Source organism: Dreissena polymorpha, chromosome 5 (genome assembly GCF_020536995.1).
Source record: "Dreissena polymorpha isolate Duluth1 chromosome 5, UMN_Dpol_1.0, whole genome shotgun sequence".
NCBI classification, from domain to species: Eukaryota; Metazoa; Mollusca; class Bivalvia; order Myida; family Dreissenidae; genus Dreissena; species Dreissena polymorpha.
The window spans coordinates 122,809,954-122,882,042 of NC_068359.1; the positions used below are offsets into that span (position 1 = coordinate 122,809,954).

Genomic DNA, 72,089 nt, shown 5'->3' on the forward strand with positions numbered 1-72,089 from the left:
ATTTATGGGCAACTATAATGCACTGAGCTTTTCTGAATCCATTCAAACATGCACAGCGTCAGTTGCGGCTTTGAAAAACCGCCAAGTCTTTTAGGACAACACTTTCCGAGTTAAGTTGCTAATTAAGAGATAGTATTCGTTTTAATTTTTGCAATATAATTTTACATTTTGATGATTTATTTTCCACAGTTCTATTGACTCAATTTCATTCATTTCCATGCAATGTTTTTTCCAATATTTACGGGAAGTACTTGCAATATACAGTTTTCTCTCTCTTTCTTCCGCATAGGCACTGGCCGCAAGTCGGGGTAGAGGCGGCCCAGGCGGCATGAACCTTGGAGCTCTCATGTTAATGGGCGAATTAGGTAGGATTTGGTTTTGTTCTCATGAAATTAACCCATTTATGCCTAGTGGACTCTCCCATCCTTCTAAATTGGAGCAATTTGTTTTTAAAATTAGGGATGTCTAGTATATTTACTTCTATAATTAGAATATTTCTTACAGAAATTCATTAAATGGCATGAATGGGTTTAAGCTTGGTTTACGTGATACTCGTTAAACTCACTATAATAAAAACAAGACATAGAATATTGTAAATTTTATCAGGAAGAAGTATCGAACCTGAGCAGAAATATCAACTAAAATTATTATTGCATTTTTCAATCGCACAATAAAGAATCGTGTTATACTCGAAACAACGTTTGCATTAAAGCTTGTATGTAAGTGCGCAATTTTTAATAGTATTGTTGTGTGGTCACTTAACAATTATTGCCTCTGTCCTCGTGTTTGAATTTCGAAAAACTAGAACGAAATTGTATTTATCTGTCTGATAAACAACGCTGTATAGATAGTTATTGTTCAATAAAAAAACACCATATTCTGCGAATACAAAACAATAACAAGAGTTTTAATGAATGAGAAAAACAGTAATCGTACCCAAATTTGGAATGAACGGCCTGTATATAAAAGAACAAATGTATATTATGTTCGTTATATAACAGTAGTGTATATAAAAGTAATAACACAAATTATTGACGTGCATTATGTGTATTAATATTATTTTTACATAAATTAACCGTGTTTATGTAATTAGCTATCATGTTGTTTCATATATCTTTAGGGAGCGACAGAATGCGAATGTTTTACCTCTGTCAACAAAGCATTTGGATGTGTATGATGATGCAAGAGGATTTGGTGTAACCATAGAAACCGTTGTTTAGTAGAGGAGGAGTGACAATCGACTTGACAAGATACGCTCATCAGCCGTCAACGTTGGAAAGGTCCTAAAGGATAATTAATTCAAATCGCTAAACACATGATGTAAATATTTGCTTTAAGGAGACGCAAATAAACCGCGTTGGTGACATTTATAATTTATTTATTATCCCCATTTCGTATTTTTGTATTGGTGACATTTTGTATATTGTATGTATTGTTTTATATAGTCTGTACGTATCGTTCTTTGCCAGCAAATTTGAATACTTTTGTTATCCAACAATTATCCTGCGGTTTCTTTTGTTAAAACGGTTAAATGTGTTTCATGAATATGATTGATTATTCTCACGAGAATTTGGTTTGCATGTTTTTATCAATTACACAACAGAATGCAAAAAGATTGATTGAATCTGAAAATAAATACTACAACCTTGAACATAAAGGTTAAATGTAAAACTGTAAATTCAAGGAAAACTAATCATTACGGAGAGTTTTTATAGCGACATATACGTACATATACAGCTCATGGTCAAAAATACAGCTTCAGCCGTCTCATAGTTATAAATAAAGGCTCATACAGAAATGAGTGTTTTTAATGACTTTACATGTAACTAATAGCAGAGTAGATTGAAGTAATTCGAATCCATCTCTGGGAAAATGTGTCGTCGTGCATGTTCGTAAAGTGTCGTCGTGCATGTTCGTAAAGTGTCGTCGTGAATGTTCGTGAAGTGTCGTCGTGCATGTTCGTACAATGTCGTCCCAAATAACCCTGCGCATTCCATTGGCAGATCAATACCATTGTTCCGGTACGTAGGTATTTCATAGCGTAATCTATGGTTATTGTCTGATTTAAATTGTCAACAAAACTTGCAATAAATGAACCATTAATTTCACAGATATTTAGGATATTAAAGGGGACAGATACGCATACATGCACACATACCACTGTGAAAGAAAGGAAATGAAGGAGTCGTGTTCTGACAAAACTGGGCTTAATGCATGTGCGTAAAGTGTCGTCCCAGATTAGCCTGGGCAGTCCGCACCGGCTATTCAGGGAAAACACTTTCCGCTCTTCTGACATTTTTTTTATGAAGTTTCTTCTTAGCAAAAACCCAATTTAGGTGGAAAATGTCGTCCCTGATTAGCCTGTGCGATGTCGTCCCTGATTAGCCTGTGCGATGTCGTCCCTGATTAGCCTGTGCGGACGACACTTTAAGTACATGCATTATGCCCAGTTTTCTTAGAACACGACTCAAATCAAAGTAAAAAGAGGAATACGGGCAGTCAGGGGTAACACGCTGTTCAAGCGGGTACTTCGATAACAGAAGGCACTTCGATAATAGAGAAACAAATCCATGCGCGAAAAAAAAATTTCTAAATTTTTAAAAATAGTATAAATTATCTGGTTCGTATAAAGGGGCACCTCTATGATCTAGTGGCGAGATAAGTGTAGAACTGGTGTAGCCGCTCATTATTCTACATAAGAATGAAATTGTCAAACGTATGAGGTATACATATAAATTTCAATTTGACTAATTTAGAAAAATAATGTTATTCATTTGGGTCTTCTGGCGACAATTTTTTAAACATTTGTTAATAAAGGTCGATAAAGGTAAAAACCTGGGGCTAGAAAGGTATTCCAAAAAAAGGCTGTATGTATCACTACGCGGATTAATTTCAAGCACTAACTTACAAACTGCGCGATTCGCATTCTCCGCATAGAAACTTTGAACTTCTGCAGTCCATTGTTATATTTAAATAAATAATATTCGAGTTAAAAAAATATTGCTATTTTAATCCTATAAATGAATATTTACGAAACATGTTATATCAATCGAATATAGTGCATTTCGACTACAAAAGTCAGAAGCTGTTAGTAGATTAATACGGAGATTGTACTGAGCGTGTTAGATCTCATTTATTTGTAAGTGAATCACAAAATGGCAATATGTTGTAATCATAAATATTTTTTGTGCATGTGTTAAGTAAAATGATAAATATAGCAATACATTATTTTTATGAAACTATTTAATCTATACTACTTAATTATTGACGAACAGTATTTGTTTAATGTCCCTTTTTGAAACTTGATGTGTTTAAAGAACATAATAAGACATGAATGTCAAAAAGGTTAACGCAGGTCATACGTATATGTAAAAAGGCGTTACTCAAAATGGACCTCATATATGCATCCCCATCCCAGAACTTGTTAGGTTGTGTTTACGCTTGTCTCGCAAGCAGTAGCCGACGGTACATAATATGAGATTTTACGTAAACAATTAATTATTTTGTTTATTTTTAATAAACTTGGACGTTTTTTATTTCAATTTTCACCATGTTCAAGCTATTCCTATACATAACTATACGTGATTGTGACGATAAGGACCTTACCATTTGAAAAACAAAACAGCATCTCAATTAAGTCTATGTGTTGCAACTCAAAATGACTTCCTTAGAAAAAATACACACCGGCATCTAGACGTAGCTATGCATGCAATGGCAAAGAAGCTGCAATATTGGGAGAAAGAAACTGCCCACAAGCTAAGATGCAAGAACCCACTATAACATTGAAGTGAAAATGTAGTTTATGTGTCCTTATCGGTCACATTTATATTGTCACATTGATACAAAAAACTATTTAAATTATAGTTTAAACAGGATATGTATTTACACTCAACCATGTGTACTAATCATTAAAAGGCAAACACAACGATAACCGATCTAACAAGTAATTCAACTTGTTTATATATGGTGAATTATTTGCTTCTTCTTATGTAAAATATGGTCTTAACAATACGATGTTTGTGATCTATTTTCGCCAATATTGATTGCTTTCCCTTTATCGTCCATACTCTCTCTACGCAGTCAGCTGATAGTAATCGATCATTTTACAGTAATTGCATTATTTTATTGTCCGTTTATGTCTTTTGTTGTGTTTTATTTGGTCTATATTTATGCATGATCAAACCACAACGAAAATGTGACGCATTTTGCACTCGGTACAAGGTTAGTCGACAGCTGTGCGGTTGTACACGTGTTATGTTTACGTAACAAAAAAACATACATCTTTTGCAATCGGCGTAATGTTTTCAGTCTAATAATAAAACTTATTTTATAAATTGTATAATTTTATTCAAATGTGAGAATTGTTGTTTTCCCTATGGTTATTATTAAGTCTACGAATACTTGGGTGAAGGTCCTTTATAGAATTAGCATCGATATTTTGAGTTCGTTATCAGATAAATATTAAATATTCATCAAAAACAATGGAAGGTGGGTTTAAATGTATTGAATGTCTTATAATTTCTTTTAAATGCAAGTACTTTAAACAATTAAGGTTACATAGCATAACTTGTTCCAAGAAAACGTGAGTTGAAATAGAAGCGTATGTGTTGACCTGTTCGCACCCCCAACCGAAAAAAAATTCGCTTCGACTTGTTGCACATGGTTCCATCCATCAACATTACCCCCCCCCCCCATCAACATTACCCCCCACACCAAAAATATAATAATACATTTAATTAAAAAAATTATTATACTTTTTATATAACATAAATGAGGGTACAACATGTTAATCAGGTTACAAGGTTTTCAGATTTTTACAGGTAACCTGCTCAGCAAAGCAAAATCAAATATTGTTACGAAAACATTTTATGTTCATCTAGACACAGCACATATACGTATAATGTTTGCCTTTCTTCCCCGCGCTAGAAGAATGTCGGACACTTGCTCTCAGAGAAAAACCACCCAATTAAATTAAAGTAAGGCAGACCAATGCCTTCTATGACGAAATCCCATGCAGACAATGGCCCTCCGTAATTCCAATCAATAACAGCCCTTTTTTGGTAATGATAATACGCGGCAATTGTTCAAACATTTACGCAAACTACTAAATACCGTAATAGTCTGTTAAATTAGTTGAAGACTCCCTATCGACATATGACTGACAGGGGCGTAGCTGGGCTGATTTTCAGTGCACGCAAACGGCATGCTAGGGGGTGTCTGGGGACATGCTCCCCTGTATTTTTTTTTATCTCTACGAAGCCGTACGTGCATTCTAGAGAGGTTTCAGACAACATTGTAGTGCAAAATAGCCAAAGCTTCGTCGGTAGTAGACTTGCACTCGGCAAACCAAACGAACTCCTACCGGAGACATGCTTTCTCTGCATCGTAAAATCGAAGGCAAGAGCCATTTGCTCCTTAGTGGCAGCACCAGTGGCTTCGTCCGCCATAAATTCGAAGCAAAACGACTGTACTGGATGATGGCTGGTCTGTTTTTCCGTCGAAAACATCTCTGTACGGGGCGACATCTAATTAGCAGCCATTCTTAAAATCGCCCGCTTCGTTAACAATCCATTCGGATACATAGTAGAAAACAACGATAAAGCGCAGTCGATAATAATGTTATGGATAGTCACCACCAAAACAAACGTGACCTCGAAAATGGTAGCTAAATCGTGCCTATTTCTGTCTGCGTAAAAACACTTTAAGACAGTTTAAGTGTTTTCGATATGAAAATAAATCTCTCGCATAGAAAAAAATGCCTAACCCGGGTTAGGCATCACATTTCATTGTATTTTTCGATCACTTAATTTTTTATTTTTTTTAAACAGCGTACGCACGTGCGTATTTGCGTATGGCCAGCTACAACCCTGACTGACTTGAGATATTATAACTAGTAAAATGTGTAAGTTAATAAAGGATTAAATCGTATTGCGAGGGATGGTACAATATTGAGAGGGAGGTTGCTAAATGGTGCATGACGTATGGGGGAAGATATAAGGCTCTTATGTTCACTTGCAGTTTGTCAGTGTTTTTTTTCAGTGGAGTGTTGTCACTCGACGTTTTAAAGGTAAGGATAACATACACATCTGTACATATTGTCAATAAACTATTGAACGGCCTGTAACATATAGAAATTTATTAAACATCGGAATACATAAAACAACACATTCATCAGATCGTAAATTTCCCCTTACAAATTTCAGTTACACAATTGTTCTTAAAACAAGGTGACGAATAAATATTGTTGGGAGGTCGTGATAGTTTGAAATAAAACTTCACGACTAACATGGGATTTTGGCATGACAATAAAATATATAAATACTTCAATTTGAAAGTTAACAACGGTAACACTATTGTTTTTTACGCTGATATTATAATATATTCCGGTCGCTTTTATTTGATTAATTCCATCGTCACAAAAAATATGCTCAACTTTGAATGTATAGCCCATCACGATTAATTTTCAATATCACTTCTCTTAAAAGCATGCGTCTCGGTCGTGACAAGAACTGTAGCTGTGAGAGAGGTAAAGGACATACTTGCAAACACACGCATCCAAATATAAATACAAAAAAAAGAAACTTGACACAACTCATTAACAAGCAAAAGAGATAACATACATTGAAACGGAAACAATTAAACAGTTTACTTATATATATATATATATATATATATATATATATATATATACCAATACATAGTGCCAGTTACGCGGTCTCTGTAGTTTTCAGACTGTACTTACGAGGTCAATATAAAAAACGGGGTCTATATACAACCCCGCAATCTAGGCTCCTTTAATTACTATGAGGGGGGTGTAGGGGAGGTAATGCAATCAAATCTCACAATAAGGTCTTAAATCGAAAACCACAATCAGGTCTGAAATTGAAATTGTATATACCTCGCAAATAAGTTCGCTATATATTTCCTTGTATAAGACGTTAAATAAATGACGTATTTATATACAATAATAATAGTAGGTACCCCTATATACCTTAATTCGTGTTTATATCGGATAAAAAAGGGTATGGAGATACATGTATTTAAAGTGGGAACCCCATAACCTATTTCTAAATCAGAGACCCCGTAACTGGCCATATGTGTGAATATATATATATATATATATATATATATATATACCAATACATAGTGCCAGTTACGCGGTCTCTGTAGTTTTCAGACTGTACTTACGAGGTCAATATAAAAAACGGGGTCTATATACAACCCCGCAATCTAGGCTCCTTTAATTACTATGAGGGGGGTGTAGGGGAGGTAATGCAATCAAATCTCACAATAAGGTCTTAAATCGAAAACCACAATCAGGTCTGAAATTGAAATTGTATATACCTCGCAAATAAGTTCGCTATATATTTCCTTGTATAAGACGTTAAATAAATGACGTATTTATATACAATAATAATAGTAGGTACCCCTATATACCTTAATTCGTGTTTATATCGGATAAAAAAGGGTATGGAGATACATGTATTTAAAGTGGGAACCCCATAACCTATTTCTAAATCAGAGACCCCGTAACTGGCCATATGTGTGAATATATATATATATATATATATATATATATATATATATATATATATATATATATATATATATATATCGTTTTCTGAAATAGCGATGCAATTTTGAACACAAACAGTTGCCGTTATTTAAGACCGATTTTCACCAGAAATGTTTGACTATCTATAATGTAGACATATGTTCATCGTCGTTATTGCAAACGATTATAAATAAGCAGGTAAACACTAAACTAAAACTAGACTATAAACTTAAGACTATTTCTTTATCTGCTATTCATAATGCATCCAAGTGTTGTGGGATCATTACTTCTAGCGACGTGTAACATGCTAACATGCGTTTACGCCAATGAAATGCCAACACGCACGCAAGCTCATTAAACTTCGCATTTGCAAGCCATTTGATAATTAACAGTGCACTTGTCATTCGCAATAATAAGCCATAATTATGGATACAATAACAAGTTATGACACCTCTAAATCACTGCAATGACGCGTAACGGTGTTTCTCTAAATGTCATATGTTACATGTGTTATGTAACAACGAACAGTCCAATTAGACACACTAATAATACACTGATTGTGTCAACTAATGATGTAACGCTGAATGGCTTAAACGGTTATCGCTTACATTGATACACTCATTTTTAAACTGAGGCTTTGTGTAAGAATATATGTTCCATTATTATGCAAACATCACTTAAAAAGTAAAAAAACATTTTAACAAATAAAAAGCTATTTTAGAAAACAAAAGTTTAACGTTATGAACTGTTATGTGCGGCTAAATTTGTTGTTTATCATGCTATTAAATCGGTTTAAACCCCATTGCTTTGTATTGTTTATCATGCTATTAAATCGGTTTAAACCCCATTGCTTTGTATTGGTCCTTTCCATGAAGTGATGTAGTGCTACCAGGTTTCATCTTTGATTATGTTGAAGGTCGTGTTGTATGTGATGTCGTGTTTTGTATAAGCAATATGCTAAATGTCTTCAATAAAAGACTAGTTTGTGTAAACAACAATTTCTTTCATGATAACGATTCATTATTCCTTTAGAAATAATTCGTTTCTATACATCGTGCACACTTTTACAGTATATTGTGTTTAATCATTCTGGTTCATATTCTTATTATAGTGCCTTGAAACATATACGCAAGAAAATGTATTTGCTCCATATTAATATACATGTATAGAACATACAATTAAAGTGTTGACTTTGTTCACTAATTAACACCATAAGATGTATTACTCACTGAAGTTAAGTTTTGATATAGGATGGAATAACGCGCGAAATAAAACACAACGGGTTCTGTCATCTAAGTGCGCTTTTATTTATAAAGAGTTCGGTAACCGAATAAAATTATTATAAGTGTTATCCATGTATTACTTTTCATATGGATGAGGTAATTCTCACTCATTTGCCTACGGGTTAAATGGGGCAACTTTCCTTATTCAATAAGACCAAGTATGCATTCATTTTTGAAAGTCTTAAATGCATGTAGTAATAATAGAGGTACCATTCGGAAGTTAGCAATTTACTGTATTACTTGCTTTAAGAAATAATAAATAATTGTATTTTCATTTAACTCAACGTTTGTTATTGTAATTTATTTACCTTAAATATGAAATGAGAGTACTGTGTTTTTGTCTGTTAACGCCGATTTCTGTTAACATGTACAGTTTACTGGGAAATGATTCTGAAATGAATGTGATTTTTTGCCTGTTTCCATTTTTTGTCAATATATAGTTTAAATACTCAATTCAGTGTGTAATTTAACGCACAACACTCTCATGCATAATTTGTTATTATCTGTGTTACTAATTTTTTTTTCACGCATGAAGGAATGTTTTATATTGATCACGGTGAGCTGTTAAATGCTAAAGTGAATACAATATTGATTTTGTTCTGTTCTTATTGCGTGTATGTAATTTTGGAAGAAATGTTTATGCCTCTGTCTTATTGCGTGTATGTAATTGGCGATGAAATGTTTATGCCTCTGTCTTATTGCGTGTATGTAATTGGCGATGAAATGTTTATGCCTCTGTCTTACCATAACCCACTACTCTGTTTGTACTGGATACATTATATATGGATGCTTCTCAAAGCCGACGGTTTTGATCGATTTCTTGAATGAATTTGAGCCGTTACAGCTACAATCACGATTTATGAAGTATATATTGGGTTTCATAAAGTTAAAAAATTATTATCATATACCTAATTAGTGATTTTTTTGAAAGCAAGTCGATATAATAATGACTTTTTTCCAGGATGACGTATTGCTTTTAATTATAAAATTACAAGATGACAAGAGTCATTTAAGTAAATCATCGCACAACGGTACATCATAAACTAATATACAGCGCTGTTATGATAAAACGTTCTTGAACGATAGTTTGCTAAATTTCCTGGTCGTGGCATGATGTCAATTTATTAGGCAGTTGTATTAATGTCTTGGGCGGACAACATTGAAATTAATCTTGCCTTTTTACACTCGATGTATAATATGTACTTTCATATTTGATATTACCATATTTATTCTTTTTACATTCTCTATACCAGCCAAGCTAAATTTGAACTCAATTATATCCAATTGTGTCACTTTGTAAAATGCGTGACATTAAGACAAGTATTTACAAATGGGCCGTGCTCTGTGAAAAGGGGGTTAAATTCATGTGCGTGAAGTGTCGTCCCTGATAAGCCTATGCAATCTGATAGGCTTATAAGGGACACCACTTTCCCCTTTTATGGTATTTTTCGTTTACAGAAAGTCTCTTCTTTGCAAAAATCCAGTTTAGGCGGCAGGTGTCGTCCCTGTGCAGTCCGCAAAGGCTAATCTGGGACGACACTTTACGCACATGCATTAAGCCCTTTTTTCACAGAGCACGGTCCAAATGTAAATGGATGTTTTCAGAAATATAATACATTAGAATAACCGAATAACTGCGAAACCGATCAATAACTCTTAAAAACCATCGCAGTTAAATCTACCTACATTTAAAATATGAAGTTGACTATAATGTTTCATTGAAATCGTTATTAGTTTGCTCATTCATATTTTAATAGGATCGTGTTAAAAATGTGCAATAGTCAATGCTATAATCGTAATTTATAAACTGATTCGCCCTTATCTATCAAAAGGATATAACATTGCGACACTGTTTTCCTCATCGTTTTGTTTTTGTTTGTCAATACTGAACAAATCTAGGTGATCTGAGAAATTAAATCAATCAATATCTAAAACACACTGCGTTGATATTTTAAGAAACCAAAAGGTTAAGTAAATAGTTATTATTGATCCGTATACAAATAGCCAATTAAAATTTACGTTTTTCACAACGAAACCATACAAAAAATTAACTTATGCTCAAGGAATTCAGATACAAACAAGTATATCCACATTTAGAAACTAGTTAACCCTTTGCATGCTGGGAAAATTGTCGTCTGCTAAAATGACGTCTGCTGAATTTCTTAAATTAGCATTTTCTTCGATTTTCAAAGAATACTATCAGAATAGCAAACAGTTTGGATCCTGATGAGACGCCACGTTTTGTGGCGTCTCATCTGGATCCAAACTGTTTGCAAAGGCCTTAAAAATTCGGTTCCCAGCACGTTCAATCATCATCCTATTATTAGTATTACTAAACAACAATTTTACACGCATTATACTGTTTTCCTAAAACTTGTTTTTGCTAAGGGACTGATTCAGTTTACGTGTATTGACAAAAAATTGTATGACTCGAACACACTCAAATATAAGAGTCTATCACTTTTTTCATTTTGTGACTATATCAATAGTACATTCTTATATTTTCACGCTAGGAAAGTTATTGTCAGTAACAAATTCAATACCAATATAAAGTAGTTTTAATTTTACAGGTACTGTATTCAATTGTTGATAGATAATTGAAATCGTAATACAAAATCATACAAACTAATGATTTACTCGTGTTCTATGATAAGTAAAACAGTTTCCTTGGGTTTTCGGACAGATGGGCGATTACAAACAAAGTTTATCTAAATGTCAGACGTTTGAAGCTTATTACTGTTTTGTCATTATCGTCATGAAATTTCTACCCTTGACGAAGTGGAATTCCAGCTGAAAAGATATTGATTGCGGTGATGAAAGACCAACATTTTTTACTCTGAAGATATAATGCATTTTCTTCGATTATTGTAGGATGGAATGCAGTGGTAAAGAACCCCGCGTGACGTATTATCATGATCCTGGCACGCAACACAAATTGATATCAGCGTTTTTATCTTTTTTAAATGCCAATGACAATAAGTCACATTGTTGATGTTATTTGCATGACTTCTTATCACGTATGCCCGAGGTTTTACTAGAATAAATATAGTACAAGATCGTGACCGCCATTTGCTTTGCGATTAAGTGTTTCAAACACCCAGTACTTTAATGTCAACTGATATGATAAAAACTGTGTATTGAAGTTTGGAAATAAATCAAACCTGTATTACAAAGCACACTCCTTCAAAAGTATCCGCCATTAATTTGCCCGTTGTGATATATGTATATTAAGTATTTTTAAATAACTAATGTGATGCTTGATAGAAAAAGTATGTGTACGATTATATTTTGTTGCAATAAATGTCACCGTCAGAATGTAAACAATGATTTTTTTCCATTTTATTATTGCAATACTTGATCTAATAGAGTTTAAACTGTGAATGCTTTTTATGGGAGCAATCTGACTGCTCAAATATTCCATGGAAACGTGCATCGCGGATTTATTTCAGAAGACTTTCAAATTGCAACAAACACTTTTGCTTCCACGTCTAAAGAACATTAAATATAGTGGTTGGATGTTTACTTTTTGAATGTAAACTGATAAATTTTATCATCTTCGTGTGATTTCTTAATCTTGTCATCATATACTGTCGTCTGTTTAAGCCATTTATACTTATACACCAGTCATTTGCAATACTAAGCTATAATATTGGATAAAGTACAAATGATAAGTGCTATTATTTACACAAATTTCGTGTTACTAGAAACAGTCTTTCTCTTCCAGGTATAAATATTATATGCATTGTGTAAAAAGAAACAGTGAAAACAAAAAATAAACTTAAAAGAAATTTCTAATGACATTACGATGAATGGCTTGAACGGATACATTCATTTTAAATTGTGATCTTATTAACCCATTTATGCCTAGTGGACTCTCCCGTCCTTCTAAATTGGATTATTTTATTTTAAAAATTAGGATGTCTAGTATATTTATTTCTACATTTAGAATATTTCTTACAGAAATTCCTTACAGCAAACAGCGCAGACCCTGATGAGACGCCGCATCATGCGGCTTCTCATCTGGGTCTACGCTGTTTGCCAAAGCCTTTTTCTAGACGCTAGGCATAAATGGGTTAACAACAGTAAGTGTTTTTTTACATCAGATTCTAAGTGGAAAGACTAAATAAATAAAGTCATAACGCGCAAAATAAAACACAAAGGATTCGGTCATCAAAGTGCGTTAATGTTTTTGTGGAGTTCGGAAACCGCATAAGTTAGGTTTTATTGTTATTAATTGATATATTTATTTGAACAGGTGTGACATTTCTCACTCAGTCACCTGGGGTCAATTTCCTGATTGCGTGTATGTAACTGATGATGATGTCTATATTCTTAACTTAAAGATGACCTTTATGTACTGTTTTGCTCTGAATAATTTATAACTGTAAATGGATGCCTTCAAAGCAGAGAACTTCGGTCGATTACCTGAATGAACTTGAGCCAGTATAGCTGCAATCACGATGTTTGTACTTCTTATATGTGAATGATATCAAATTTATTTGCTACATAAAGTTTAAAATGTATTGCAATACACATGAAGAGTGCTATTTTGATCAGCAAAACGGATTATTGATTAACAGTTTGGGGATCCAAGCACGTTCTAGTATGTCACTGTGTAAGGTCCGACCATTTCCGATGCCCTTGCGAACCTCGATTTCAAAGGACCGGTTTTCGCTGAAGGTGGACCCAAGGAAGTTGAAGTCATCGACACCCACCAGGGCATAGTCAACGATCTTGATGCATGATACGTTGCTGGCATCCTGGTCTATGATTTTGTCTTTTTCAAACAAGGAGAGAGCCCAAAGTCTGTACATGCCTTAGCAAAGATGTTCATGAATCTCTTTAGGGCAACACTGCTCTGTTTGCGTGGCAAGGGCAGCATCGTCCGCAAACACCTTCTCTCTGACGAGGACTAAGGTCGCGTTTTTATCTGATCCGTTAGCGAGCCAGGTTGAGCAATATTCTATCAGATCTGGTGTGAATATGGATGCCATCAGTGGACGAGTCAAAGGCATACTTCAGCAGCACCGAGAAGATGATGCCAAACAAGCTAGGTGCAAGCACGCAACCCTGCTTGACGCCGCTACTGATGGGGTATGACTCGGAGGATGACCCGACTAAAATGCGGAGCTTGGAAGGGGGAGGGGTAACTGATGTTCTGCAAAAGGCGGAAAAGTCCTGATCGAAAGCCTGTGTAAGGTCAATGATGGCCAAGTTAAGACGCATACCTTTATATTCTCTGCACTTTCGTGGAGTTGACGCACAGTAAGGATCATGTGGGTGGATCTGCCGGCGCGGAAGCCACACTCGGACTCATGGTAGATTGTTGCTGCAAAGGTCTGGAGTCAGTTCAGGACTATGCGAGCAAATACCTTACCAACGAACCTCAGCAGAGAGATGCCTCTATAGTTGTTACAATCACTCCGGTATTGTTCGATCTTGTATAGGGAGACAATGGGGGAATCTCGGATGTCCTGTGGTACTGCGCCCTCCACCCAGCACAAAGCAGACGATTATGAAGTGGCTGAAGTAGGGTTGTCTTTCAGCATTTGATGTCCTCAGGTGGGATGTCTTTACCTCCTGTGGCTTTGTCTCAACTCAGAGTGTCGATTGCTTCGGCAAGTTGTTCAACGTTGGGAATAACGTCAATTTCTTCCATTACGGACAGGTCACTTATGGCGTTGATGGTGGGTTCGGTGTCGACAGTTACGCAAGAGTATAGGCTCGTAGAGTCTATAGTACTCTAGAGTAGTGTTCCGCTCATCTCCTCATCTGTTGGTCGCGGTTAGTGTCTTTCGTATGTTAGTGAATATGTCAATGACGTTTCTCTTAAGATGCGTCTTGAAATTGATATTTGTTTTATTTGTAAATCAAACTGCCATTCTTGAAAAGATTCTGATGTTGGTTTAAGTATTTCCAATTCGCGTGTACACACGCAATTCTTATAACAGGAATTGTCTGTAAGATATGCTTGTTGGAAATTCTGAAAACTAGGAATCATCTTGGAAAAAGACATAAATCGCAAAACAATCTTTGTTTTGCCAATGTTACCGACTTTAAACCAATGTATAGACAAGTAAGCTTCTACATACACAAGTGCATCCCTCTTTGTTGTTACATGCCTTGGTAGTTTAAAATTACTGCGTAGAAAATAACTTGCTCTGTACAAAGATCAAGTCGTCTCACTTCAATTTATGTCGTGCGTTACTTAAAAAATATGCGGCTAGAGTGTGTGATGGAAATTTATAAAACATTTTTTGAATTTGTTTTGCGCGTTACTTAAACTTTCTTGCAACTAGTGATGAAACTTAACAAAATTTTAACAAGCATGTAATGCTACACACCTGGTCAAATGTTCACCGTGTTTTAGATAACTTGAGTTATGGTCCTTTTTAGCAAAGCAACTATATATTGGAACTCGTATCTCGCCAAACTCGATGGAATTTATTTTATGAGTTTTAAAACTTGATAAACATCTTAAACAATTTTGGTTCTGATTTAACCGGAGTTATTTCCCGATATTAGCAGAAACATGAACTTTTTGAACATGTAAGCGCAATACTCCCAACAAATGATTGCTTACGATATGATGAGACTTTACAAACATTTAACAAGCATGTGAACTTGCTTTACCGGTTTTGGCACGATGAAGTTGTAGTGGCTTCGTGACAGTCGTATTAACCCAAGGCATTACTAATTTAGCAAGCTATTACTAAAATGTAAACATGACAATGCAGGAATCTACTACGGGCACTCAAAACTTGAAGGATTTAAATCGAGTGTAAATATCACGCAATCATGTATTTGCTAGACTTTTGGAAATTCTCGCTAGACTTTTGGGGGAACAAACGAGGCTGAGCCATTTATAATGTTTTCTACCGTGATACATCAACTACAATTTAACCCATTTATGCCTAGTGGACTCTCCAATGTTCCTAAATTGGATCAATTTATTTCCAAAATAAGGGATGTCTAGTATATTTATGTTTATATTTAGAATATTTCTTACAGAAATTCCTTTAAGTAAACAGCGCAGACCCTGATGAGACGCCGCATCACGCGGCGTCTCATCTGGGTCTACGCTGTTTGCCAATGCCTTTTTTTGTAGACACAATGCATGAATTGGTTAAAAGTTCACCGTGGCGTAATGGATAAGGTGTTCGCCTAGCGACTGGGAGGTCACAGGTTCGATCCCCATTCGGGGAGCGTTCTCTAGATCTTCCCCAAAGGCACCAAGTACTGGTTATAGGCCCATGAAACGGACTCGAGAGCATTTCTATAAGAATGAGGTTTTCAATGCAATCGAGCTGAAATAATTAGGTTTAAACTAACTACAATTAGCCAAATGAAACTAGCATTCGTACATAAATGGGGTGAGCGTTGGTTGTACCAACGGGCTCTCCTCGTCGTAAAGATAATGATTTCAAATGTGGAACACCTGCTATGAGGTTTGCAAAAATCAACAGAGACGATGTATGATCATTTTTTAATTATAAATAAATAACTTAAAGTAACAAATAATGTCAACATAAATGTGAAAATGAGCATAGTGAAGAGGTGAAATGTATATAAAAATAAATGTCCAACGTATTCCGAATGTTTAAGAAAATATGTGGCTCGTCAAATTATTTAATCTCTATTAATTCCGTCGGTAATTAAACGGTATATATTATTTATGACATTAAGATATTTGGTATAGTTACTAAAGGTCAAACTTCAAATACCATTAAAACCGTTATCACGACGTGTATCAAAATTTACAGTTTCTCAGTGCAAAGAATAAATTAATAAATACACAAAAAAAGAGTTGGCGAAAGTGTCCTTCCATCAAAATGTGCGACGTCAATTTTGAAGACATGAACGGACATAACACACAAATGACTTCTAGAAGAACACGATATGCGTATATTGTGCGGGTGAAACGGTGACGTCTCATCACCAACGTCACTTGGCGTCACGAGGTTAGTCGGCAAGTCATAATTCGGGTTCAGCATCGTCACTAATTGATTTTTTACATCATGCCCATGGCTCTAAACATACAAATTTGCTGCATACCCCGAGGTAACATGGAGCAGTAGGTCAAATCTTGCATTTGATCTGAAAATAAACGCATTCAAAAACGTCAATCATGTGCAAACTTACCGAGTAGTGTTTACGAACTTAAGGTTAATTTCTACTAATTTAAAATGCCTAGAATGCATTAATATTCCGTAAACTTTATTGGAACGAATGTTAACTAGCGATTGCTTGTGAGTGTTCAGCACATTTAAGATACAATTCATTAATTATCAATGCATTCTGAGAAGGTTGAACGTGCTGCTTATGAATCGTGGAAATGCAAGTTCGAATTTTTTTCAAGATCTGACATTTTCTTATGAAAATGATAACTTTTCATTTGTGATTGAGAGGTTTGTTATTGTATTTCTTGTTGTTTAAATACCACTTAGAAGGAAATGTCGAAATGAGATCTTCTCGTTGAAGACAATGCAAAGGTAATTGTGATCCTCAAAATTACATTGATAACTAATACAGTGTAAACTGCACTTTTATCAAATTGATTTGAAAAATGAAACTTGAACTGCATAACCACTTAACACTAAGCAGTCGCTATGATAACTTTAGCTTTTTAAATGACAAAATTATGCTATTTAGCGACAAATGTTTATCTAACGATCACTAGCTCCATGATATCGACGAAAATCTACAAAACAATACAAGTTGGTACAAAGTAAATGTTTTCGGAATTTAACAGGTGTCCGAGAAACGTTTAAAATTTAAAAGACGTTCTCCAAACAAGTTGTGTTTAAAGCTTTAGAGTATACAATTGTAAACACAGGCTTACATTGGAATATGAAAAAGTCTCCTTTTAGGTACAAGAAAACTTACGGATCAATATTTACAAATATCCCGGATAAAATCTTTAATATCAGCTAGTTCATTCAGTCTGTGACCCACCGTTTCAAAAAAAATCAACATAATTCGTACACCTGATCACAATTTGTAAACAATGCTTCGTGATTTCATATTTGATCCCTTTAATCACAGGTGGTTAGCGTGTGGCTATGATATTAATTAGTGAAAACATCATTTTGAATGATAAATAATCATATTATAACGAAAAATTAACTTTTCTGAAAAAAAAAAATTTCACTATCAAATATATATATAACAAGGTATGCAACTCAAAATCAGCCCAAAACGGGGTGCATCGCTTTGAACAGCCATATCTTCATAAATTTTGCAGCGATTTTCACGATCTCGGTCTTATTCAACGCAGAAATGAATTTCCTTTCTGGAAATGTATATGTCTTGCAATATTTTTACAAATGCTGGGTCAACTTTTAAGAAATAACACGATACACAACACTCATGACCCAGTTGACAGTGATCATGCTGTCTTTAAGACTGAAATCTTCACGGAGTAAAGGGCAACTTCCCTACAAAGTTCATGTAGTTCGATACCATAATTCAATAAAACGTATGAAAAAACATTATTAACGTTACCGTTCTTGTCGTTACATTCTGCATCAAGACTAACTGTCCAGCGCCGTTAGAAACCTTTGTTTACATACATTTCAACTAACTGACATTTTAAACATACGAGTGATTTCATTGGTCCAATGCGGAGGTGTGTCTTTACAACTGGAGATTTCATTCATAAAGAATACATGATCACTGTCAACTGGGTCATGCGTGTTGTGTATCGTGTTATTTCTTAAAAGTTGACCCAGCATTTGTAAAAATATTACAAGACATATACATTTCCAGAAAGGAAATTCATTTCTGCGTTGAATAAGACCGAGATCGTGAAAATCGCTGCACAATTGATGAAGATATGGCTGTTCAAAGCGATGCACCCCGTTTTGGGGTGATTTTGAGTTGCATACCTTGTTATATATATATTTGATAGTGAAATTTTTTTTTTCAGAAAAGTTAATTTTTCGTTATAATATGATTATTTATCATTCAAAATGATGTTTTCACTAATTAATATCATAGCCACACGCTAACCACCTGTGCCTTTAATGACCAATATATATATATATATATATATATATATATATATATATATATATATATATATATATATATATATATATATATATATATATATATATATATATATATATATATATTTCGTAAGGAAATAGTGTTTGTGTTTGGAATTCTCATTCGCTTGAATTAAATTTTTTATTCAGTTTTGTTTTTAATAAAAGCGCATACCTCCAAATCCTCCGGTCATAGCATTCATTCGGAACAACGGGTTGCTTTGCTGGCCTCCTCCGACTAGAGCAGATAGATCGAATCCACTTCCAGTTGGCGATGGGGGTTCCGGTTGTTCCAGCGCCGGCAGCGGTATTGGCTCCAGCAGATTGGCTTGTAGAATCACCAAGAAGGTTCTGCATCATTAAATAGTTCATCATCCAGTTCTGACCCTTAACCTGTGGCACAGATGCCGCCACCGCCAACATAAACAGAGCTACAGCGATTTTCATTTCAGAGATGTTACGAAATAGATCCTCTCCTCGCGTTAACGCAAGTTGTGACGGTTGTCTAGATGCTCAACGTCTGTCCTAACACGGTCGGCGTGAAGGCTTAAATCAAGCCAGTAAGTCACGTGGGCATTACGGTGTAACGTTATGCGGTTTTGCATGTCATCACGCTTTGTTGGGTAATTATGTTATTTTTTTACGGAAGCCGAATTCTATGACAATACCTTGTTCAGTGTAATTATGATAATTTATTGATGAAAGGGTGTCAACATTGTACTTAGTTGAACGATTGTTGAGGCCCGGGCAGTCGCCTGCGCGTTTAATTAAGCAAATTAGGTGTTACTGTATTTGTATTTCTATATTTGTTTTTTTCAGAGCAATTTAAACATTGTGTTAAATTCTTCTTTTGTAATCGATTTCGTATTCATAAGTAAAAAAATAAAGTTTGTATCAAAATATAATTAAAAAAATAGTAATTAATGTACCAAAAATAGTACCAAGAATAAACGAGTATATGAAACAAATGCTTGATGGCATATTCAAATACAAAAACATTGAAACAGAATCGCACGTCTATTTGATTTTGGAGTTTAACAACCTAAATTTAGTAAACGAACTGAACAAGAGGTTTTGGGTTCAATCCCATCTTCATAGCAATACAGAAATGCATTTGATGCATAGAACAATGAGTATAGTTATGTATAAAGGTTGAATGTACTGTGTATTTAAATGCTCTGAACGATATTTGTATGTTTATTTCGGATGATGCTGTCAGCTAACTGAGGATAAGAAGTTGTTCAAAATTGTCACAAAAGCACGTGATATTGTAATTTGAGCCACTTCATGCGAGAACAGGTCTTATGTTATATGCGTTATATCACGACTAACATTATTTTCTAGATTGGTTGATGGGAATAATTTGAAAACATATTAAATCGTCTACATGTGTGTACGTATTGACAGGGCGACATATGTCCATACTTGAATTTGCGTTCCCTCTTATGTATTTAAAAATTATAATGATTATTGCAAACAGTAAATAAAGAATGGTGGTGTTAATGATATAAAATAGAAGATTATAAAAGGTAATGTGCATCGTTCATTTCATATTGTTCATTATATATTTATTAATTCCATATTTTGTTTACAAACACATCATGTTAATAACTGAAATACAAGATTTTTGTGAATGATTCTGTCATTGCATAGCTCATTGGCAGTTATAAATTTTTGACAATAAGTGACGGCTGTTCAAATATTAAATAAGTACTAGATGACACTTATGATTTAAGGCACTGAACTGTATGTCAAAAATTTATATTTATTTCTGGCATGACAAAAGTATTTTACGAACGGAGAATGGGAGAATTTTGTAGTTAATTTGAAAGATATATGTATGGTGATATAATTTCCTGGTCGTTATATGGAGTTTGTTACATATTGAATATGTCTTTGCTTGTGTAAAGGCGGAAAACCTTAAATGAAGTCTGATGTGTTTGACGAACATTCAAAGTTGATTTTTCTCTTTATTAAAGAATTCTATATAACCCCATGTATAGTACGTTTTCGGACACTAGTTTTACACACTCACACCTGACAAGACTGCGTGATGAGCAGGCTTGTCTAAAGCTATGCTGGTCGCGTCACGCATAAGACCCATTTTCGCTTAACGCGGCTCGTATATATTTTAATTTTCACAAAGGAAACGTTTCCAGACTTCAAAATGTTTTAAAGTGTTTAGGTTTCGTTGAGTATAGTCCCGTTACTTGAGATGTATTATATGACCTCATTATTTTTTTGAATTTGTTTCGCGCGTTCCTAAACTTTCTTGCAGCTAGTGATGAAACTTTAGAAACATTTTAACCAGCAGGTAATGATACGCACCTTGGTAAACGTTCACTGTGTTTTAGATAACTTGAGTTATGGTCATTTTTAGAAAAGCATCTATATAATATTGGAACTCGTGTTTCGCTAAACTCGATGGTATTTATTTTATGAGTTGTGAAACTTGATAAACATCTTAAACAATTTTGGTTCTGATAAAACCGGAGTTATTTCCCGATATTAGCAGAAACATGAACTTTTTGAACTAGTAAGGGCGATACCCCCGACAAATGATTGCTTACGATATTATAAAACTTTACAAACATTTTACAAGCATGTGAACTTGCTTATCTGGTTTGGCACGATGAAGTCGCAGTGGCTTGATTACTGTCGTTTTGGCCCAAGGCATAAGTAATTTAGCAAGCTATTACTAAAATGTAAACATGACAATGCAGTAATTTACTACGGGCACTCAACACTTGGAGGATTTAAATCGAGTGTAAATAACACGTAATCATGTATTTGCTAGACCTTTAGAAATCCCGCCATTTGGGGGAACAAACGAGGCTGAACCATTTTAAATCTTTTCTAACATGACACATCAGCTACATTTTAACTCATTTATGCCTAGTGGACTCTTCCCGCCATGACGTCACGTCCGGATAAACAAGTTTTTAAAAAGACGGTCAGTTAAAAATGGGAAATAATTAATATTTCGGTAATTAGTAAATAAATTTAAACAAAAATAGTGTAGAAAAAAGTTTGAAAAATTCTCTACATGTACATGTTAAAAATATTTTCGTCAGTTATTGTTGACGGCCAAAAATGGACAACGAAGATTCAGCGTTCACGCAAGATCAACCGGAAGTTCTTTCAAAAATCAAAATATTTGACATTAACGAAGCTCGCCTGTTGATAAAAAACTAAAAATGGAAGAGAAAGAAAGGAAAATAAATAATTATGAACATGCGTCAGTGAAAATCGATTCCGGCGAGGGCGAAGTGCGAGCTTACAGTTTGAACGAAAATGTAAATATGATGAAGAAATTGAGATTTACTGATAAGGAACCGCTAGAGATTGTAGAAACAAACGGAGGAACAAAACTTGTACTAAACACAGGTACTTATGAACTGTTAAAATTTGCTAGCAAAAAGTATTTTTCAGACAATTCACTTAATTAGAAGTACTTATGTAAATCAGCAAATGACAGAGAATCAAATGTAGTGGAGCTTAGTTATAAAGTCGCGGTTGAGAATAACCACTTGTACACGTTGAACATGTACCACACGACTTCATCATGCTTGGTAAATGGCAGAAACGTGGCTCACTTCTTTGACACAGACCTTCCAAACATTTCCAAATAATGAAAACTGAAATTCAGTCAAATAATAAATCGATATGTGAATTAAATGAATACATGAAACAGCAAATACTGTCACACTTGGGGCGTACACATCCCGAGCGCTCATCACCGAAAATGTCTGTAACGTATGGAGTTGATAAACCTGACACGCCTCTAAACAGCAGTATTGAACAGGACTCCTTAACAGAAGAGAATTCCTCCCGAGTAGTAAACAATGACTTCCGAATAGTAGAGAATGAAGCGGTCACGGATATCGAGATAGAGACACAAGCTAAAGATGAATAAACTAAAGTTACAGAGACAGAATTAGAAGCAAAATGTGACACACGTTTTGATATTGATTGCGCCACCCAAACAGACGCGGTAGAAAATGCCATTCTAAAGGAAATGAAGATCATGAATGAAATACTGATAGATACAAAATTCCGATTAAACAATTTTCAATAGGATACTACACTGCAACTTTCACAATTAAGAGATGAAATCGCAAGTGTTAAAAATGCAATCTCTTTAGCTAACCTGCAATCAACAGATTAAGTAGAAACAATAAGTCAGAGTACGGATATACTCAGTAAAAGCATGAAACAAGCCAACGACGCACTTCACAGGAAATAACAATCAGTGCATGATAATATAAAGAAGATAATCCCGTCTACAGCGAATATGGCGGAACGGTTGTTACAAAATGAACGCAGTGAAAGAGCTACAACGGAAACACCTCAATCGGAAAAAAACTAATGATAACGGAAGCAGTGAAACAGCTACAACGGAAACACCTCAATCGGAAAAAAGTAATAATAACGGAAGCGGACATGAATGAAAAGAAAGCGAACAGTCTCCAACGGAACAAATACTCGAAGTAAATACTGATATTGTGGACACGGTAGATAGAGCAGATACCACTCTAATAATAGGTGACTCAATTCTAAAGGGTATTAACAGGCGTGGATTGAATAAAAATACACACATTAAAACTCTACCAGGACGGAAAATTAAAGACATTCGTTTGACACTGGATTCATGGGACATTACAAAATACAAAAATGTGATTATATATATTGGTGGGAAGGAGGCGACGCAAAAAAGCATACCGTGAGATAAAGCAACTGCTACATGAATTTAATGGACATAACTGCACTGTATACTTGTGCACAGTTGCCCCAAGACGAGATGCAGATGTAGTTCCGCTGAATAACATAAGTAAACAAATATGCGAAGAAACAGATGCTCAAACTATTGAAGTGTATACATCATTTATTTATGGAAATGGAAACATGGCTCAACATTTGTATGGCAGAGATGGGATACATCTGCACGCTAGAGGCTGCAGTACGCTAGTGGCTAACATAAACAAAGCCGTGAACATCATTAAACAGAAGACGTGCGTGCAACAAGATCGACAAGCTAATCGTAGCGTAACCCCTCATTCCACTCAACCCGGAAGTAATGGATACGTAAGTTATGCTCCTGACCGAGGCAGTCCGAGAAACGGCGATTAACGTAACTATCAGTTGCAAACCGGAAGTTATGGCAACAAAAATACGCATCTGGACGAGGCTCAAGGAATGGCTATTCACTTGATGGAAGAAGCAGTTTTCAGACGCAAACCGGATACAAAGATCTTGCACCAGGTCAAGTTGCCGGAAACAGCATGGCAACTGATCAACGACGATTTGACTCTCTTCAGGGACGACGAATGCCACCAAAAGCATATTGCAATGTGTGTGGCTTGAATAATCACGACACAAACGACTGCTACCGGAAATAGCGTCGATCGGACAGTTACCATAGCAACTCGTGGTCCGAGTCTAGGAGATACGGACGATATCGCCGTCAGAGCAAGGCCCCAGCTGAACAACAGGCTGCATAGGACATTCGCATCAGGCCATCACACATTTAAAATCCTGAGAGCGGTACTGTTAATTATAATAAATTTGATGTTTAAAATAACTTATGTATAGAATGTAATAATTGTGTATGCAAATGTGATTCTGAAACTAGAACTTTAAATACGATTTTATCAAATGAAGCTGTCTGCTTAGTATCAAATATTAATGATAAAAATTCTCTATTAGAAAGAAGCACTACCATTGAAAAAGATAATTGTTTTTCTAATGAACATTGTAGTATTATTACAGAATCAATTTTGGATTTTAATTTCACTAATAGAGGATTACATGTTGTTTGTTTAAACATTCATCACATATTACTAAAGATTGACGAAATCAAATATGTACTTTATAATTCGGATATTCACATATTAGGACTTATTGAAACATTTTTAAATGCTGAAATATTAGATAATGATATATACAAATTCCAAATTATATTATTATTCGCCGTGACAGAAACAATCGAAAGGGTGGAGGCATATTAATTTATATTAAAGATAACATACCTTTCCAACATAGATTGGACTTAAACGTAATTTTTTTAGAATCAGTTTGGATTGAAATAATGTTTCCTCAAACAAAATCATTCTTACTAAACTTTGTATACAGACCACCGGATTCTAAAATTGAATGGATATCGACATATGAATCTAATTTTAAAAACGCTAATAACTTAATGGATACAGAATTTTATACATTAGGAGATTTTAACATAAATTTTCTTTCTGACAAAGATGTGTTCAGTAATAATAAATGGTCTTCTTTTGTGATGGCAAATGGACTCCAACAAATGGTCAGGCAACCAACACGAATAACAAAAACATCTAACACTATAATTGATCATTTGTATACTAATAGTCCGGATCGAATCATGGAAATGTTTGTATCGTCCTATAGTATAAGTGACCACTTTCCAGTGTGTTTCACTCGAAAGACACGTTATAAACTATCTAAAAACACGCATTTAACAAAGGAATATAGGTAATTCAAAAATTTCAATGAATCAAACTTTCAAAATTATTTGTTAATGTCAAATGTAGAACATGTTGATATAATAGCAGATCCAAATACTTCACTTAGTTATTTACTAAAGAAAATTAATGAAGCGCTAAACGTTCATGCACCAATAAAAACAAAACGAATAAAATCTGATCGTCTATCCTGTTGGTTTACAGCAAAAATAAGACAAGAAATCAAAATTCGCGATTGGTTAAAAAAGCAACATAAAATAGATGAATACAAGAAACAGCGAAATCGTGTAACATTCCTAATAAGAAAAAGTAAAAGGCAGTTTTATAACCTATCGGTGAAGAAAATGCATCAGTTCAGCATCTATGGAACACTCTTAATGCTTTAACAAAACCACAAACTTCACCAACTCTCCCAACAAAAATAAGGATAAATATTAAAGATATTGAAAATGTTGAAGATATTTTAGAAGAGTTTAACAATCATTTCATCAACATTTCCCATATTGTTTCGAAAAGACAATATGACCCAAACATTTATCAAACTTTCAAAACATTTTTAGACACAAAAAAAGGAGTTCATGTATTTGACATTTCTCTGATTACGATATTTGACGTTCGGAAAATAATAGACTCTCTCAAAATATCTAAAGCTGCCGGAATAGACAATATTGGCACTAAAATTCTCAAATATTGTGGGGATACCATTGTAGGTCCGATTACTTCTATTATTAATACCTGTATAAACGCTGGAATTTTTCCTGACCAGCTTAAAGATGCATATGTTTTGCCAATACATAAAGGTGCAGATAAAAGTGATCTTAACAATTATAGACCAATTTCTATTCTCCCAACGATTTCGAAGATATTTGAGAGACACATCACAAATCACCTAAAATGATATCTTGACAAGCATGATCTACTCCACAGTTACCAATCTAGTTTCCGCCAAAATCATTTCTGTCAAACATCCTTGATTCGCCTTGTAGATTCTTGGTTACAGTATATTGATTCTGGTCGCATGGTTTGATCAATTTTCCTGGATCTCAGGAATGCATTCGATTTAGTAGATCATGACATTTTACTTGAAAAACTCAGCATGTACCATTTTTCTGACAATGCTCTTGCTTTGATGAAATCTTATCTTTCTAAAAGAAGACAGTGTATTAAAATAGGTTCCAGGTTATCGTCGTTTCAATATATCAAAACCGGTGTACCACAAGGCTCTATACTTGGGCCAATTTTATTTCTTATTTACATTAATGACATCCCATCCTTCGTTAAAAACTCAACAATTGATCGTTACGCAGACGATTCAACATTACACGTATCGGATAATACCATTCATAATATACAATTACGTTTGCAAAACGATTTGGACAGTATAGCAACATGGTGTTCCTTTAATAACATGTCAATTCATCCAAACAAAACTATATGTATGCTTTAATCAAAAGCTCGTAGTTCTAATGACAATCTTAGACTTAATATTAATGGCATTATCCTTGAACAAACCAAAGAATTTAATTTACTAGGAGTTACGATTGATGAGCATCTTACATGGCAATCTCACATTAACAGTGTAAGTCGTAAACTTAACTTTAAACTGGCCTTATTAAAACGAATGAACTGTTTTATTAACTATGAAACAAAAACACTATTTTACAACTCATATATATTAACGACTATGGATTATTGTTGCGCATTGTGGTGTTCAGCAACACAGTCACATTTACGTAAAATACATTCGATACAAAAACGAGCTGCTAAAATAATACTGAACGAACCATATTCAACTCCTTCAGCTCCCTTATTTAAAGAACTAGGTTGGTTGGCATTCAATAACAGATGTACTTACCTAATTGGATCTATTGTTCATAAGTTTGTTATAGGCGCAATGCCCTCTTATTTCAATAATGTTATTCATATCTCAAATAACAATGTGTACGCTCTTAGATCCATTACACACACTGACATATCACCTATTCCATTTAAAACAAATTATGGAAAACGAGCGTTTTCCTTTCGGTCACGAACCATATGGAATTCAATTCCAATAAGCATCCGACAAGTGTCTTCGAATACTGCATTCAAAATAAAATTTAAAAAATACCTACAAACAAATCATTGATATATATATATATATATATATATATATATATATATATATATATATATATATATATATATATATATATATATATATATATATATATGCTCATTTTGTTTTTAAATTTTTCTATGTAAATACTTTGTTGTGATGTGTCTGATGTGATTTATTTTGAAAGATTGATTTTTGTAAGATTGATTTTTGTATCAGATTTTGCATATTTTGTATTATCATACTCATCATCGTCATCATTATCATCGTCGTCGTCATCTTCGTCGTCGGAATTGATAAGGAAGTCATTATATAGAGAATAATGGGTTTGTTTTGATTATAGATCAGGTTTATCATGCGAGGCTTAGAAAACAAAAAGCACGAGCCTTGGCTAGTGCTTTTTCGTTTTCGTGCCGAGCATGATGAACCTGATCTATAATCAACACTAATCTATTATTATATGTATCCCACTTTTAATTTAGTAAACCTTTTTATTTAAACAGAATTAGTTTGACTGGATAATTTCGATGGATTAATGACGTCATTTCGTCGAAATATTGACGTCATTTCCTGCCGTTGATTATAGATGATATTTAATCAACGGGACTTTAATCAACCGAATTCGCTGTTAAAGTGGGATATAACATTTAACTGTATAATTAATTTTCTTTTTTCTTTTGTATGTTCGTATGCATGTTTCAATATGTATACTTGTGTTTTGTTACTGAAGACCACATTGTAAAAAAGAAATTATTTCTGAATGTGAATTCTTCATGAAATAAAGTTATAATTATTTTTATAATTATTATTATCCTTCTAAATTGGATCAATTTATGTCCACAATTAGGAATGTCTAGTATATTTATTTCTTTATTTAGAATATTTCTTACAGAAATTCCTTTACGCAAACAGCGCAGACCCTGATGCGACGCTACGCTGTTTGCCAATGCCTTTTTTCTAGACGCTATGCATAAATGGGTTAAAAGTTCTCCGTGGCGTAATGGATAAGGAGCATGCCTAGCGACTGGGGGGGGGGGGTCACGGGTTCGATCCCAATTCGGGGAGCGTTCTCTAGATCTTCCCCAAAGACACCAAGTACTGGTAATAGGCCCATGAAACGAACTCGAGAGCATTTCTATAAGGCTGAGGCTTTCAATGCAATCGAGATGAAATAATTAGGTTTAAACTAACTACAATTAGCCAAAATGAAACTAGCATTCGTACATTAAAGGGGTGAGCGTTGGTTGTACCAACGGAATCTCCTCGTCGTAAAGATAATGATTTCAAATGTGGAACACCTGCTATGAGGTTTGCAAAAATCAACAGAGACGGTGTATGATCATTTTTTATTTATAAATAAATAACTTAAAGTAACAAATAATGTCAACATAAATGTGAAAATGAGCATAGTGAAGAGGTGAAATGTACATAAAAAATATATGTCCAACGTATTCCGAATGTTTAAGAAAATATGTGGTTCGTCAAATTATTTAATCTCTATTTATTCCGTTTGTAATTTAACGGTATTTATTATTTATGACATTAGGGATGTGTTATAGTTACTATAGGTCAAACTTCAAATACCATTAAAACCGTTATTACATCGTGTATCAAAATTTACAGTTTCTCAGTGCAAGGAATAAATTAATAAATACACAAATATAAGAGTTGGCGAAAGTGTCCTTCCATCAAAATGTGCGACGTCAATTTTGAAGACAAGAACGGACGTAACACACAAATGACTTCTAGAAGAACACGATATGCTTTTATTGTGCGGTTGAATCGGTGACGTCTCATCACCAATATCACTTGGCGTCACGAGGTTAGTCGGCAATTCATAGGTCGGGTTCAGTATCGTCACTTATTGTTTTTTTACATCATGCCCATGGCTCTAAACATACAAATTTGCTGCATACCCCGAGGTAACATGGAGCAGTAGGTCAAATCTTGCATTTGATCTGAAAATAAACGCATTCAAAAACGTCAATCATGTGCAAACTAACCGAGTAGTGTTTACGAACTTAAGGTTAATTTCTACTAATTTAAAATTGCCTAGAATGCATGAATATACCGTATCCTTAATCGGAACGAATGTTAACTAGCGATTGCTTGTGAGTGTTCAGCACATTTAAGATACAATTCATTAATTATCAATGAATTCTGAGAAGGTTGAACGTGCTGCTTATGAATCGTGGAAATGCAAGTTCGATTTTTTTTCAAATCTAACATTTACTTATGAAAGTAAAAATCTTTTATTTGTGACTGAGAGGTTTGTTATTGTATTTCTTGTTGTTCAAATAACTCATAGAAGGAAATGTCGAAATGAGATCTTCTCGTTGAAGACAATGCAAAGGTAATTGTGATCCTCAAAATTACATTGATAACTAATACAGTGTAAACTGCACTTTTATCAAATTAATTTGAAAAATGAAACTTGAACTGCATAACCACTTAACACTAAGCAGTCGCTATGATTACTTTAGCTTTTTAGATGACAAAATTATGCTATTTATCGACAATTTTTTATCTAACGATCACAGAAGTAGCTCCATGATATCGACACAAATCTACAAAACAATACAAGTTGGTACAAAGTAAATGTTTTCGGAATTTAACAGGTGTCCGAGAAACGTTTAAAAGACGTTCTCCAAACAAGTTGTGTTTAAAGCTTTAGAGTATACATTTGTAAATACAGGCTTACACTGGAATATGAAAAAGTCTCCTTTTAGGTACAAGAAAACTTAAGGATCAATATTTACAAATATCCCGGATAAAATCTTAAATATCAGCTATTTCATTCAGTCTGTAACCCACCGTTTCAGAAAATCAACATAATTCGTACACCTGATCACAATTTGTAAATGCTTCGTGATTTCATATTTGATCCCGTTAATGACCAATATATATATATATATATATATATATATATATATATATATATATATATATATATATATATATATATATATATATATATATATATATATATATTATTTTTTTTTCTTAAGGAAATATTGTTTGTGTTTGAAATTCTCATTCGCCTGAATTAAATTTTTTATTCAGTTTTGTTTTAAATAAAAGCGCATACCTCCAAATCCTCCGGTCATAGCATTCATTCGGAACAACGGGTTGCTTTGCTGGCCTCCTCCGACTAGAGCAGATAGATCGAATCCACTTCCAGTTGGCGACGGGGTTCCGGTTGTTCCAGCGCCGGCAGCGGTATTGGCTCCAGCAGATTGGCTTGTAGAATCACCAAGAAGGTTCTGCATCATTAAATAGTTCATCATCCAGTTCTGACCCTTAACCTGTGGCACAGATGCCGCCACCGCCAACATAAACAGAGCTACAGCGATTTTCATTTCAGAGATGTTACGAAATAGATCCTCTCCTCGCGTTAACGCAAGTTGTGACGGTTGTCTAGATGCTCAACGTCTGCCCTAACACGGTCGGCGTGAAGGCTTAAATCAAGCCAGTAAGTCACGTGGGCATTACAGTGTAACGTTATGCGGTTTTGCATGTCATTACGCATTGCTGGGTAATTATGTTAATTTTTTACGGATGCCGAATTCTATGACAATACCTTGTTCAGTGTAATTATGATAATTTATTGATGGAAGGGTGTCAAAATTGTACTAAATTGAACGATTGTTGAGGCCCGAGCAGACGCCTGCGCGTTTAATTTAGCAAATTAGGTGTTACTGTTTTTGTTTTGTTATTTGCTTTTTTTTCAGAGCAATTAAAACGTTGTGTTAAATTATTCTTTTGTAATCGATTTCGTATTCATAAGTAAAAAAATAAAGTTTGTATCAAAATATAATTAAAAAAAAAAATTAATGTACCAAAAATAGTAACAAGAATAAACGAGTATATGAAACAAATGCTTGATGCCATATTAAAATACAAAAACATTGAAACAGAATCGCACGTTTATTTGATTTTGGTGTTAAACAACCTAAATTTAGTAAAAGAACTGAACAAGAGGTTCTGGGTTCAATCCCGTCTTCATAGCAATACAGATATGCATTTGATGCATAGAACAATGAGTATACTTATGTATAAAGGATGTAATGTGTATTTAATTGCTTTGAACGATATGTGTATGTTTATTTCGGATGATACTGTCAGCTAACTGAGGATAAGAAGTTGTTCAAAATTGTCACAAAAGCACGTGATTTTGTAATTTGAGCCACTTCATGCGAGAACAGGTCTTATGTAATATGCGTTATATCACGACTTACATTATATTCTAGATTGGTTGATGGGAATAATTTGAAAACATATTAAATCGTCTACATGTGTGTACGTATTGACAGGGCGACATATGTCCATACTTGAATTTGCGTTCCCTCTTATGTATTTAAAAAAATTATAATGATTATTGCAAACAGTAAATAAAGAATGGTGGTGTTAATTATATAAAATAGAAGATTATAAAAGGTTATGTGCATCGCTCATTTCATATTGTTCATTATATATTTATTAAATCCATATTTTGTTTACAAACACATCATATTAATAACTGAAATTAAAGTGAAACCAATGTCTTTCAAAGATGTGAATACTATTATTGTTGTGATAATAATTGTTCTCACCACTCGTCCACAGACGGGCCTTGTTTACAATAGTCAACATTTACGCACGTAACAGTCGTAAGTTCTATAATGTATAGCAGACACCTCAGGTACACTTTAGCATGCCAAGATGTATGCGTCAAGATGTTTGAAACTAATGACTTTTGGCCACGAAATGTGTTAATCTTCGACACCTAATGATAATAATATGCTAATTAAGACAATGCATGACAAAAATTGCACCCCGAAGATGTCATGTACTCTGTTTCCCTCCGTTGTTGTTATTTTTGCAAATATGTTTACAAGCCCCGCATGACGTTGTATCGTGATTTTGGCCAGCCACAAAAATGTATGAGCTTTTAATGCGGTTTCGTGTTTTGAAGAACTTTTGAGAAATTGTACAAGTCAACAAAATAGGTCAATTGTCTATGTTTTTTCTTGACTCAGTATCACGTATTCTTAATTGTTTATGAGCGCATGATCGCTAACCGCAAATGATTTGGTTGAATTGTTTCATTGTGTGTTATATATCGTTGTAAAACGTCGTTTGTACTCATCACTGACGTGAAAGTACTATCCTTTAAGGCAAACTTTATCGCTGACTTTTGTGTCAATCGTAGAGTGAGTTTAACTTTTAACTTATTTCCCGCTTGAATTAATTCATGAACCATTTATACCATGGCATTCAAAGAATGTCGTTGCAAGAGAGGAATCAAAATTGTAAATAAATATTATGGTACTGTTTAAATGCTGATGATATATTTTAGACTTTTCCAGCTGTTTACTTTTCAAATATGTATATAAGAAGTACCATATTGATTTAAAACTTGTTTTATTTTCGATTCAAATACACGCATCGAAAAATCGTAGTTAATGCTTTTAATTAAATGGCATGCATTAAACAATGTAAATATTTTGTATATAAAAACCATAAATAGCAAGTTTAATGACTGCCATTTGTTCTTACAACAGACTTTTTTCAAGGCCTTTTGATTCCTATGAGACTATATCAAGTTATCCAAATTCATAAACACTGGGACAAATCAAAAGTAAGATAAACATTGCAAGCATGCGTAAGACTAATAAAATGGTAACGTTGCGCAATATTTCATTAACTTTCGCCTTTTCAGATCATTTCATAATAAATAGTGTACCTGTCAAATGAATATAGAAACAATGATGTCGATGGATTGTTGATTCGGATACACTATCAAATAATGAGACCTTGTTATCACTCATATGTCGCTTCACTTGCATCACCGCTTCTGTCAATATGTCATGGTATACGTAAAATGCAGTGTGAGCGACAAACATAATGCAACGTGATAGACTTGGTATTAATTGATTTATCAGACAGACAGGCAAACATTTTATTTGACTTGCACAATGTTCATCGTCAATATCACACGTTGGTGGTATTGATATATGTCAACATGTATATTCGCTGAAAAACAAGTGTAAAAAACATGAATATATACCAAAACAAATGCATATTGAAGTACAGAAGACGAACAATTTGGTAAATTACGTTATACGATGTAACACATTCGATCTGATACTCAACGATTACTTAACAAATAAACAAAGTTTTATCAGTCCAGACCTATTGGTTAATTGTAGCAATTGTACATACTTAAATACTGATGAACTATTATTGTAAAATACATACAACATGAAATTCGTCCTCAATATCTGTGGCATTACAACAAAGACAATATATTTCTTGTCTAGCAGAAATGTTTCCATTATATCTACCAGTTTGTATACAAAGAGGGTGAACCGATAATCTTAATTGGCATAACTGAAATCTTAAATTTTTCGGAACTAAGTCTAGGTAATTCTCATATTCAAGATTCAGTTGTTTAATTGCAATTGACTTTTACGACTGTCGCAAGTATTGATACTCTCTTGTTAGACCTCGCTTCACACGTTTTTACATGTACATTTGTTTATGTTACGAATGAATGCAAGAATAGCGTACAAATGCAGATATTTTCAATGAAAATAACGCTTTTCATACTATTTTTATCATATTGGAAACAACGCCAGTATATGGATAGTGAATTTTATATTAATTTATATATTTTAAAGTGCTTGTATACATCCATATTTTATTGCCAGAACTAAGTCATATAAACGCAGGGTATGGTTTACACAGTCTTAAAAATTTAAGATTTCTTTTGACGTTAATGCACTTGATAACACCGATGGATGTGTTAACCCTTTATGATAAGTGTTCACAATGACTACTACTGGCTAATAATTTGCCGAAATTATTAACTGCTTTCTGTCATCCATTCATAGGTGCGTTGTTTCTTTGTAGCATTCAGACACCGACTAAGTTATGGTCTATTGTCAACCATTGATGCTTTTATTTGAACAGTTGTTACATTTAACACTCTGTTAACAGGGGTTAATTTCCTTATTGCATACATTACGATCACCGTTAATGGGCGGCTGTCAATGCTGACGGTTCGGTCGGTTTCCTTAATGAATGAGGAACGTTCAATTGCAATCAACAATGTATGCATATATGTATTGTTTTATATGAATAAGAAATTTATCAGTTTTATCGGTTAAATGAAGTTTGAAATTTATTGCGATAGATTTTGTGAAAGTTTCTGTCATTGCATAGCTTATTGGCAGTTATTAATTTTTGAAAATAAGTGACGGCTGTTCAAATATTAAAATAGTACTAGATGACACTTATGATTTAATGCACTCAACTGTATGTCAAAAATTAATATTTATTTCTGGCATGACAAAAGTATTTTACGAACGGAGAATGGGAGAATTTTGTAGTTAATTTTAAAGATATATGTATTGTGATATAATTTCCTGGTCTTTATATGGCGTTTGATACATTTTGAATATGTCTTTGATTGTGTAAAGGCGGAAAACCTTAAATGAAGCCTGATGTGTTTGACGAACATTCAAAGTTGATTTTTCTCTTAATTAAATAATTTTATATAACCCCATGTATAGTACGTTTTCGGTCACTAGTTTTTCACACTCACACCTGACAACACTGCGTGATGCGCAGGCTTGTCTAAAGCTATGCTGGTCGCGTCACGCATAAGACCCATTTTCGCTTAACGCGGCTCGTATAGAATTTAATTTTCACAAAGGAAACGTTTCCAGACTTCAAAATGTTTTAACGTGTTTTGGTTTGGTTGAGTATAGTCCCGTTACTTTAGATGTATTATATGACCTCATTATCATCGAGAAAGATGCTATTTGGAATTTTGATCTGACCCCTGGGTCAAAAGTTATTATCACGTGCGTCGCATGTTGTTAGTAAAATGATTTTTTTACCAATTTTACCCATTAATTTACCCATAACTTTTGACTCAGGGATCAGATCAAAATTCCATATATTGCACCATCGCACATTATGCTCATTGCTACCATGTGTGTAAGTTTCAAGGTTCAAGTGCTAACAGTGTAGGAGGAGATAGTGGCCAGGACAGACTGACAGAAAGCGGAGATCAAAACAATATCCCCAACTTTTTAAAAGCGTGGTGATAATGAATAACGAAGACAAATGAAGTTTATTAATTTTTCTCAAAACATCTTCCTTTCAACACATGCATGGTGTAAGCGTTACTTCTATAACGCGCCTTCTATTTGGCGTTAAAAACATATTATCTTTATGAACATAAGTTAAAATTCATTTTACAAGCTTAATTACTGCTGATCTTTCATGTTTCAACTCTTGTGTTATTTGTTATTCATCAACATTGTGTTGGTGTTTTATTTTAGTAAGTTCAATTGATGCGATCGTATTCAAGCTCGTTACTCTACTGGATGACATGCCCATTGGTTCATGTCTATTGCCCTACTGGATGACATGCCCATTGGTTCATGTCTATTGGCCTACTGGATGACATGTCTATTGGTTCATGTCTACTGTCCTACTGGATGACATGCCCATTGGTTCATGTCTATTGCCCTACTGGATGACATGTCTATTGGTTCATGTCTACTGTCCTACTGAATGACATGCCCATTGGTTCATGTCTATTGCCCTACTGGATGGTATGCCAGTGGGTTCATGTCTAATGCCCTACGGGAGAACATGCCCGTTGATTCATGTCTATTGCCCTACTGGATGACATGCCCATTGGTTCATGTCTACTGTTCTACTGGATGACATGCCCGTTGGTTCATGTCTACTGTTCTACTGGATGACATGCCCATTGGTTCATGTCTACTGTCCTACTGGATGACATGCCCATTGGTTCATGTCTAAAGTCCTACTGGATGACATGTCCATTGGTTTGTGTCTACTGTCCTACTGGATGATATGAAAATTGGTTCATGTCTATTGCTCTACGGGAGAACATGCCCGTTGATTCATGTCTATTGCCCTACTGGATGACATGCCCATTGGTTCATGTCTATTGCCCTACTGAATGACATGTCCATGGATTCATGTCTATTGCCATACTGGAGAACATGCCCGTTGGTTCATGTCTATTGCCCTACTGGATGACATGTCTATTGGTTCATGTCTATTGCCCTACTGGATGACTTGCCCATGGGTTCATGTCTTTTGCCCTACTGGAGAACATGCCCGTTGGTTCATGTCTAATGCCCTAATGGATGAAATGTCCATTGGTTCATGACTATTGCACTACTGAATGACATTGCCATTGGTTCATTTTACTTAAGGGCCGGTGTATCTGGATATTCGTTCGTACGAGAATGTGTTGCTACGCTATACATGACATAGGCGGACATTGGTTCTCGTTTAAATTTGGAACCCATGAATTCCCACGTTAAATATCCGCACGTTCAAACAAAAGTCTTTAACAAAATTGACCATTGTAATTTGCGTCTTTTTCTAACAACGCACTTGAGACCCTTAATCTTATTTATATGTGTGTCCCCCTTCAGTATTCGTATTCATATCACATCCTTTATGTTCAGTTTGATTTGACCTCATCAAGCCGCATCTATAGTCTGAAACATAACCAGATAGACAGTGTTGTATAATGTATATGTATTTCTCTATACGTTATTTTATGACATCGTTCATTTGCCTTTAAACGTAGTTACTTCAGTTTCTCTACATTTAATACAACCACACTCACTCAATCTTATATGATGGCATTGGTTAGTTTATGACTCTGAATCATAACGTTGGATGCTGAAAAACTTCGGCTTGTAGTTAACCCATTTATGCTTAGTGGACTCTCCCATCCTTCTAAATTGGATCAATTTATTTTCAAAATTAGTGATGTCTAGTATATTTATTTCTATATAATATTTCTTACCGAAATTCCTTTAAGCAAACAGTACAAACCCCGATGAGACGCCGCATCATGCGTCGTCTCATCTGGGTCTACGTTGTTTGCCAAGGCCTTTTTTCTAGACGCTATGCATAAATGGATTAATTGAATTCAATTCACTTCAAGATATAAAATTCATGTATTTATTGGTGATTAGTTAAAATTGTTAAAAAAACATACGCATTTATATAGCTTGAACCGTCCGCTTATGAGATTGTGCTGCTTTTCCTTACCATGTCAAAACTCGATTATATTCAATCATCATTTTTAATTGTTTGTACATAGGCGATAGTTAGCGTTTGTGTGTTAATTATATTAAGAAGCCGTCGGTGTGAGTAAGACCATTAAAAATGACTTTGAGTGTAATGTGTCATACATGTTCGCCGTATCGTCTGCCTAGGATGCAGTTAAATAAAGCAGTTTGCACATAAAACAATACTCATTTTAGATTCAGCATGTTTTTGCCCAACTTATGATAATTCACATCTTCAATATTGTATTCCGCTAAATCGATTAAACATAGCAAAACAACGAAATTGATTTGTGGTAAAATGGTGGCGGTGTGCAAATAGACCTTTATTTGAGCAGACTGACCTATGTTGTGTGCGGCAGACAATTTCTTATTTTGGGATTCATTCCCGTTCTAGACAGTAGTCTATCTACGATGTCAACTTTTTGTAATTGATATGATCAATTGCCATCAATTGCATCATTTTATAGTCAATCACATCTTGCTCTACAACTTGGATTTAAGTATGTTTCATTTTTGCATGTGTTTGGCATTTGTGAGCATGCAGGTTTTACAACTCATTACGTCACTTTGATTATGCCCTCAATGTAAATGCATGAAGCCAACTTCAATTTGGATGGTTTTTGATGTATTTACTTCACGGATACGCATGTGCGATTTTTTTGCGTAAACAGCACCGATCATAGATTAAATGAGTTCTAATATTATGCAGAAAAATTATATAAATTTGGGTATTATCGACGAAATTTACTGCTTAGTTTTAGTAATTGAGATAGTGATAAACAGTTCGTCGTTCCGATGCTTGTTAGTCAATCATTCGGGCATTCGTTGCATTAGAACTCCAAACCGTTGATAATAACGAAATAATCAACATTCAGCCGGAAGTTATTTCTGAAAGAAACCATGGACAAGGCCTAATATTGTGAAAATGGTTCAATAAAATACGCGCGCTTCAACGCGCGATCTAGCAAACGTTTTACAAACAAATATGTTCGACATAATTTAAGGCATCAAACCACATAACTTGTCCACTGTTTGTATTCATGTCTAAACAATGTCTACGTTTGGTTAATATGGAGTTTATAACTATTGGCATTATTCGCCGACTCGTCTCAGTAATAGTTTATTCTGTAAAAACTGTAAATAAAAATGAACGCAAAAAGGTGGCAAAGGAATCCATACGGTCGCGTTTTGATCTTCAATATAAACACTCATTTTAAAAGAAATATACTATTAACAAAAGCAACAACGCGCTTTTCGAATGTGTTCGTGCCAAAATGATTGCTTTGTACAAAAAAAAAACCCACACACATTAAGACTGTCCAACTCTGTGTTTTACATTATACTGTCTATTTCGGAATTCATTCTTGATCACGAAAATAGTATGTCTACGTTGTCAACATTTGGTTATTGATCTGTTCATTTGACATCAATTGCATCATTATATGGTCATTCAATGTCAAGGATTATGCTCCATTCGACTTGCATAAGACATACGTACGAAAGGAAAAAAGATTGAACAAATCCATATGTCAGCGTTCGGATTGTACAAGCGAAGTTAGCCCTTTGCATGCTGGGAAATTTGTCGTCTGCAAAAATGTCGTCTGCTGAATTTCTAAAATTAGCATTTTCTTCGATTTTTTTCAAAGAATACTATCAGAATAGCAAACAGTTTGGATCCTGATGAGACGCCACGTTCTGTGGCGTCTCATCTGGATCCATACTGTTTGCAAAGGCCTTTCAGATTCGGTTCCCGCACTGAAAGGGTTAAAAGCATATCGACATTATGAAAATATAATTTGTTGTCATACTTAGCTATTGTGTTAAATTAGACAAATAAGAAGTTGAAAATTCTGCCATTTTGAAATCTGTTTACCGTCGGCGAGAATACACCATGCTTCTCTGATAGCTTCTCTGAAGTCCAATAACAAAGTATGATTTAATTTTGTTACGTTCAAAGGATTTTTTTTTAATCTGAACTGCCGTTTAATGCCTTAATTACGCAGGTCTTCATTTGGTACAGTCCGGAAAGGACATAAACAGTACTTGTTAGCATGTATATATATATATAAGCTTACGTATTTTAATTGTCTTTGGTATTTAGTCTAAGAATTAGTTGGGTAACTTACGCCAAGAGATCATATGTATTGAGGACCGGGCTATATGTTCATTTGTATTGTTGTGAGATATAAAATTTCATTTATATAATTTAGCAGTGTGGATTGTATTGAAATGCATAGACATCAGTGTACACCCCCATACATGTCCCTGCTTTTGTAGTGTTGTGTCGGATAACGCAGACACATTAATACATATATAAAATGACTACTGAATAAACGAGGTAATGAAAAACGCATATAATATGACAATATCACGCCCTCAACAACATGCTCGTCTCTCATTGGCTGTTTGACGTCACATGCTGACCCCATATATTCTATATGGTGTCAGTAGACTATATAGGACAGTTTATTGTTACATATTGGTATTGTTATGTAATGTTCTTCAATTAAATATTTTCGATAATACATGTTACAAATAAACATTGTTTGTCTTTGTTAATTTGATTAGATGGAAAGTAATTGGCGTGATAAAATCGTTACAGGCCTAATTACTGACCTGATACGGGATATACTTCGGTCGAGCCCCGATATGGTTCTCCACAGAACCGTATATCCCGTATCTGGTCAGTAACTAACCCTGTTTCTATTAATATAGAATATCGAGATGCTTTAACTATTTTCAATGTCTCTAAATGTTAATAAAATGAAGCATGAGTCCGCACACTTCATAGAGTTATTATTTCTAACATTTGTTTTAGAGGTGGTACACTTACGGTTGTCAATGCGTTGGTTGGTGTAAAGATTAGCTGGTCATATATGGCGTAAGACCCATTTTCGCAGGACATGTCTCAATGAACATAAAAACCAAGATAAACACATACATATGGGCCGCGGTCTGTGAAAAGGGGGTTTAATGCATGTGCGTAAAATCTCGTCCAAGATAAGCCAGTGCAGTTCGGGACGACACTTTCGGCCTTAACTTGATTTTTGCTAAGAAGAGGCATTCTTTAAACAGAAAATATCATAAAAGCGTTAAGTGTCGTCGCTGATCAGGCTAATCTGGGACGACACTTGAAACACATGCATTTTAACCCCTTTTCAAAGAGCGCGACTCATATGGTTTCTGATTTATACCACATCGTTCTGGCGTCAGGCTTGGTCAAAAGAACAACGCCAACACTCAAACACTAAAGGTAAACTAATAAACCCGTCAGAAAGACTTCAATAGCGTTTATACGACACCTAGGAGTTTTTTTTGCCATAAAAACACGCCTTCTTCCCTTTCATCATCGCTTAATAATGTCTTATAAAAAACGAATACTGCATATTAAGATAAATGTCGTCGTTTCTTAACGGAAATAGTTACGAAGAAGATCAGTTATATTACTGCATTATGTATGATAAAGAAAACCATATGGTTCTAGAGAATACGGTCTAAATATGACCATTTCATCTTTGGTAATTTCTTGAAGTGAATAACTATGTCATCATAATTATCATCATCATCATAATCATCATCATCATCATCATCATCATCATCATCATCATCATCATCATCATCATCATCATCTTCTTCTTCTTCTTCTTCTTCTTCTTCTTCTTCTTCTTCTTCATCATCATCATCATCATCATTCAGTCGTACACGTTGATCTTGTGTTCTATGTCGGAGCAGTCTCGTAGGCACCTGTGTTTTAAGGTATGTGTCCGACGTTTTGATTTCACGTGAAGGGTTTTGGTCTTTTTGTCCTACATTAGGATGGAGACTACGAGAGTAGAGTCTGTGCTTGCGGTGGAAGCTATTGGAGTTGCTGGTCCATAGTCTTGGCATCGCTGCTGTCGCTATGTCAATTTTAATTCGGACCTCAATGGCACTGCTCCCCTCCTTGAATAGGGTGTCTCCCAGGTGCTTGAAAATGTTCCCTTTTTCCAGATTAACATAGATTCTGTTGATGAGGTCTTGGAGTTCAATGCAGGTGCAACCATGAGGTCCATGCGATCAGGGAATTCTAATTTGAAGATTGGGTCGCCTTGCATCGATGAAATAGAGGTATGGTGGTCTTGAATGATGTCCTGTATTATCTTCTTAAGGAAATGATAATCAGAACAGGGGAAAGCAGACAGTCCTAACGGAGGCCTAATGATGTCCTGAAAAAGTAATCCATCTGTAAATTGAGAAATACTGCGATGCTGGCGTTTCCTTACAGTCCTTTGATGACTTTTACCAACGCTTGGTAATGTTGAAACCTCTAAGAATTTGCTATAAACCATCATTAAACGGTCGAACGCTTTTGTAAAGGCGATGAATGTGTAGATGAGCTGCCTACGTTGGCAATGCAGGGACTTTCTCAATGATGTTTAGTTGAAGATTTGTTCCACTTTGCTCCATCCAGCTCTTAATCCAGCCTGCAACTCCGCCAATATTTGCCTTGCCTTTCTTTTCAATCGGTTGAGGATCATGCGTAGGATGGCTGATAAGGCTGATGGTGCATAATTTCTAAGAAAGCTTGAGATTGCTTGTTTGTTGAGAATGATCACTCCTTGGGTCACTTCTGCTGCACCAAGATTTTCTGGCAAAGATATAAAATTGATTCTGTCGTCACCTCTCGTCCGTGCTTAATCAGCTCAGAAGGGGCATGTTCCAATCCCGGAGATGTTCATACCCCCAGACTGCGCACTCCCTTCTCCACGTCTGTTTTTATTATGAACATATTTCCAGCATTGGGTTCTGGTTTGGGATCGTTCAGAAGGATACTGGGACCTTGTTAAAGCTTGAAGTCATGGAGGTCGCTGAAGTATTCGGTCCAGCTGTTCAGGACTGTAGCAGTTATGGTAATAAGGTTCCCGTTCGCGTCTTCTATTACACTAGCCTTCTGGTGACTAATCTTCGTGACATTCTACGAAGTGATGTTACCCCGGTAACCTTCTTTCTATTTCCCGTTGTTATCTCTTCGTCTATGTTTCTACATTTCTCCTAAATCCTTTTTTTGCCATTTCATCTTTTTCTCATCTTCTTGTTCGCTTTCTGATTTTCAGTCCATGTGTCCAGGATGGTATACAAGTTATCTCTTTAACATAAACATGAGGATAAACAGTGCACACACAAATCGACCTGTGCTTTAAGACACACTCTTTATAAACTGAAAGGGTTGTGTTCATTTCAAACTTGCGATATAAAAATCTATAACATAATTTTGAAAACTGAGTTGCGTAAGATTATGCAATAGCGAACAACTTCAGTGCATTCGGCGCTTTGATTTGTTTATTGTCAGCGGTCTTAGCTTTGGTAATATGTCTTTGACCGTTTGCATGGTATAGAAGAAATGATAGCGCACGTCGTTGCACATGCAAATTTCCTTTTCACGTAAATAACGTTAAAATGTTAACGTTAAGTTTCCGCCTGTCATTGTTCTTGCATGTCGTTATTTTGGTATTTCTTAATTGTTTCTAATTAATCATCTGGCTTTTCAATTCATTAATTTCTGTTTCAATTGTTTCTATAAACGGCAGTTTTTATAAAAAAGCTGCAGATTGTTTCTTGCCGAGGCATTTCCTGAAAGATTTTTGTTTCGAAATATATTTTTAAATCATTAATAAGAAACCAAAATAGTTTATCATCCTGCAACCAAGGGACTTGAAAAATCAATTAAAAATGTATTATATTAAAAAAAAGTTTTGTTTATGCGATTCATCGTTTCACACGTGTACTAACATATTTATCTTAACATATATATTAATTGTAAAGGTAGAACAAGGCACTGTATTTCAAGCTGTTATGACTCATAATTTAAAATACGTGAATAATTGACCGCATGCTTCTATAACCCAAACAATATTAAAAAAATTCAATATGTTGAATATTGATCAAAATCCAAATGATTGTTCATCGTTTAATTTTCAGAATCACGTCGCTTGCAACGGGAAGAGAGTTTCAATATTTAATAAAAATGGAAAGTTTTAAGTGTACTGTTGAGCTTGGGCTTTGTCAGTTTTACATCCCGAATACTTAGTATCGGCCGCCCCAGGGCGTTGGCCACACGTTTTACTTATGTTTTTTGTTTAATGTTGTGTCGTTTGCCTTGTACTGTACTTTATAGGTAATTGGGTCACTTTCTTCGCACAAAATATACTGGCCGTTGGCCGTTATGGACATTTGACCGTTATTCTCACGTGTAATGTAGAGTGATTTTCGTCGGGGAGAATCCAGACTTAACGTTGTCTGCAATCGACCATTTTTCTCAAGTGACCGTTAGGTCAATTTTGACTGTATAATAGACGATTGTTATGAAAGCTTTTGTCTTGAAAATATTCTGAATTTGACTCTTCTTTTTTTGAATTTCTTTCCAGCTACGCATCTATCACCAGCACAGGTCGCCGTGGTGTAATGGATATGATGTCCACCTTGCGACCGGGGGTCATGTGTTCGATGTCGGAGCGTTCTTTAGATCTCCCCCAAACACACTTAGTACTGGTAAAAGGCACTGGACGCGGACTAGAGAGCGTTTCAAATAAGTAGTAAGGTCTTTAAAATGCAATCGAGCTTAAATAAATAGGTCTAAACTACTCACCAGCGAAACATCGAATTATATCATGATCTTTCCGCTATTTCAGAATGAATCTAAAACTTAACTGATCGTGTACCATCGCGTTTTACTGAGCAATTTCCAAAAGCAATGTAACGAATAATATAGTGTTAGTATTTCGGTGTATCACAATGAAAAAAGACTACTCTGGAAATGTCAGCTCAATAAACTCGACCATAGATGTCTCTATTTCTATTGATTGTAATTTCTTTTTTCGCCAACATAATATCTGTATTGGGTCAGCGCTTTGTATTTTTACAATGCACTTGTATTGCTTCAGTCTCATGCAGGCTTTCAAACATTAACACCACTTAAGTCATCGTGTCCATTGAAATGGGTTGAAGATGCTGACCCGTAAATAGCAACCGACACTTGATTTAAAACGACAACTGTCGGAGACATGCCTGTAAGCTAATTTAATTATCTTGTTAATATATGCATATATGATGTAATTATTTCGATACATTTAACATTACAAATGTCAAACGTCCACACGTGTCTTAACTATCTGTATAAGCATGGTTTTGCTGTCTACCTCTGACATCAATGGTTATTACAAGCCGCCCTTGCATGACGCACATTTATAAAATAACATTGTTTGCGTAAATATAACACGTATTTCAAATGTGTGTATTTTTACAACACATTTGATCAGATATAACTTGCCATTTTATAAATAAAACTGTTTCGTTAATGGTCAAATTAAAATGATTTTATTATAAATTATTTTGTAAAAGCGATAAGGCAGAAATTCTTTTTTACTTTAAATAAATCCCATAAATATGAGATTGAATGTGATGGAAACTATATTTGACGTCAAGATAAAAATGTTGATTGTTTCCGACCGAGCTAAAAAAAATACCTCTGTCTCTGAACTCTTTTCTTTTGAAATTCAAGGTTTAGTGTTAAAGCCTCTATAACGCTCAAAATGAACAAAAATTTCGTAAAGAATTTCGTAAAATAAAATTAACACCTAAAAAATCACTGTTTCTTATATCAATAGCCACAATTTCAACGCAAGATGTGGTATGATAACTTCGATTTTTGTAGATACAAAATGCTCGTTTTTATTCATTTGTGACACAATTAATCCATTTTAATTTTCCGCGAATATATCTATTCATAAGACACACAAACACATAAATGGTACCATGTTAGTGTTCATGTGTCGTATGAATAGATATCGTTGCGGGAAATTAAAATGGAATATAATAGGCAAACAATAATAAAAAAGAGCACATTTTGTACCTACAATCATCTATTTTACCAGATCACATCTGGCCTTGAAATTTAGGCCATTGCCATAAGGAACACTGATGTTTAATTGTTTAACTTTATTTTATGAAATATTGTACGTAATTTTCGTTGATTTAGAGTAGTAATGGGGCTTTTAACATTTCATTTTTATATTTTAATTTGAACCTTTTTGCTGCGTAAAGTCGCATTGCCTATATAATTAAAAAAGAGTAAATTTACATAAACAAGAACTTTAAGATTAACTTTTAAGAGAGTTCTTATTTAAACATAACGTGTGAATGTCAAATATTTAACAACATAATATTACGTCGACCTTCTTTTACGAAATATGTTAATGTAATCATAAAAATTGTATTTTTAGCTTTTGTTCATTTGTCTTGTGTCTGTATCCACCATATATACGACTTCGATGATTTTGAAATTAAGCAAAGGTCAGCCCAAGTGACGTCTGAGAACTGCACTTTTAGATCGGTAACGCACAGTTGCTGTGTGGTTAATTAATATATGTATATGATACGAACACTGCGGATCTCTTTTCTCTCCAGTTTTAATTAAGATTATCTGCGCATTTAAGTTTGGGTTTGGGTCGTCTTTCCGGTCAAGAGGAGTCTCATCCGGATACTTGCCACATGACAAACACAACTAAATCTTTTTCACCGCAAATTTTATATGTTTTCTTTAAACTTAATAGCTGGACGTTGAAGAGTGAATAATTCCGCGTGTTTCATAAGTGCATTTGGTAATAGTGCTGGATCACGCACCGGGTCTCTACAAGGCGCAGGCAACAGCGAGAAAGGACATCATTAACAGCGCAATACACACTCTTTCCATGGGTTCGCTTAGTACATGTAAATTGTATTTATATGCTAAAGTTTAATATAGCTTTTACGTTAAACTAACTTACTTTACCAGATATGGAGTTAATACAACCAAAAACATATGTTTGTTACAATAGTGAAGTGATTTACATTTTACATTACTTATGATTAATGCATAACAATAAAACAAAAGGGCGTTTATCTCAGTGATAATGTCCCATATGATGGGCAAAGTTGTCATATTGTGATAACATTTCCACTCTTGGCTGAGAAACTCGTCAAGCCATGGATCCTTTCACAAAGCGGCAAAAACCGAACCAAAATCATTGTATTTAATTATATGCGGCGATTGCGTCCGGAATGTAATTGAATGATAACCTGGTTTCAAAGCTAAAATTAAATTTGGGTCGTTGACAAGTTTTCGACTAATATAATGTATCAATATTGTTTTCACCATTGGTAAACAACAAAATTTTAAATGTAAAACTCGGCCTGTTAAACAAGACACAATTACATATAATTACATTTTATCGTAAAGCAATGGTCTCTTATGCAGAAATAAAGTATATATTTTCAAGCTTTATCGGTTAGATGTGTTTGTGATCACATGAATAAAGGAAAAGAATATAAATAAAGGAAAAGGACGACATGTTATTATTTTAAAGTTTTGCGCATTTATAATAGACACTGCTTAACAGCATGAAGATAAAAATAAAAATGCAGGTATCGGTGTTAAATCGTATTATCATTCATATGCTATCATATGAAACCCATAAATTTGAGGCTAGAACTTGTATGTGATATGATAAATCAATCTTACACTGAAATCAACAAATTAGCCGTGCTATGAAAACAGGGTAAAATGCATGCGCGTAATGTATCGTCCCAGATTAGCCTTTGCAGTTCGCACAGGCTTGTCACGGAAATAACAGCCTTAACTGGATTTTTGCTAAGAAGAGACTTCTTTAAATAGAAAATATCATAAAAACAGAAAGTGTCGTCCCTGATTAGAATTAGCGGACTTCACAGACTAAACTAGGACGGCACTTTACGCTCATGCATTTAACCCCTTTTTCACAGAGCTAGGCCCAAATATCCTCCATAACCTCGATTTGACCCCGCAAGGTGAAGATCCGTGACTGTAGTTCATCATAAAAATTACAATGAATTCACAAGGTACCTCCTGAATAACATGTGCGTGCTAATGTATGATCACCTAGTAACGGAATATCTCGCAGTCTTTTGTGACGATCCATGACCATTATCTTCTTCATTGATGAAATAATTGTCTTTATCATAATCTCTGTCTTTGTCATCATCACCATTCTATTTTGTATCACCATCTCCACTACCGACATCATCATCATAACCACCACTACCGACATGACTTTGTTACTATAATTGCTTTCATTAAAATTTCAATCTTCTGCATGCAGAAGTAAACACGTTCTCACATTCGTTTTTACATCAACGTTTATTGTGGAACAAATAAACAAACAAAAACTATTGTATAACTATCATATTTTATTATTCAAACGTAAATATTATGTAAATAGCATTTAAACAGGAGACACGGTCACCAAAAAACAAGCATTAAATGCGGACCATCTTCATTAAAATCAGTCGCCTGTGACTGATCGATCAATCGGATGATCGTCGATGGATCAAGCGAGTGTCTGAAGTCTTATGTTGTAAATACATGACTGTAAGAAAGGTACGAAGTGTTTCTAAGACGCATGAATACAGAAAATTTCGATAAAATCGACAATAAACTAAAAACAAATAATGACAAAAATGGATACAAGATAAAAAAATACATGAGAATATATCATAGCAACTATAATAAATTACAACAAGTATTTTAACGCGTCACAATCTTTGCTTAGGATTTTGCGGATCAGTAACATGTCCATTTTCTTTTGTATTTTTCTCTATAAAATTACATATTCGGCATCATATACGAGCATTAAAAGTTCTTAACATGATTCATGATGTCACCGTCATAGTACAGCCGGGTTGTTGCCATGAGAACCAAGCGTTACTGGAGGGCCAATGCGCACAACATGAAGTTACCCTGGGAGCAAAAGTAATACCGGCGGAAAGCATCGCTTCCTGAAATGGGAAAATTAATAAATCCGAATAAGAATAGGAAGAAGTATTCGAAGAAGAGGAGGGACAAATAAGAGGAAATGGGAGACGGAGAGGGCGAGAAGAAAAAAAAATAATTTGATAAATACAAAAACAAGAGGAAGAAGAAAATGAAAACGAAAATGGAGATGAAGATTATGAAAATGAAAAAGAAAAAGACGAAAATGATAAAGAAGAAATGGAAGAATGATGTGAAGATGAAGATGATGAGGAGGTTAAAGAGAAGAAGAACTTTCATTACTTACATAAACGATGCTTCTCCTTAGGCCTATAATAATAACGCGGTGAAAATGGTGATGAAAATGAGTAGAGGATGATGAGATGAAACATTATCTGAAATATGAACGCAGAGTCGGAAAAACGAACATTCAGGAACAGCAATAAGAAAAGTACCGGCTGAGTATGAGTTGTCGTAAGCACTCTAATTGTATCAGAAAACTTGTTAAATTATATGCGCAATTGCAATACATAATCACAAGCGACAAGCAAAAAAAAACTTAGACTTAGCAAATATTTTTTTTAATCGGCTTCAAGCGACAAGCAACGTAAATTGTCATAACAATGTAGCTTTATAAAAAAAGATAGAAAACCTATAAGAAGTTAAGAAAAAGAGCACGCGACAAATAATATGTGAATTAAAAACAATAAAATTGGTGTAAAAAACACACACAAAACTTCTTTCTTGAAAGGTAACACTTACCTCCTCCCTGCAGAAGGGCAAGAGTCATGAAGTCAAGGCCACCGCCAGTACCTCGGCCACTAGCTTGGGCCAGGGCTCGAAGCGCCTGTAACTGCTGAATGTCCGAGGAACCGCCACCGCCGCCGGCCCCTTGTCCCATTGTCGCGGCGACGAGAGCTAACACCATTATCAAACATCCGACGAATCGCATCATTGTTATAGAATTGCTTGACGAAATGAGAGCGGGAGACAAAATATTTTGTTAAAAATATTGACACGTTGTGTTGACAAGTTTTGCGACGGCTTTGCTTTAAAACAGTAGAATCAAAGTTCTGTTCAGATATTTCAAGGGTTTGTCGCTATACCACACGAGACTGGTTTCGTTTTAAAAGCGTTACGTTTAAACCTCGGTTTATATTGGGCGTAAACCGGCGAAAACCGGTTGGCTCGTTAATTGCCGTAACGGGAAGGGCGAAAATACTTAGTTATAGTCGTAAATACGACGCTATTATTAATGCCGTTGCATGTAGAACTTTTTCACTTGTTTGCTTCTTTCAGCCCGACAGCTTTACAGCGCGGCGTTATTTATAATGACGACAACGCGTGGCAATTAATGCAGTAATTCACGAACTGGGAGCGTTTTTACCAACGTTTAATTAACCTACACGTCAAACAACATTTATTTGTAATGTTTGAACAATCAACACATTTTATTAAAACGATCAGGTGATAAAACACGATCACATGATATAACTTGTTGATTTGAATGCTATTATGAATATTTGAATACAATAATCGCGAACATTTTAAAAACTGACTCAAAGGAAATTCACAGACAAAGAATTAGCGAACGGACTATTATAAACCGTCCGTTATATAAGCACTGTTTGAAAGTATTTGAATGCATCAGAAAACGCATTAGTTTTAATGAAATAGTTTGTTTTCGTCAGAACTGTTTTGCTTGTTTGAAAAACATTAGATAAAATATGTTTGAACGTTTTTGGGCGAAAGGAATGTAATATACTTTGTACAAATGTTGAGAACTTGCACGATTGACTCCATTGAGCGTACATAGAGTTCGTACCTATGTCGTAATTATTTTCGGAGTTAAAAGCGTCTTTTATCGACATATCAGCTGTCTGTGATTAGTTGTGACCCAGGTTTCTAGCGATAATTATATGCAGCGAGAACATTGACATTGACTGTCTATAATTGCGCTCATTTTCATATTGTAAGGAATGCGAAAGTACCGAAACGGTTTAATGTATATTTTGCCACGATTTGCGACTTGTGTCCATATATAAAAAAGGAAAATGGGTGTTATTCTGGAGTATAATGTCTTCATAGCCTTATGTTGAAGAGAAGTTCCTTTTATTTGAAAACAATACATCATTAAAATGCAAGCGATTAACGGAACACTCTTATAGACTTTGACAAACAATCTTTTTCTGCATTATGTAGCGTAGTAAAAACAAATCAGTTAACTTTTTGTTCTTATAAGGTCTACAGAATGTTTTCGATTAGTTAAAGTAATTCTTTTCAGCTTAATTCAACAGTGAAAAATGCCCATAATATCACTTTAAACTTGTCACGTAATTGCACATTGTTCGTGGAGAACACACAGTAACAAACAAAGTTCATTTCTGTTTTCATCGCGATTTATTTCTGTGGAATATTCTCTAATATAACGCTTGCTAATGTTCGTGAAATACAATCTAACAGCGCGGCGGCCAATATGGTCGCCACGTCATAAAAGCGTGACTGCTCTACTCGATTGTCAAACTAGAACTCTAGACTCCTTCTTACAACAAAGCGCAGCATTTTATTCCAAGGTACATGCACATAAAATTTAGATATTTCCTATCTCATTCTTGATTGGTTGACTGTACTTTTCCCTTGATCCACTAAACCCCACCCTTGAATAACTCTTGTTGATTGGATGGATGCTCATGCATCTATCACACGTCACAGCAGAAAAGTGCAATACACAGTTATCACGTTTGACCAATATGTTCGTGATGAAGATGTGCAGATAATAAACTTTGGGAACAGGACCTCATTTCATTAAACATACTCGATCATACAACCAGATGTTCTCTATGGACAAACCACATTGGTAATATGAAACCTTACACTTCTATAATCAATTATGTAAACCCCGATACACATTCAATGCGAACTTGTATCCGTTATGTACCTTGGGAAATTGGAATTACACTTATACACTCAATTATTTAAATTTCATTATACATCATCTCTGAATTGGGACTTATTATGCCTGTTATGTATTGGTTTGAAGTAATGTTGACCTACGAGCCAAATTGTTAATCAAGAACTAAGATAAATCAACAGATGTTCCCGATAATTGAACTACACTGAAGAAATGAAACCATACTTCCATAATCAATTTTTCAAACTTCATCCTAACATTGCATATACATATTATTAAAATATCTTCTTATTAATATCCATCATAAGAATAAACAGTATGCATATACCGTTATGTCACACACTTAACATGTTGTTTTGCTATGACCATCTCTTTGTTATACTGTATTAGTAAATGGCCAAAGGCATGGATTATGCCGATTTCCCTAATAAAGTAACAAGATAGTATTGATGCAAAGCATCAAAGGGCGTCGGGAATTTCAGTGTAAAGGGCACTCAATGAAGTTACATGGAACGATTTTTTTTCTACTGTAAATAATAATATATTGGCCGATTTTTTTAAACAAAATAGAAAAGGATACTGGTATAACCAGTATCTATGATTTTGTGTTATAACCCCCAAATAACCATTATTTATGATGTTGTGTTATAACCCCCAAATAACCATTATCTATGATTTTGTGTTGTAACCCCCAAATATTTCATAGTTCATTTTATTTACATTGGTTTCCTTTTGTAACTGGTATCCGTGTGCAGTTTTCATTAATGGAACAGAACGGTGTAGGTTAAAAAAAAATCTGCTTCATCTTGTAAACGTAATTTTATTTTTTTTCAACTATAAGGGGAGATGATTCTGAACTTATTCTTACGTTGCTCATTTACGATAGGGTTAAGTACTCATATGAAAACACTGTAAAAGTTTGAAAAAAATTGAATGAACACTGTAAATTGTATAAAGAAGCTGCATTTCACAATACTTTGAAATTCAGTAAAAGATCATAATAGATTTATTGCTCCGATATTTATCATTTTCAATAGGGTTCGAATAATACTGATATAAAAACACTTAACAAGTTTGGAAAGATTCAGACGAAAGTTGTGAAATCTTTTAAACAAGTCGAAATTGTTTATTTTGTCAAATTTAATAGAAACAAGAAATATCTTTTAAAATATATACGGCGTTGATGTTGTTATGTTTCCACCAGCGAAATGAGACGTAATGAAGCGACCATGTATTTTAATGAATGTACAAAGTGAGTTATAATATATTTTACTGTATTTACAATTAAGAAATGAAGAACAAGAAGAGGTGAAATTAATTGTATGTTTTTTTGTCTAAAGACTAGATTTCATAATTGAATGAGTAATACATTACTTTCAAAAGGCAAAAGAAAACATATTTGCCACTGAAATACTTCTACTTCGTAGTTCCTACACTCAATTGCTGACTATTACAGGATGGCCTATTATAGGCAGATATGGACACTGTTGAGTCCGTTTCCTGGGAAGAACCAGTACTTGGTGTCTATGGAGGAGATAATGAGAACTACTATGAACGTAATGTTGGAATGAAATAAAAAATAATGTAATAAGATGTCAGTAGAATATAAACATAAAAGACTCAATATTGCAATATGAAGAAGAGAAACTCCAGCTGCTGGAGCAGTATTGAATTCTTATTATAAACAATTAGTTGGTCCTTTATTTAAGGCAAGTGACCGATTGCCCAAACAGTACAAAACAGCACAATACAGCACAATACAAACCAACATAAACACACAATATGAATAAAGCTGGGCATCATAGTGATATGATTTTTTGCAGAAACACAGAACATTATTACAAAATGAACAAAACAAAGAACAAAGAAACATATATACACCAATAAACGCAAATATGAATAAGAATAAATCAAAGACAGATTAGGATAGAAACGAGTGAAAAATCGTGGAATTCGAACAACAATGTTGCCAAATGTAACATGAATAATAAAAAATAAATGAATATTCATGTACATATTCACACATTTTTTTGGCTGAACAGGGAATCGAAAGTGCAATCCAGAGATTTATAGAACAGGACTTTTAATAAGCTTGTAATCCTAGTTAGCATTAAGGAAGTAAATATGTTCTATATAATAGTTTGAGAGAAGTATACAAGGATATTAAAATAAAATAAACATTATGTTATGTAAGGATTATGGATGTTGCAAAAGACATCAATGTGGTGTTTATTGCATTAGAGGAAAAAGGCACAATAAACATGTACATGTAAAGTGATGGTGTAATCAGCTTTTTAGAAAGTATGCAACACGAAACTAATGTAAATGAAATAGTAACAAAACAGTGTAAACAAACTCTAATGTCACATTAAACTTAAGTATTTACTGAAGGAAATTGTAAAGATTTATTTGCATAATGTTGGGCAATCCGACATAAACCCATTTAAGCCTAGTGGACTCTCCCATCAATCTAAATTGGATCAATTTATTTCCAAAATTAGGGATGTTTAGTATATTTATTTCTATATTTAGAATATTTCTTACAGAAATTCCTTTAAGCAAACAGCGCAGATCCAGATGAGACGCCGCATGATGCGGCATCTCATCTGGGTGTACGCTGATTGACAAGGCCTTTTTTCTAGACGCTAGGCATAAATGGGTCAATAATAGATGAAATACAGGTAAGTCATAATGGAAATGAGTAAGACAACACATTTGCGATGTTTAACTGAAAACCAAATGCAAAATGAAAATAAGCATTGCAAGCATATAAAAAACAAAAGATGTGTTTGTCAGAAACACAATGCCTCCTATTTCGCCGCTTTGAAATAAAATTTTAATACATCATTTGGCAGGTTTAGAAATTATCTCCCTTTTAAAGCTTATCACTTCCCTTGGGTTGTATGTTTTTTAATTTTGACCTTGAAGGATGACCTTGAACTTTCACCACTCAAATGTGCAGCTTCATTTGATACACATGCATGCCAAATATCAAGTTGCTATCTTAAATATTGCAAAACTTATGGCCAATGTTAAAGTTTTCGGACGAACGGACAGACGGATTGACTGACGGACTGTTCAACTGCTATATGCCCTACCGTGGGCATAAACAATGTTATATTAAGAAACACATGGACTTTCAAATTAATCATAACAAATATATGTACACAATATTAAGGCTGCATAACATATTAAAACATATATGCAAGAGATATTATGATAACAATCTTCATATGTAAAACATGTCAACAATTTACATGAACATGGGAGTTATGTAAATAATGCATGTTCAAAACGTTTTGATAAACATGGCAGATATGAAAATGGTAAGTTTTTTTATTATAGAATTAATTTATCATAGATACGCAATGCGAAAACAGACAAAAAAGATTTTAGGGTGGCATCGAAGAATCAATACGCAAGCAGGGCGTGCCGGACAAGGCTTTTACATGCTCATCCCCTTTCTATGAGGTAAGGCGGTGACAGTGGACTTGAGGATTCAACTAGTGTCTGAGCACGCGCTTGCCCGTGAGCATAGAAGGAAATTCAAGGAAATCCACTGACAACTTTTCGACACCTGGGACAAATATGAGGACGATGAAATTCTCACCACACAACTACTGAGGAGATGCAGACACATCGCAGGGCTTTGGCCCCATTCAACACACGACCCAATCCACGACGAAGACATCTGAAAAGGAACATAGACATAAAACAGACAGAAGTCTGACTGTACTGTTTGTTGTGTACATAACATATGAAATGATTTCTGTGTATGTAGTGTTATTGAGTAGAGTTGTAAGGGCAATTGCACTTTACCGGTATGCAACACCTTATACCAAACACCTAACGCAACACCTAATAATCCTTTTTATCCTATATATTGTCTTAGTATCTGGGGCTACCGCCCCCAAACCACCGCTTTGTCGATAGTGGTAAACGACCCTGTACCGGTAAAGTGCAATCTAGCCCAGTTGTATTTTAATGTATTGTGAATTTGTGTTGTATTTTATTATGTCTTTATGTTTTATATGCCAATATTTATGTTTGGTGTAATATTGTTTGCAAATAAATGGATGTGTTGTAAAATGTAAATATATGAGTATAATATTATTATACCGCTTATTGAGTTTAAATGTATTTAATTCATGAACAGAACAGCACAAAAAACTGTTGATTTAACATGGAAGAAAGGTGTCAATCAAAGGCGCTAAAGTTTCCCGGTATTATTCACACCTATATACATGTATTACCATTGTGACGAACCATCTACCCGTTTTCTACAGTAAATTCAGTGGGACAAACTGCAGTGTTACGAAACCTCCGTAAACCAACTGGAATATAGCAAATAATCAAGAATTAGGTCAACATCGTCAATCAATCGGATGTTTGAATTAAATTGCAACCGACAAACAAAATATCAGCAAGAGCTATTGCTGTACATTGAAAACCTGGAGAACTAGATATAATATTCGCTTGGTGAAATCTTCAATTAATTATGTTTACCATCTTGAAATGAAAAATTCTTCAGCAATCGTCGATTCTTTCTTGGGTTTGATACGCAATACACAACCGCAGTACACCGGCATAAATTAAATGTGAGGAAATATAGTTCCATAACAATTATGATGATGATGCCACTTGTAGCGATTAATAGTTAATTACACACTTAATTAACATATCAGTAACAAAAATATTGCAATAGACAAACACTAGTATAAATTAATATCTCACCTCCTACAAAAATGACCTTATCCGATTGGCTTAGAGCGGTCACGTGCCCATGGTGTATTTTCCATACACCTCGAGTAATGTCCATACACCCCGAGTAATTTCCATACTTCTATCAACGTAAACGAGAGCGCCGATGGCGCTGAAAGCATAGTTGCAAGATACAGGGAAGTTGCTGCTGAAGTAAATGTTTAGGTCAAAATATACTTAATAGTTTCCTTATATGTTTCGATGTAAAAGCGACAACTTTGAGCGAAAATAAATACAACATTTTGCACATAGAGACCCCCATAACCATACCTTTTCTTGACGGACTGAATCGATTTAAGCAATAAAAAGATATGTCATGTTCAAACCAAAAAAGAATTCGACTCAAATCAAAATCGACTGTTTTTGCGCCTTTTTTTCGGCCGTTTTCTAGTGGATTGTAACCTTTTGCAGTGCCATTTTTTACTTTAATCTCCAACTTTATCCTATTTCAGGGATTTAGTAGTGAACACCTATGCTTACCCTATCAATATCTCCAAACGATAAAACCAGAACAACAGTCTTAAGTGTATAACATGCCTTCGAGGAAAATATGATGATTTGTTTAGAAAGTACAGCCCTTCATGACTCGATTATTTAGTATATTGTAACCTTAACGATTGCTGACATCACGAGTCGCCCCCCCCCTTGTTACCAAAATGTTCTATTTTTATAAACGGGAATTCCAAATAGTGACGAATGTGAATGGTTACAAAATGACATAACTATGAAAATAAATACGTAGAATTACATTATTTCACGCATACCATTATGCAACCATCCGTTTTCTTTTCCGACTTGATACATTTACATATTTTACAGACACAACACTCGTCCAGAATTCGCGCGAATCCATTAAATCCGATGCCACATTTAAACCGTTAGCTCTACTCGTAACGTTAATTTCTGGCTCAAAGTAAATCATTTTAACTTCAATTAACACATTAACACATCTCTATTACCTTCAAACTCTTCTTCATCAAATCCATAGAAAGGCAGGTCAGAATCCATGTCATAAATCAGAAAACATTCATTGTACTCCGCCATTTTTTACACATTTTCAAAGAATAAAAGTGCTTTATGCCCCACTTCCTGCTGAGAATATGTTTTAATTTCTATTTATAATTAACCGATGAAATGTTACATATCCACCTTAAACCAGGGCCTTATGAATTCAGTTATGTAAACATTTGACCTCTCACAGAACAGTAAACAAAGGAAATAGAAATTAGGTGTGAGGTCACTTTCAATTAGAACAGAATTGTTTTACGAACGAAATTTGTTTTAGTTTTTTTAGAAGGTTTTTTCACGTAAAACGGTCTTAGAAAAATTCACTTAAAACGGTGTAAGCAATATTCTTGGAAGAAAACGTTAGAAAAACGTTTCCAACAAAAATTGTAAGAATTACCATATACTAAATTAAATAGATATTTCGTCTGATTTTTTTGATCAGGTAATGGTCAATCGATCGATGTGGGTTTTCGAAATGTCGTATATACCATAAGCATAGGTGGGTTGCACCTATGCTAAAAATGGCGTCTGTTCGATAAACTGCTAGATAAGTATTGTTATTAATATATAATACATTCTATATAATGTATACTATATACTATATAGTATATAATATATAACATTATATTTATAATATAATATATATAATATATAATATAAATATATATATATGATATATGATATATTCTATATGATATATGAAATATTATACATGATATATCATATATTATATATTATTCATGAGATATGATATATGATAGATGATATATCATATATTATATACTAAATGTTATATATTATATAGTATATATAATATATTATAATATATATTATATATAATACATTATATATTACATATTATATTATATATTATATTATATATTATATACTTTAAAGGTAGTCGGTGAGATATAATCGTTACACTGTTACTAACAGTGTAACTTATATTACATTTTTACTTCAGACGTTGACGAGTATTACTACGCTGTTTACAAATTTAGTGGGTCTCACTAAACACTGCAAAGAGGTCTCTCTGAAAAGCATACGGGAAACGCAGACAATTTACATTATAACGGTTGGTAACATTGAAAAATGCATACGATTTGAACAAAGAAGCATTGAAAACATGCAGACGGTGATTGGTGTCCGTTATTATGGTGTTTATTATTGTTTCGTTGTTAGAATTTTTATGTTTGATGTTGAAAATAAATAATTGATTCTTAAATATCGATGTTTTGTTGAAAACGTGGCTCGGAAAGAGCTTTTGACCCAGATTAGAATTAGCGTAATGTAACCTCCAACCTTATCTTGATCGTCTGCGTTTTTACGTATGCGTTGTAGTGACCGCCCCTTTACGGCATGTAAACATCAGCTTCTTTTAATTTTAAAGACGTGTGATTTATGCTATTTTTTTTATTAATGCTTCGTTAACAAGGGAAAAACATGGCATACATTCCAAATTGTTCTCTCCAATTAGAATTCCGCATCCCTTTCAATGAACAGTGTTACATGCTTAAATACAAGAACGCGGTTGTGTTGCCAATATTCTGTGTAAAATACTCAAATCAGCCAATGCAGTCAATATATTGTATTCATTTGCATTTAGCCGCGGGAAGTTTTATTTGAATGCTATTGGACGCTTACATAGGTCACGTAAGGTGAAAAGCTGGCTTAGACAGCTACGCCGAAAAAAATCTGGATTTATTGTCCCGATGTTTCTCATATTAAATGAGGTAAAAATGCTCATTGATATGAAGATACTGCAAGTTTGGAAAGAATCTGATGAAAAATGTTGACATAATCACCTAACCAAGCAGTTTTTCACTTTTATTTTTAAATTCAAAGAGACATAATTCTGGACTTATGGTCCGATATTGCTCATATAGAGTTTGGGTTGGGTCCTTATTGATAAAAAAACCTGTGTAAGTTTGGGAACAATCGGATGAAACTTTTGGACTTCGAACAAGGATTTCGAAGTTTCTCAACTTCTAAGGAAGATAACTATGGACGTAATTGTCGGATAATGCTAAAGGGCCCATACCACCTGGAATGTAATACGTGTCGCGCTTCCCGCTCTATATGTGGTTCTTAAAATAAATCTCCGAGGAGTGCTTGACTCAATGGAAACGGGTTGCTGGGACACAGCTCCTCCTTGATAAGCGGCTGCTTCCTTTATCGCAACTTATTGTTACAATCAATAATACGTGTCGCGCTTCGCGCTCTATATGTGGTAGGGATAGGCCTATGATAGGCAACCATAGAAATACATGGATAATAGATGTGTTGTTTGCATTTATTTGTTAATATAAAAACACGTGAATTTTTTATAAGATATTTAAGTGATGTAAGAAATTTTAATTGACGTTGTCACCACGTTGCATCCATTTATTTCAATAAAAATGTCCAATTGTAGTAAAATGGATTATAAAATGTCAACATAAAAGAAAGCTTTATTATATTAATTAATCTGACTGAAAAATTGTCAGCCGCCGAACTGTTCCGTTCGTGCCGGAACCCGGGATTGAACCGGGAAGACCTTTAGATGCGTAAACAACTTCAGTCTAACGCTCTCCCTACTGAGCTATTCCGGCTGACATTCACTTATGTACTGCTATTTGGTGAAGTTGTGTATAGCGTTCGTTATTATATGTCTATTAATAAACTAATACATTGTACGTTTTCGTACCACTACGCCTTCCAATAAACTTGCTTGCGCGATAGGTCGTCAAATATCGTACTACATTGATTCTCAACTAAATAAGCAAATTAGAAAAACCACAAAAGAAATATATTTTGATTATGTTTTGTTTTTATACAAAACATCATTTGTTTTTATACAAAACCAGAAAGTTTCGCGTATTTGCCCTGTGATCTTTCCCCTGTGATCAGTTGTGGATCAGTTATTAATTAAAACAATTAGCTTTGCATTATTGGCAATAAATGTTGTAATAAATGTAATAGGCACAAATGCACTACTTATTTACACTAATTTACACAAAAAATCACCACTATGAAAGATATTCTTAAAACAAAAATATATACATTGATCCGTAAAATAACTTCTCCTTCCATAAGCGACAAAAAATACATTACATACTAGTCGCCGCCCTCCAGGGCGACGCCAATAAATAATAACCATCATAAATCCTCATATTATTTATCAAAACAATTACTGTAAGATATTAAAATGTTCATGGTTATTTAATTAGGCTTTTAAAATACAGTCAAGCTTTCGAAGTATATTCTAGAAAAAGAACATTGAAATGGAAAATGTAAATAAGTGTTTGGCATTATCAGACCGCTTGTTAGCCCCGCAAGCATTGATAATAATGAACAACTGATGTTCACTGGTTTGGTAGTAAGTTGCCACGCAACGGCGTGGAGTATATAAGAAGCACTGATTGTGTAGGTGTTAACTTTATTTTACGAAATACTTTACGAAACTTTCGTTGATTTTGAGCGTTATAGAGGCTTTAATAAAAAAAATTAATAATCATAAATCCTTTTATATTATGGGTCTTATTGTTCGGTTAATCTTGCCCAGCTGTTGTTTATTAAGAAGAAAAAAGTATGCTTAAAAGCTTTGATTTCGCCTCTATTTGGGCTTTATTTCCCAAGATAATTTTCTGTAACTGTCTACAGATAATGCATACATATACTAAGTAAAGGCAATTTAAACATAGGGTCGCAAGCCTGTCTTTGATTATTTAAACTGGATTAGTTTATTTAACTCCACCTCTGGCACCTAATTCGCTCTGGTTCAATGCTTCATAAGTATTGCAGGTTGGCTTAAAGCATGAAATTGTTATATCGATTAAGTAAACAAAAACGTTCCGTGTTTTATTTTGCAGTACAAAATGTTCCGCGATCACATATGCATGTTATAAAATGTTTAGTAAAATATTACATGTTTTGCAAACACATGCATTTATAATGACAGCGGCTACTTATGTTAATAACTTTTTCTACTGCTTCATTGATATACATTATAATTATACTAAGCAACATCATTACAAAAACACGCGGCCATTAAATTACTTGAAACATATTGCGTGGCAACCATAAGATAAGAAAAAACAAGATGGATGCCGTTTCTTTTGCAACGATGAATTACACATTTAATTGAAATATCTTGTTACACTCTTTACAAGAAACATCTTTAAGAAAGTGAGCTACGCCTAATTAATGTATATCTTAAAGCTATGGGTCATATTTGCACGAATATTTAATTATTTATACAAACATTTAACCGCAAACCTTACGGGATAACAACTTTGATTAATGTCTTATGTAGCAACCATAGTTAGGAATGCATTTCCACGTGTGAATGTCAGTTTGATGAGGCGTAAATATGCACATTCTATCGCCCCATTGGTGCAAAAAAGTCCCACGTGCCATCTAATTGTATTGTCAAATGATACCATTTTGCACCGATGGGGCGCTATTTTATGTAAAAGTACAGTAAATTGGAAACGCAGTTTACGTAGGACTTAATAAAGAGAAACAACAATGCTTATGGACAACGAAAGAAAACAAGATGGGTTATTTAACAATAACCCAATAATGAAACTTAGCTTGGTTCCGGGAAAGTTCGAAACAGAAATGCATAATTCATACGAAATCGGATCGCCAATCCGTTGTTTTAAATAAGGATAAGGAAAACTTAACATTATTTTGTTGAAATAAAATGAATACATTCATTATTGTGTTATTTAGTCTGTTTCTTCAGTAACGCCTTTTGATATTGTTAATATCAAAAATTTATTAATTTAATTAATTGACTTGTGATACATCAAATTTGAATAACATTTTTATCTACATGATTTATTTTCTTTATTCTATTTGCCATGCATTTTAGTTTCCTTTCATCAGAAATTTGCATAAAATTGCAAGACATATAGACTGAACAATATTTACATTATCGATGTTCTCTTGATATTCCCAAATGTCGAACAGTTTCACTGGCTAACGTTTCTGACTTATCTGTTACAACAGAATCTAGCAACTGACTTTTGAACATAAAATTGTATATCGATAAACAGATATTTTTTGGGTTTAACATAGATTTGAAATGTTTGTATGTATCACATCTTGATTAATTTAGATTCAAGCCAGTTCTGTGTTTGACAATAAATCAATCTTTGTTTAAATGACATTAAAAATCAATCCAGATTTCCGATTTCTGGTCTAATCGCAATAAAACCAAATCAATAACGATAAAAAATGTTGTTGTTGTTTTTTACAAATGTCAGTCACCCAACAAGTTCATCCGATTTCAGCATGCTGCTTTAACAAAATATTACAATTTATGAGATATTACGGAATCCGGATAGTGCCATCTACAATCTCGCCCTTTTTTATCAAGGGCAACACACGATACACGATATTTTTCGCGACAGTCGCGGCGACACACGATATTTTGCGCGACAGTCGCGGCGACGCACGATATTTTGCGCGACAGTCGCGATATATATTAAACACGAAATATCGCCTTTGTGCGACATACGCACTTTTAGATGCAATATCTCGCCATTTGAACACGACCATCGCCTTCTGAACACGACCGTCACCCTTTATATACGCGACCGTCGCCTTTTTATATGCGATATCTCGCCATTTGAACACGACCGTCGCCCTTTGAACACGACCGTCGCCCTTTATGGACGCGACCGTCGCACTTTTATATGCGATATCTCGCCCTTTGAACACGACCGTCGCCCTTTGAACACGACCGTCGCCCTTTATGGACGCGACCGTCGCACTTTTATATGCGATATCTCGCATATAAAAGGGCGACGGTCGCGTTCTCAAAGTAAAAGAAGAAAACTGAAAAGGTATTATCCTGGGGATACACCTTAATGACCATTGGAAGCAAATCTTAACTCGCTATCACTAGACTACGAAATCCGGATAGTGCCATCTATAATCTCGCCCTTCTTTCATCAATGGCGACACTAGACACACGAAGCGAAACACGCTATTTTTCGCGACAGTCGCGGCGACGCACGATATTTTGCGCGACAGTTGCGTCGACGCACGATATATTTAACACGATATATCGCCCTTGTGTAGGTAGTCCAAAAAGGCGATATATCGTGTTAAATATATCGTGAGTCGCCGCGACTGTCGCGAAAAATATCGTGCGTCGCTGCTACTGTCGCGAAAAATATCGTGCCTTGTCGCGACAAAATATCCTGTCTCGCGTTCAAAGGGCGACACTATACACACGAAGCGACGCAAGATATTTTGCGCGACAGTCGCCGCGACGCTCAATATTTTATAATTAAAATATCACCAATATTATTCGAATCTCGTGTAGCGCGGTCTAATTTCAGATCGCGACACTAGACACACGAAGCGATACTCGATATTTTGCGCGACAGTCGCGGCGACGTACGATATTTGTACTGTTCAAATATCGCTGTACTAATATCGCCTGTCGACTGTCGCGTTTTTTAAACGGTGTTACAGTAATTTTTTTAACCATTTATTATCAATATTACTTCGGACACACTTATAAAAGATTATTCTAGCATTAGTAAACCGAGTACAAATTTATAAATTTTCATAATGATTATGATATATATTGACAAGGATATATGTTTAAAACTATTCAGAAATTTGAACAATGGAGCAAAATTTCTATCAATTTTAAGATGATATGTCATAATAATAACTTCCAATAGGATTGTAGATTTGTAGATAACGTTTTGTTTGTTGGTATTGTTTTACCTTTTAAAAACCTTTTATAATGCTTTATCAAAGAAATTATCGACATTCATAAAATTGCATACAGTGCAAACAACAATTTATAATCTTCTATAATATTCCTATCATCAAATATACGTTAATATAAAATATTTATGTAATATTAAATATTTATTTATGGCCAGATTGAAGTATAAGAAGTGAATAGCTTGCTATATCAATCATATACATTTTAATTGCTGATCAGACATAAACATTATTATAAAATAATATTATATCAAAAGATATATATACGACATGGTGCACATGCTTAATGACGTGAAAATATTTATTTATTTATCGGATCGAATACGCGGTCAAGAGCTTTCGTAATTAAATAGTTTTAAGCTGTTTTATGCATATTTGTTGTTATGATGAATACAACTACAATTTATCTAAGAATAATAAATGTATCTTTCTTTTGGCCATATTTTTATTCCAAAATATACATTCGTACAGTAATAACATGTTTTCACCAATAAATCTTTACAAGTCAGCAGTTTGAAATCGTCTTCTGGACGTTTTTCAGTTTAGAATTCAAACGCATACTTAGAATAAGTGAAGCATTATTTTAACCCATTTATGCCTAGTGGACTCTAACATCTTTCTTAATTGAATCAATTTATTTCCAAAATTAGGGGTGACTAATATATTTATTTCTATATTTAGAATAACTCTTTCATAACTTCCTTTAAGCAAACAGCGCAGACCCACTTGAGACGCCGCACCAGGCGGCGTCTCATCTGGGTCTACGCTGTTTGCCAAGGCCTTTTTTCTAGACGGTAGGCATAAATGGGTTAAAGGTAAAGTGCCAAACATACTTCTTTAGTGAGTTGAGCAAAAACGTAACTATGTTTAATTATTGTTTTGTCGTTTGTGGTCGAACTAATTGAGTATAACAATAAGTAAACATCCAGATTTCATAACGCGAGACACCTGATTCCGATGACTCATGTTTGACGGCGAAAAACCACGTAAATTAATTTACATTTATGAACAAATAATAAAAATGGGCGTGCGCCATGTCAGTTTAGCGTGTATTTATGTTAGTGGAGACATCTTGTTTACCATAATCATTAATCTCCTTCGGGGGAATTATCTCCTCGGAGACATGAATTTAGTGTATGCATTGTTTTATAACAACATGTCGCGAACTACATTTGTTTGAACCGTAATCGAGGTTTGCTGTAAATGTCTCGGGTAATCTAGTGCACTTTGATCAAACACGTGTACTTCTTTAACCCATTTATGCCTAGCGCCTAGAAAAAAAAGGCTTGGCAAACAGCGTAGACCCAGATGAGACGCCGCATGATGGAGCGTCTCATCAGGGTCTCTGCTGTTTGCTAAACGGAATTTCTGTAAGCAATATTATAAATATAGAAATAAATATACTAGACATCCCTTATTTTGAAAATAAATTGATCCAATTTAGAAGGATGGTCGAATCCACTAGGCATAAATGGGTTAACAGAGCACAATAAATGCAATGCGCGAGACGTATGTTCTGTAGCTATTTTGTATGTATGTTCTTGGGTTTTCAGACACGGAAGATTATTTCATCGATTAGTGGTATAGCACTTCGTATTACGAAATATGAATTCGCGGGAAAACAAACGGTTGATAATATGAAAAAAAAGATCTAATTCCATCGAAAGTCAGCATGAACTGGATGATCAATAAACATTTCCACAAAACAAAAAGACTAAGAAATAAATCAAGAACGTGTTTACTATTCGATAAGAAATATTAATATGTCTACTAATGTAAAGTGACGCATTTGAGGAAATGCAAATGTTTAAAGAGTTGGATGCCACGTGTTCATTGACACTTCTTTATGGCCGATCAGCTCAACGACTCTTCTTCCCGTTGACCAGACACTTTTTAACATATAACACACGCATGTTTTAGTGAACAAGAAATGCATAATTCGCTGTTAAAAACTGTTCAAGTACACAGGAAATAATTAATAATTTTTGAGCTGACGATTGATATAAACGAATCGTGGAAATTTGCGTTATTTTCTTATCCGCATAATTTATTTTTCATTGCATATTAAAATAAAATATATATATATATATATATAAAGGGAATCTGTTTTTAAAAATTTAGGAACTTTTATTTCGCGCATGGATTTGTTTCTCTATTATCGAAGTGCCTTCTGTTATCGAAGTACCCGCTTGACCAGCGTGTTACCCCTGACTGCCCGTATTCCTCTTTTTACTTTGATTTGAGTCGTGTTCTGAGAAAACTGGGCATAATGCATGTACTTAAAGTGTCGTCTGCACAGGCTAATCAGGGACGACATTTTCCACCTTAATTGGATTTTTGCTAAGAAGAAACTTCATTTGAAAAAATTTCAGAAGAGCGGAAAGTGTCTTCCCTGAATAGCCGGTGCGGAATGCACAGACTTATCTGGGGCGACACTTTACGCACATGCATTAAGCCCAGTTTTGTCAGAACACGACTCCTTCATTTCCTTTCTTTCACAGTGGTATGTGTGCATGTATGCGTATCTGTCCCCTTTAATATCCTAAATATCTGTGAAATTAATGGTTCATGGATTTATTGCAAGTTTTGTTGACAATTTAAATCAGACAATAACCATAGATTACGCTATGAAATACCTACGTACCGGAACAATGGTATTGATCTTGCAATGGAATGCGCAGGGTTATTTGGGACGACACTGTACGAACATGCACGACGACACTTAACGAACATTCACGACGACACTTTACGAACATGCTAGACGACACTTTACGAACATGCACGACGACACGTTTTCCCTTTTTTTTTCAATCTACTCTGCTATTAGTTACATGTAAAGTCTTTTAAAACACTCATTTCTGTATGAGCCTTTATTTGTAACTATGAGACGATTGAAGCTGTATTTTTGACCATGAGCTGTATATGTACGTATATGTCGCTAAAAAAACTCTCCGTAATGATTAGTGTTCCTTGAATTTACAGTTTTACATTTAACCTTTATGTTCAAGGTTGTAGTATTTATTTTCAGATTCAATCAATCTTTTTGCATTCTGTTGTGTAATTGATAAAAACATGCAAACTAAATTCTCGTGAATAATCAATCATATTCATAAAACACATTTAACCGTTTTAACAAAAGAAACCGCAAGATAATTGTTGGATAACAAATGTATTCAAATTTGCTGGCTAAGAACGATACGTACAGACTATATAAAACAATACATACAATATACAAAATGTCACCAATACAAAAATACAAAATGGGGATAATAAATAAATTTTAAATGTCACCAACGCGGCTTATTTGCGTCTCCTTAAAGCAAATATTTACATCATGTGTTTAGCGTTTTGAATTAATTATCCTTGAGGACCTCTCCAACGTTGACGGCTGATGAGCGTATCTTGTCAAGTCGGTTGTCACTCCTCCTCTACTAAACAACGGTTTCTATGGTTACACAAAATCCCCTTGAATCATCATACACATCCAAATGTTTTGTTGACAGAAGTAAAACATTCGCATTCTGTCGCTCCCTAAAGATATATGAAACAACATGATAGCTTATTATATAAACACGGTTAATTTATCTAAAAATAATATTAAAACACATAATGCACGTCAATAATTTGTGTTATTAGTTTTATATACACTACTGTTATATAACGAACATAAGTATACATTTGTTCTTTTATATACAGGCCGTTCTTTCCAAATTTGGGTACGATTACTGTTTTTCTCATTCATTAAAACTCTTGTAATTGTTTTTTTTTTTCGCAGAATATGGTTTTGTTTTTCTTTTATTGAACAATAACTATCTATACAGCGTTGTTTATCGGACAGATAAATACAATTTCGTTCTAGTTTTTCGTAATTCAAACACGAGGACAGAGGCAATAATTGTTTAGTGACCATACATCATTACTATTAAAAATTGCGCACTTACATACAAGCTTTAATGCAAACGTTGTTTCCAGTATAACATGATTCTTTATTGTGCGATTGAAAAATGCAATAATGATTTTTATTCGATATTTCTGCTCAGGTTCGATACTTCTTCCTGATAAAATTTACAATATTCTATGTCTTGTTTTTATTATAGTGAGTTTAACGAGTATCACGTAAACCAAGCTTAAACCCATGTATGCCATTTAAGGAATTTCTGTAAGAAATATTCTAAATATAGAAGTAAATATACTAGACATCCCTAATTTTGAAAACGAATTGATCCAATTTAGAAGGATGGGAGAGTCCACTAGGCATAAATGGGTTAATTTCATGAGAACAAAACCAAATCCTACCTAATTCGCCCATTAACATGAGAGCTCCAAGGTTCATGCCGCCTGGGCCGCCTCTACCCCGACTTGCGGCCAGTGCCTATGCGGAAGAGAGAGAAAACTGTATATTACAAGTACTTTCCGTGAATATTGGAAAAACAATTTTTGGGGAAATGAATGAAATTGAGTCAATAGAACTCCTAGAAGTGTGGTAAGGGAGACGGTATCAGTCCAAAACGTTTACAAATCAACAAAGTAAAGAGAGTAGGTCTGGATTTCCGCATAATACAATAACAATAATAAATAAATATATATATATATATACCCATCTGCAGTGAAAAATAAATCATCAAATTGTAAAATTATATAGCAAAAATTAAAACGAATACTATCTGTTAATTAGCAACTTAACTCGGAAAGTGATGTCCTGAAAGACTTGGCGGTTTTTCATAACCGCAACTGACGCTGTGCATGTTTGTTTAGCATAACCCGACCGACCCATAAAGATCGGCCCGACTGAATTTTTTTTGTTACTTTCCAAAAAAAAAATTTTGCTCGCCTAAAATTCTTTCCGCTAAATTTTTCCTTTCCGCTTTTTATCCTTTTCGGTTATTTGCGTCATTTAATTGAATGCTCTTTCTAGGATATCTAGAATAGCAATGAATAAAACGCGTACCGGTATTTATTTGAGTCGCCTATTTATTTGACATATGCATATGCGATTAATAAGACTTTAAATACAATTAAACCGCTCCTGTTTTTCTCGTATCCCTTTAATTTAAATACGCTGCTGTCGTTCAGAATAGTTTGGGAGTTAAAATGCAAATTAATTAATTACCACCGTTCAATTCAATTCGGCAATCGGCAGAGATGTGTAATATTATCGCCATATAACTAATTATTTAATTATCACTCACTCTTTAATTAAGATCGGTAAATATTCGGTAGAAAGATAAAAAGTGATCAGCTTAGAAATATTTATTGACGGGTATTGTCACGTTTTTTTTTGTTTTTTTTGAATCAGAGTTTATTTACAGGTCCTACCGGCCTCTTCACGAGGTCTTTGAGGTTCGACCTGGCGTCACGTTTTTGTTTCATTTGCTTATCTCTTTATACGACTTTCCGACCGGTCGCTATTTTGGAGGCAGACGGCGATTTAAATGTGTATTCAAATTATACAACTTCTGCGCATGAATGACCCAATATTATCCGATAGCTCCACCCGTCCTCACGTTTCATTCGACAACGTCATGTCACGTGTAAGCGAGCTCAATGCTGATTGGCCAGCTACCATTTGCACTTCATTAACAATAAGGTCAAGCAATGACTAATCGGGTGCAGACCGGGTTTCGTTAACTGTTCGAATTGCGAACACTTTCATTGAAACAAAGAGACAAATATAGAAAACCAGTCCGGATTAAAATGGCGGATGTTTTCGACGAAATTTTACTAGATTTTCGCAATTTAGATTTTCTTGTGCCAAATTCTAAATATTTTCGCAAATGACTCAAATGGCGAACGACAGCGCGAGCATTGCGAACGTGTTATTATTGGAATAAATGCTCACTATTACAGGGCTAGCGCTGTCGTTCGCCATTTGCAAAAGTATAGCGAATTTGGCTCAAGAAAAATATAATTTGCGAATATGCTTAAATCTCGTTAAATTTCATTGAAAACATCCGCCATTTTAATCCGGAGTGTTTTTTAAAACTATTTTTCTGTTTGTTTCCATGAACAATTTGAAGCGCGTAATTATGGTAGTTGACCAATCAACATTGAGTTCGCTATCTGGTAATATTGGGTCATTTATGCGCAGATAATGGAATACACAGTTAATATTGTCGTCTGCCTACAATAAAAACGGCCGATGACAAAAGTCGTATAAAAAATAAGCAAATGAAAAGAAGCGCAACACTCAGTAAATTATTTGTAACTGATTACTTTATCAATTTCTACCGACTATCGATCTGAATTAAAGGATGATAATTAAATAATTAGCTACATGTCGAAGATGTTGCACCTTTCTGTTCTTGATTAAAATTAAAATGTTATAATTACTTTGTTGTTTTTTTACTCACAAACTATGCTATTGTAAAGCAATATGTCAACCAAATAGTATATTAATTACGTATTTGCTAGGTTACTTGTTTTCATTTTCTGTAGTCAAACGATATGCACATTTTATTTCACGTGCAAAATGCGTACATTTTTTCGGACTGTCGTTTTCATATAAAGTATTTTTCGTCGATTATATTATATTTTCGAAGTTATTTATAGTAAAAATAGACTTACGAGTAAACGTGCGGTGATACAGACGGTTCAGAAAATCTTTACCAGAGACAGAATACTAGGAGCTTTATTTGATAATTACCTTTTAGTTTGGTATATGTCGGAGTTCAATGTCAAAAAAAAAAAAAATTAAAAATAAATAAAATCCCTACCTTCCCACCCACCAAAATTTACCTGGGTCGGGTTATGCCAAACAAACAATTTTTTTAAGGATGGCCTGGAAGAGCTCAGTGCATTATAGTTGCCCATAAATGAAATCGAGTAAACGACAAGCTACACTATGGTAGTGAACGTCCAGTCTATATCTTGCTTCAATGAGCGACATTTCATTATTTGTATTGTTAATTGATTCCCGAAGACTGCCATATATTCGTGAATACACACAATACACATATACTAAGATTTCTGTTCAGTCTATACAATATTAATGATTCCAACAAAAGCAGACACAGGAAATAGATTTCGATTGGAATTCTGTGTAGAAGAGACTTTATTTAAATGAAAACTTTTAAAAAGCGAAAAGTTGAGTCCCTTGTTTCTTTCAAAAGCACACCCCATTTTAATATGTGTCGTTTAAAAAAAATATATGTACATAATGCTTAAGGTACATCCTATGTTGCGGTATAAAAAAGAACAATCAAAAACAAGTGTATGGTGTATATTTAAGTTTGCTTTTACCACGAGTCGAAGCTTGCATATGCCCGGTGTGGTAATTAACCCATTTATGCCTAGCGTCTAGAAAAAATGACTTGGGAAACAGCGATGACCCAGATGAGTCTCATCAGGGCCTGCGCTGTTTGCTTAAAGGAATTTATGTAAGAAATATTATAAATATAGAAATAAATATGCTAAAATATGAATAAATAAATATGAATTTTGGAAATGAATTGATCCAATTTAGAAGGATGGGAGAGTCCACTATGCATTAATGGGTTAACAAGGTGCTCTATTTGTTGCAGTGCAAATAAATACAACCATCCCAAGAGTTGAATAAATGAGTCACGTTCCGAGAAAACTGAGCTTAATGCATGTGCGTAATGTGTCATCCCAGATTAGCCTGTGCAGTCCGCACAGGCTAATCAGTGACGAAACTTTTCGCTTTAATGGTATTTTGCGTTTAAAAGAAGTCCCTTTTTACCGAAAATCTAGTTTAAGCGCAAAGTGTCGTCCCTGATTAGCCTGTGCGGACTGCATGTGCTAATCTGGGACGACACTTTACGCACATGCATTATGCCTAGTTTTCTCAGAACGCGACACATATTAACTCACATACATAAGACATGAAATAATTAATCACAACGAAATTTACCTGCAAAGCCTGCGCACTTGAGCCGCCAGCTCCGGAGTCCGCTGCCCCACCGGACGATGCCTGTCCCGGGAAACCCTGTCCCCAGACACACCCTATCGCTACCACTAGACATAACGCTGCCAGGGTGACCTTCATTCTATACGTAACTTCACAAGCTGTCGGATGTATTTAAAAACAAATGTGCTAATCTCTTTACCCGATATACTGATATACCAGAGTCCGTGTGTGGAATATGCTAACTAAAGTCTCCTTTAACTAGGCTTTAAATACGCTTTGTTAGTTAACAGCAATCATGGACTGGCGATTTATTTCTTTCCCTCCGGGTTTTATATCAGAGTCGGTCGTCGTGTTCACTGATTTACGTAAACAACATGACCTCCTATCGTTAGCGAATGGAGAAAATAAA

The 72,089-nt window shown here is 34.5% G+C and overlaps 1 protein-coding gene across 2 annotated transcripts; it reads right to left on the reverse strand.

Annotated features, from left to right (window-relative positions):
- Positions 1-16,312: 16,312 nt before the first annotated feature.
- Positions 16,313-30,896, reverse strand: LOC127831650 (uncharacterized). Of its 2 annotated transcripts, none has more exons than XM_052356661.1 (2): positions 30,568-30,896; positions 16,313-16,935 (listed from the first exon to the last, which is right to left on the reverse strand). In XM_052356661.1, the coding sequence occupies exons 1-2, from the start codon at positions 30,836-30,838 to the stop codon at positions 16,850-16,852; spliced, it is 357 nt and encodes a 118-aa protein (XP_052212621.1). In that variant the 5' UTR covers positions 30,839-30,896; the 3' UTR covers positions 16,313-16,849. The 2 variants fall into 2 exon arrangements, 1 of the variants encoding a protein (XP_052212621.1); XR_008026426.1 differs by lacking the exon at positions 16,313-16,935 and adding an exon at positions 29,302-29,437.
- Between the last annotated feature and the right edge of the window lie 41,193 nt (positions 30,897-72,089).

What these genes read in the sequence shown, in the direction of transcription:
- LOC127831650 (XM_052356661.1), bottom strand. Translation starts at nt 30,838, where the DNA reads ATGAAAATCGCTGTAGCTCTGTTTATGTTGGCGGTGGCGGCATCTGTG. An exon ending in TATGACCGGAGGATTTGGAG is followed by an intron (nt 16,936 to 30,567) that starts GTATGCGCTTTT and finishes GTTTATTTTCAG; the next exon opens with ATCAAATGCAAGATTTGACC.